Genomic DNA, 72,089 nt, shown 5'->3' with positions numbered 1-72,089 from the left:
AGGAAGTTGCTTGAGGGGGAGGAGTCTCGATTCAATGTGGGTGTGGGCGGATTGGTCGGTGCCTACTCTGTTGGTCCCATCTACTCCCGACCCATGTTCTCACTGTCCTCCATGACCTCTGGTGCCCCCTACCTGCTTGGATCTCGCCTGCTTAGTGCATCCCTCTCAGCCAATGAGGCCATCACATCCAGTCAAGCTCAAGAAGCTGCTGCCAGTCCTACCAAGGAAGAAGAGGAGGAGGAGGAGAAAGAGGAAGAAGAGGAAGTAAAGGAAGAGGAAGCGGAAGAAGAAGAGGAAACAAATGAGGAAGGTAAGATACAGATGCTGTTGTCGTAATTAGGAATTCTAAATACTGTCAAGAAGTGTATTACTAAATTACTGTTTTACACAGGTGCTGAACAGGAAGAGGAAGCTGGAGCAGAGGAAGAGGAAGCTGCAGCAGAGAAAGAGGAAGCTGCAGCAGAGAAAGAGGAAAAAGGAGACAAGGAAGAGGAGACTGAAGAAAAGGAAGATGTTAAAGGGGAAGAAGAGGAAGGAGATGAAAAAGAGGGAGGTGAGGGTGAGGGTGAAGGTGAAGGTGAGGAAGTGGCTGCAGAGGAGGATACTGTGACAGAGAAAAGTGAGGAGAAAGCTGACACAAGTGCTGATAAGGCCAAAGAGGATACAGAGGCAGACAAGGAAGACACTAAAATAGAAAAAGACAAGGTAGAGAAGGAAACTGAAAAGGAAAAAGTTGAGCCTAAGGCTGAAAAAGCCAAAGAGGAAGCCGAACCTGAACCAGTCAAAGAGAAAGCCAAGGAGAAAACTGAATCTGTACCTGAACCAGAGTCAAAGGATAAAGACAAGGAAGAGCCAGAGAAACCCAAAGCAAAGGAAAAGGCAGAGCCAGAGAAGCCTAAGGGAAAAGACGAAGGTGAGAAAGGCAAGAGTGAGAAAAAGGAAAGTGTGAAGCAGGAAAAGGGAAAGGAGGACACCGAGAAACCCAAGGGGAAGAAGTAGAGTCGGATCTATAACAGCACAAATACCAGTAGCCTGACCTGCTTCTCTAGTTCTCCTTCAGTCTGTAACTGTCAATATGCCTTGACCTTGATATGCCTTGAAAGGGGAAGTCGTGGCCTAATGGTTAGAGAGTCGGACTCGTAATCGAAAGGTTGCGAGTTCGAGCCCCCGGCCGGCAGGGATTGTAGGTGGGGGGAGGGAATGTCCAGCGCTCTCTCCACCCTCAATACCACGACTGAGGTGCCCTTGAGCAAGGCACCGAACCCCCAATTGCTCCCCGGGCGCTGCAGCATGGCTGCCCACTGCTCGGGTGTGTGTTCACGGTGTGTGTGTGTGGATTTGTTCACTACTCACTGCTGTGTGTGTGCACTTGGATGGGTTAAACGCAGAGCACCAATTTCGAGTATGGGTCACCATACTTGACAATACGTCACGACTTTACTTTATCAGTGGTGCTCAGAGCATTTGAAATCACAGCCAACTTTATCAGCTTTTAAAACATAATGATTGTCTGATGTTACTGAGATGATCTACATATCTGAGTGAATGTATGCTTGTGAAGTAGATTATACTTTTTGAATGAAGCATCAGTCTTGCAACAGATTGTAAAAAGTGAATCTTTGCTGCCAGTGCAATAAACATGCTTCTTGATGATCAAAATGATTTACTGACTTTTTCTTGACATTCTTTGTGGGTGTAATCATATTTAATAGTTTCCTTACTCAGAAGTTTTCTAATATCTGTTTAATTTAATGGATGCCTTTAGATATTTAAAGCAAATCTGAAACTGTTAATATGAAAGGTATGAATCTACAAATGTTGTGGATTTAATAAAAAAAAAAATGCAGAATGCCTAAAGTGGGAAAACTTCATGAAAAGAAAACTCCAGTGAGACATTTATTATTGAGAGATTTACTCATCTTGTGATCTTTAATGAAACTGTTTTTGTACTTGTACACATCTTTTAAAAGTTTTCAAAGATACTTCTAAAAAAGTAAAACTTTATTTAAATAGAACCATTTATAACAGTGCTTTACAGAAACACGTATGTACATAAACATGCACCAGGACATAAAATTGACAGTATAAGAATAAGAGTACATATATATGTCAGATGGGAATCTGGGTCATGTTACTGAATACACCAAGTTCAATGTAAAATAGACAGTTAATGTTTCTGTTAGGGTATATCCTTTGAAAAGACTTTTCAGAATTGTATTTATTTTATTTAAAATTCAGAATTTAATTTATTAGTATACTAATAAATAAAATTCTGGAAGCTTTTTATTTAATGTATCTGTAACACTGCAATAAAGTTGTGAATACATTAACATCACACAGTATTAACATGAACTAAACCTGAAGGTTTTTTTGTTTGCTTACTTAAATTTCTTCATACAGACTACTAATTTATTTTCATATCAAAATAAAGAAATGTAGCATCATTAAGAATAAACATGATCGAACAACAAATAAACAAAACCATATTTTTATATTAACAATAACCAAAATTATATTTGATATTTATTAATGCACGATACCTTAGAATGGCTATAGAAAACATGTTACATGTAATGCGTTAATGTAAATAACCTTTCTGTCAAGCTCCACACTTGTTCTCATCTGAAATGTTTTATCATCATTTGGTTTGATTCCAGATGATATTTGGCTCTCGATGTTCATCTTAATATCTCTGGGGTAGAAACGAGTGACCAGAGATCAGAACAGCTTTCCTGGCAAAGACACGGACATCTGGTGAGAAAATAATAAGGCAATAAACAAATAAACCAATAATTCTCTCTCATTGTGTGAAAAAATAATGTTTACTTTATAATTAATAATCAAATAATTTAGATAGCTGGCATGAGATCCATTGTGACAGTCTTAACTTCTACTATCTAATATAATTGAAGTGAAAACTTTTGCATATGTGATCAAACACTTCCCAGGTAGCCAAAACGGTTTGGCCCAATAATGGCCCAGATCCGGCAGGCCAGAAGAAATAACTCGGCCTGGCTGCGGTTGCCAGATTCGGCATGGACATGGGATGAATGACGCCTCAGAATTGGCCCAAATACACTGGCCTGAGTCCAGCTGCTAAAAATGCCGGCATTGGGCCACAATCACGCCGACGAGAAATGAAACACTTAGCCAGTACTGGTCCGACACTGGGTACTAAAAATAGGCAGACTCTGGGTCCTCATAGTCATGCGGAAACCTAGCCGGTAATAGTCTTGTTCGCTAAATTAAAATATATATACTTACACTTATTCATACAGAATTACAACTTCTAAAATATGTGTATTAAAGACTTTTTCCAGTTTTTACATAAAACCAGAGCTTTGAATAATTTGTTTTTCCACAAAATTACATTGTTACCTTAAAATCCTTAAGATAGCATCTACTTCCAACTAAAATAAAATATATATTTTACAGTGTCCTTGTTAAGCCTACATGTACTTATGCATGTCAACTAAGTAGGTCACCTTTACAAAGATTAAGGGCTAGGCCCTTACACCCTTTCTTTTCATGGCATCCCCACCAACTACCCCATGAATTACCCCATAACATCCATATGTGCCCCCCCAAGTATAAAAAAATGACACAATGAAAATATGAGTGATATTTGAATTTATCTTGGAAAAAAAAAAAAGCTCAAGGAGCTTCCTCAAGTAAGCGTACCCTAAAAGAGGGACAGATTGACAGAGAGACAAAAAAGGGAAGAGACAATGACACGTATAATTACTCAGACAATCTCAAGATTGATAACATGAATAGTAACTCTGGTAAATGTTAACATTTGGAACATACCTATGGAAGAATTTGTTTGCATTGCTTTTCTTCCCCCATCTCTGTCCAAAGTAAGCAGCCATTTTTTGATTAACTTTTTAATCTCTCCATCTGATGCACTGCCAGTACTTGCATTTCTTTGTACTGACTGAAAATAAAATAAATAAAAAATCAGTCTTAATACTATAGACCAGTGGTGTCAAACTCAATTCCTGGAGGGCTGCAGCTCTGCAGAGTTTAGCTCCAACCAGCTCCAATTCACACCTGCTTGGAATTTTCCAGTAATTCTGGAGAGCTTGATTAGCTGGATCAGGTGTGCTTGATTATGGTTGGAGCAAAACTCTAGCACTATGTCAGCATACTCACAATTATAGCTTCATTATAAATAAACATTACTTTAATATTATATGTGTAGAACGGTTTATTAAAATCATATTATATATTAGATGATCAAATGTTTACTCACCAGGGTAGCAAGTTCTTCTGGAAATTAGCAGTACAAAAGGCCCGTCGGGTTTTGTCATTAGATGTCAAAGATGTGCGCATGTCTCTTGAAACTCATATAGCAAAAATAATGTTAAAGTTCCCTTAACCACTTTAAGCTTGTTTCATTATATGAGTTAAATCATTAATTTCCAAATGTAGTTAAAAAAAGAGAATGTTGTATAAAAGGAAAAAATATTAATAGGAATTTAAAAAATAACATAACATGGGCAGGTAAAAGATATTATGTTTAAGTGTCACTGCTACATACTATTTACCACATTGTAAACAGAGACCCACCCCCAGCACTCAACCTAAACTGGTCCGGGGATGCATGCCCATATCTTAGCCAAAATCAGACCAGCCCTTATGGTCCGTAATTGGGCCGAATATGGCTAAATGTGCCATATCTCGGTGCAAATCAAGCCAGATCTGCACATTCAAAGCCAAGATAATCTGGCAACCATTACTGGGCCAGAGCTGAGCCGCTGCCAGAACACAGCCGAGTGAGCCGACACTCAGCTGCAGTTGGCCTGATTGCAATTCGCTGGCTACATTTTTTTTTTTACCTGGGTTTCATGTGTTTTTTAGAATTTAGCCAAATTAAGGGTTTTAACATTGTGAAGGGCTGCTGATGAATAACCTCAACACAGAAAACTTTGTGAAAACTATGTTTAAATGAGAATATGTCAATGCATCAAATAAGAACAATGCTGCCAAACCTGTCCATTACAGTTTTACATTTGCAACTCTTCATTAGTACAACATATAATACAAACTACTGCAGTACTGAGAACTACACCTAAATTACTAGTGAATCTGTATTTATTGCTGTGCCCTAATTTCACAAGTTGTGCTGCACAAATAGTTCACAAAACATGAGGTGCATATTTTGAGTCCTTTGTAGCAATATCAGGGAATTATGCCCTGGGCTGAATATATAAATAATTCTGAAAATGTTTTTGAATAGACAGAAAAGACAAAAACACTTGGATTAATGCAGTTTTATTTTTTTAATTATGTATCATATTTAAGGAAATGATGGGTAAATTAACAACTCTGATGCCTTGAACAGTCTATTATGAATGTTGCAGTGTTGTATATCTCTGATGGTGTCTGCAATGCAGCAACATTTTCATTTAAATCCTCACATACAGCTGCTAGTATGGGTAAGTCATGTCGGCAGATGTTTCAAAGCTGATTGAACATAACATTCAATAAAAATAATGTAGATGTAAATAATTTTAGGCAGATCTTTAAGTTGTGGATCTTGTAAAGAACTAAGATGTGATGAATCTCAATAACGAGATTTTTAAATATATATTTAAACAACATATATTACCTGTTTCATGAAGAGTCAGCAGTACTGTCACATTTTAGCCACCTGACCTGACCAACAGTTAAAGGATGTGTCTTGTGAGGTGGCTGTTTTTTCTTCTCTTAAGTGGACTGATATCACTTCAAAATGCATTTTACAAAAATAATTTCCAGAAACTAAAAATTAGGCATATATATGACACTTTCATCCATTGTTTTACATGAGTTTTAAAAGATTTATTAAGTTTAAGATATTTAGAATCCTTAAGGATCTTCACTTTTGAACTTGATGATTGTCATTTTTAACATAAACTTAAAGATTTTTTTTTACAAATAGAAAATCACTCGACTTAAACTAAATTGCTGTACTTTAATATTTTTTTCTTCACTTACCAATATACAAACCACACTCACAAATAACACATAAAAATCCATGCATACCAATAAACACCAAACACCTGAGGAAAAAGACAAGACAAAGTAAATAGTGTATTTTAATATGGTGTTTATTGAGCAAATGCTGCTGAGAAATTCATTCAGATGAACAAAGACATGGGACTGCAAACGGTAGCACCTCATTAACGGTAAGTAGTTGAATTCAAGTCAATCCTATGCATACAAGAATGTATATGCGCATTGATGGGTTTATTTTCAAATGCACTCATCAGGTAAACATAACTGACAACGGTAAAAAGCATGTTTAAGGCTAAGAGTTTCTTAGTTGCTTTATGTACTGAGTGTATATGACCATGGGCTATTTTCGCCATCGTCTTCATCCTTTTATTTATTTTTTTTACATTTGTGGCTCAGCTGGTGTCCTCGCAATACTTATAAGGCTACTTTTGTCAGAACACGTCTCTACATCCCTCGTTGCTCTAATTCAAAGTAAATGTCATTCTCCACCGCTCTGCGTGTATTTTATAATACTGTCATACATAGGGTGGTTATTTTTCTATCTCAAAAAACGAAGAGTGCACTCCCCCTTGAGCTGGCATGCAGATGCCACATTCAAGTGACCGCCCCCCTCCCCCAGGTATTGCAATTTGAACGAAAGTGAAAGTGAGTCCCCAGCGTCCCGGACCGCATATGCAGCAGAACCCATTTAAAGCTGTCACTCAACATGCATTTTTTAGCTTGCCGCGTCTTATGGCTTCTCTCTATGCTTGTTTTTGTTTCAGTGTGGTTAATGTTATACATCTGTTGAGCTTTATGATTTCTTCGTTATGTTAGTTTTGTGTTGCTTGCTTGATATGCTTCCTCCCCGGTTCCTCTTCGGTCGGTTATAGCTGGGTGCTAGGGTTTAATCTGCTTCGGTGGCCTTCACTGCCTGCTTCTCCGCGGTTTTGGAGACCACCTTCTCCTGGACGGTTTCCTCCACCTCCTCTCCTTTCTCGGTGACCGTAACAGTTTTTGTGACTTGTTTGACTCCACCTTCCCCTGTGGTGATGGTCTCCACCGTCTTGGTGATCACCACCCTCTGGCTTGTTTCATCTTTTGTTGGGCTCTCGTCCACTCCGTTAGAGATCGCATCCTTCTTATCGGACTCTTTCTTCTCGTCTTTCTTGCCCATGTCTCCATTCACGGTCGCCTCTTTCTTTTTGTCTTCAGGCTCTTTTTCTGGTTCACTCTTTTTAGTGGTTTTTTCATCTGCTGGCTTTGGGGAATCTTCTTTAGATTCTGCTTTCGGTGGCTCTGACTTTGGGGCCTCTTTCTTGGGTGGTTCTACCTTAGGTTCTTCTTTCTTAGGACTCTCAGTCTTGGGGGCTTCCTTTTTTGGAGCCTCTGTCTTAGGTGTCTCCTTCTTTGGGCTTTCGCTCTTTGGACTCTCGCTTTTTGGACTCTCGCTCTTTGGAGATTCTGGTTTAGGCGTCTCCGTCTTGGTTTCTGTCACGGTTGCTTTTTCCTTCTCAGGTTTGGGCTCCTCTTTCTCCTCTTTTCCTTTCTTGTCTTCCTTTGCCGCTTCTGCTTCTACTTTCTTAGGCTGCTCCATTGCTTCTGGTTCTTTTTCACCAGGTGATCCTTTGTCGCTACCTGCATCTGCCTCATCTTTCTCATCACCCTCTTCCTCTGCTTCTTCTTCTCCTCTGCTGGTCTGTTTCTCCTCTGCTTTCTCACTCTCAGGAGAGGTCTTTGCCTCAGGTGCTTTAGTTTCCTCTGCTTCCTCCTCTACATCGTCCTCTTTCTTTTCCTCCTCACCCTCTTCTTCCTCCTCTCCCTTCTCTTCCTCTTCATCACCCTTTCCAGCTTCTTCTTCTTCTGCTTCTTCACCTCCCTCTTTCTCTCCCTCCTCTTCATCCTCAGCAGGGGCTCCGGAGGCTACTTTGGCTTGGCTAGAGGCAACCACCTCCTCCTCTGCTTCTCCTTCCTCCTCACCTTCACCTTCCTCTCCTTTTTCACCTTCCTCCTCACCACCTTCTTCATCCTTACCCTCTTCCTCTCCATCCTCCTCTCCTTCTTCTTCTCCCTTGGCAGCGGACAACTCTTCTGCCATCTCGGCCAAAGCCTCATCCATTTCAGACTTCTCATCCTCAACCCTGGTCTCCTCGATGATCTCCTCTACGAACTTGTGTTGCACTTTAAGCTTTGGAGGCTCACTTTTGACCTTGGGGCCTTTAGTGACAGACTGGCGATATGGGAAAGTGCTAAAGTGGCTCTCCTCTCCTTCAAGAAGTTTTCTACATAATGAGAAAAGGCATCGAATTGCGATTTAGGCTATAATAAATTTTATGTACAGATTACATGTAGACATTTCTCTGAAATATGTATGGCTACATAATTTGCCAAAATACAGATAATTAAGTGTTAAAAAAAAAACTGTCTTTTTTTTTGCATAAAATAATATATATTATCATTCTCATATTTGCATTAATAAATATTTATATAATAATGGGTTAAATTATAATTGTTAAAAAAATGAAATATAATATTTAAATGATAAAATATAAAATATTAAGCAAAATATTAATGTTAATACTAATAATAACAATGCATTTTCTTATTTTTAATAATAAATTATAATATTACTAACTAAAAATAAAAGCTATTTACACCATACTCATATGCAAAATATTTCTCAATCTTACCTGTATGCAGCAATCTCTATATCTAGTGCCATTTTGACATTCAGGAGGTCCTGGTATTCACGAAGATGCCGTGCCATCTCCCATTTCGTGCTCTTGAGTTCATTCTCCAGCTGGTGGATGGTTTCCTAGTGCGTCAGACACAAAATTGTGACAGTTTAGTTAAATAAATCTGTTGCTAAAGACAGAAAGAAACTGTTCTATTCTCAAGATAATCATTTGAGTATATATATATATATATATAAAAAAAAAAAAATAATAATAATAATAATTATCTGTACTGCGTTAGGCTAACCAAGACTTGTCATAGCACTTGTACGTTGTTGCTCGTTTGTTGGTTTTGATTGCTTCTTATGTCCTCATTTGTAAATCGCTTTGGATAAAAGCGTCTGCTAAATGACTAAGTAAAAAAATAAATAAATATATATATATATATATATATATATTCCTGGCATGCTTCAAGGAACTTTTTGTGTATATGATTCTTATTATCTCATGGCACCAATTAAATTACAATTCACAGTATCACTGTATGGCTTCAAGGGCAACCACTAGATGCATTCAGTCTATGTGTATGAGGTGATTCCAGGACACAGCCAATGAGCAAACCCTGCCTCTGCTCTGACTCAGCAAACAGCAGGGAGAGACTGCATTGTGGGTGCCTGCCTCTCCTTAACCCTTTCTAACACCATTCCACTGCACCTGTGATGTAATGAAGCATCATATGCAAATCTTCTTGTGGATGACCAGTCAGTTTCTCTGCTTTTGATAGTGAGCTCAGAGGAAAAAGCATTACACAGCCATGCAGACTTTACTGTGACTTGATTTCGTTATTGATGATAGCAGCAGCACATTTTAATAGCCACATTGATTTATGATGCACTACAGTACAACTGCAGCAAGGCTGCAACCATTTTTCACCACAATATTCAGAGTAGTGGTCAAACAATATGATTTTTCAGTGGCAATTGAGGAACATTATTTTGATTATCAATCAAAACTATACAAAACCATACACATAGGCTACTAATGTTTTTCAACTTAAAAGCACTTTTAAAATGCACGTTTGGAGAATCAGTCTGACATAATAAACTCCCTTGTGGTTTAACTGGTAGCCTTTACTTATTGTTTAGCGCATGCGATTATGTACCTGAAGGCTGCCAAGGTCATTGTTGTGTCGGTCCTCTATGTCGTTCAGCTGCCTCTCCAGAGACTCTTTGGTTCCTCGGACAGACTCCAACTCGATGGTTTTGGACTGTAACTGACGGCGATAGTCTGCGATCTCGTCCCGTGCGGATCTGATGGCGCTTTTATTTTGCTCGGCGGTCTCCGTGAGTTTGGAGTAGCGGCACATGAACCAGTCTTCCACCTGCTGGAGGTTTTGCGTCGAGTGGCCCTCCAGCTGCGAGCGAATCTCCCGCAGCGCGTCGGTGATATCCGCCTTCTGGTAGTCCCTCTTCTCCACGGTGATCTGCGACGCTTGCACCTGCGCCAACAGATCGCTGATCTCCTCTTGGTGGTTGTTGCGGATAAACGCGATCTCGTCCTGCAGGGACTGCACTTTCTTCTCCAGCTCGGCTTTGACGAGTGCTGAGTCACCCGTGTCCTTCTTCAGGGCACGGACTATCGCCTCCGTCTCTTCCCTGATGCGCGCTTCCTCGTCGAAGCGGTCCCTGAGGCGCTGGATGTCTTCGTCGATGTGCTCGGTGTCCAGTTGGATCTGCGCCTTCTCGTGATGGATCTGCTCCAGCATAGAGCGCAACTCCTGCAGCTCTTGGTCGTAAAGTTCGCCCAGCTGAGACTGCGACACCTGCTTCTGCCGCAGTGCCTGGATCTCCGCCTCGATCTGCTTGTTCTGCTGCTCCAGAAAGTGCACCTTGTCGATGTAGCCGGCAAAGCGGTCGTTGAGTCCCTGGAGTTGCTCCTTCTCGTTGGAGCGCTTGTAGTCTCCATCGAGGATGGAGGTTTGGGTGTAATCGAGGCTGTCGGTGGAGCTCAGAACTGCTGAGCCGTAAGCTCTCGCCACCGGGACGTTGAAGGTCCTCTTGTAGGAAGAAGAGCTCGGACTTGCCCGCGACCAGGTCTGGGAGCGGAACCCGCTGGAGGGGCTCGAGTAGCTCGTCCTGGTGTCCATCACCCTCCGGTAGGGGCTTCCTATAGTGTCTATCGGATAACTCATCCGGACGGACGGGGTGTGAGCGTGCAGATGAATAGAAGAGTGAGGTAAAGTAGCGTATAGGTGCAGGGTGTGTGGCTCTCTCAGCGCTGGATAGCCGCTCTACCTGCCTTTATATACTAGGGGCGCTGTTGCGAAAAAGCTCAGGCTTGTTTTGACTGGACCATTGATCCGACGATGTGGGAGGGTCCTGCTTGCTACCCTTATCTCTATCAGTGTTTCAGTTTCCTGGTCACACTTAACTAGTGCTTGGGAGGCTAATCCAGTGTGCGAAAAATAACTTTCAAAAACGTTTGCTGTTCTAAAATGTACTTTTAAAGACTTTTTAGACTGGACACGAAAAAGTTTGTGGTGTATTTGTGGTGTTTAATCCAAGTGATACATAATCAGTAGGCCTACGTATGTTTTATCAGCCATCAAAATGTTTTAAAAATGTACATCTACACTTTTATGTAAAACGAATGCGCGCCATGGCTGGATGTGAAGCGCTTAAAAGTACAATTTCTTACAAAATATAGTAATAGATATGTTGGTTTGGATAGAATTGCATTATGGTTATAGGGCTACAGTTACAGTGGTACTCTGGACAGAGTCTGAGCACGCAGCGCAATCACTGACTGAGCGTCTACAGTCAGCACCAAGGACAGCGGCCCGCATCAGACACATTCAAGGGCGTTTAGCTGGACTGTAGTGTGCTAATCCTATGTAACGACGCTATTTTCTTTTCAAACTGTGTCATTGCTGAACATATGAAATTAAATGATACGTAAAGTTAATTTTATTTCTTACAAGAAATAACCGAGCGTTTGTTTTTCAATGTGCCTTGCCTGTAAAACATAGGTTAGATGTCTGTAGAACTTATTTATTTAAAATAAATGTCTTGACTCAATTTAAAATGTTAAGATGTCGTGCTATTTCTGAAAGTTGTGCTAAAAATGAGTAAGTTAGTAAGTAAAATAATAAATTAACAAAAAACTACAAAATCAATAATCAATAAAATATATTATTTAATTTATTTATTTGATCATAGTATCTGTTTTATAGTGTTATATTCATTTAAAATATATTTCAAATGGACAATAACATGCAATTATAATAATACATGTCAACATTATGTCTTAAAACTGAAAATTATTCAAATAATTCAGCCATTATGTTTTTATTACTTTATTGTATGATCTATAAAATATAGGAATTCCAAGTATTCTGTAGCACTGCTCTGGTCTGCTGCACAACATTATTTTCTGTGCAATTCTGACTTTGGCTTTTTGTGCTGGTTGATGAATTAACTTTTCTATTAACCAGAATCCTGCCTTTTCAGAATAGACAAAATGTCATGTTGGACTGGGACATGTCAGATATGCATAGAAAACTGCTATGCATAGAAAACACTCTACTTCTTACCTTTATTTGCTTCACATGGCCAGGCTTTGAATATACGGTATATGATAACCTAAAGGACATATGACAAATCTGCTTATATGATCTTCCTTTTTCTTATAAAACCTGAGCAAAATAAGTATGATTGCTGTAAACAGGCTCAAAATATTCAAAAAAATTATTAAGAATGCACAATGCTTTTCAAAAACATTTTAAAGTTTTAGTATTATTGTTTTCAATCTGAGTATACATTTTAAAGATGCTGTCAGTCCTGTCTTCTTGTGTTTCCCCTCCTCTCGTGCCCATATTTGGTTAGTTCCTGTTCCTGTCCTCATTTTGCTTATCAGTTTATTAGTCCCCAGCCATGTGTTATTAATTACATAGTTTACTCCTCTGTTTATAAGCCCTGCGTTCCCTGAGTCTGGTGTCAGCTGTTGTACGTCATTCCTTGTGTTCTGTGTCTTCTGCGACTCCTATGTTCTAGCGATTGGATTAATAAATATTGTTATTTGAAGAGTTCCTTGCCACCCCGTTTCCTTGCTCCAGCGAACGTGACAGATGCTCATAAGTAAAAGTGTTGAGATGGTAATTGATTGATCCAGAACTGCAGCTGCTGTAGATAATTCAACCATTTGGAACTGTGCAGTGAAAGTCATTTTGACCTTATACAGACATCTAGCATTAGCAACTGCTAATTTCCAGCATTTCCCATCGCTCAGTACAGAGTTTAATCATATCACCAAAAATTCTAAATGATTCATCGCAATGTTCCAAGCCATTCCTTTTGAACCATAAGAGGACGATGAATTTGTCCCGCTGAGAGGACTAAGATGAGATATTTCCAATTAATTATAGGCCTTATTCTATTTGCTTTGTCATTGGGTTTGTGTCCGAGCAGTAATGTGAAGCCAGATTTAGCCTGCGTGCAATCATTCAGAGCAGCAGCAGAAGAGCTCCTGAACTCAGTGACCTTTTGTCTCTACCATCCAGCCCCAAGTAAAGACCATCCCTTCAAAATGTGCAAATCATCCCTGAGGAGCAGGGCGCCTGTCGCTCAAGGTGCTTTTGTGGCCATGCAGAGCAGTGCGGTTTAAAATTCAATGCAGGCCACTAGTAATGCTGCAGAGCACGCCCTTACAGTACCAGCCTACTGTGATGCATTATTAGAGATCCAGCTATAATGTGACTACTTTACGGGCAGTGAACTCCGAATCAGTATGACAGCGATGAGGCACGTACGCAGGGAGAGAATGTGATTTATTAATAAACAATGCTTGAGGGAGGTATGCGGTGCAGTAATGGAGTGAGATGAACAGAAATGTTAACGTAAGGCATTAAATGGGACCTTGTCATGTGAATATGTTTGGTGCAAAACCAAAACATTTGGGTTGCAAGATAAGCTCTGGTGCAAATGCAAAGTAGCGGTGCATGAAATAGAGTGGATGCTGATTTAAATCTCTTGAGGATACTGTTGTTAAATCAGCCCTGAAGGGATTCTTTTGCTCGGTTCCTTCCCCCTGACGAGACCGGATGACTCAGCAGTAATCTGTAGACAATGCGAGAAGTGCTTTATATCTGAAAGCATTTGGAAATTCATTGATCTGCGTAATTCATGACTCATTCAAGGTCCCACCTATCATCATCTGAACATTTTCCTTTCCTTGCCCTCTCAATGTGTTTTTCTGCCTGACATATTTTATTCATGAGAGTGTGAGAAAGGGTTAATGTGTGTGTGTTGGCACTGAAAGTGTATGTAAGCTACAGAGAGACCCCTGCTGGTGTCTTTTTAGCTGTGATTTATGGCCCTTGAAGTGGTTAGCAGAACAAAGACGTTGGGAGTCAGCATATCGATGTGGAAGCAGAGAGCAGCATCATATGAGCAGAGAGCCTTAACGATCTGTGTCATGGACAAAATACAATCCTCATTAGACACACCATTAACATCATGTGTACATACTCATACAGTTGGTGAAACAAAAAAGTGCTTCAACATTATGCTTGCATATATGCTGCAAGAGTAAAACTGCAGTAGATGTTATAAGGGTTGTGAGTAAAATGCTGTAAATCCATGAGCCTGATAATAACATAATAAACACTATACTGTTCAAAAGTGTAAGAGTCAGTAAGATTTTTGTTTTTAAGAAATTAACACTTTTATTCAGCATTAAAGGATGCATTAATGACTCAAAACAAAGTGACAGCAAAGACATTTATGACTGGTTTTGTGGACCAGGGTCACATTTCTGTTCATTAGAATGATTTCTGAAGGATCGTGTTACACTGAAGGCTGGAGTAATGGCTGCTGAAAATTCAGAATTGCCTTCACAGAAATAAATTGCATTTTAAAATATATTCAAATAGAAAATGTTTACTTTAAATTGCAACACTATTTCACAACATTTCTGTTTTTACTGTATTTTGTTCAAATAAATGTCGCTTTGGCGAGCACAAGAGAATTTTAGTGACCTAATCTTTCACCGGTTTGTGTGGGATCATGTCTCATTGGTGTTTTTGTTGAGAAAATTGGACTTATACGAGAGATTTAAAGAAACAGTTCACCATTTTTTAAAATGCCAAGGACCCCCAAATATGATAATACTCAAGTAAGGGCCCCCATCCTAAAATGTAAAAGGCATCTATATAGGTTTTCTTTTTATATATAAAGACCCAATATTGTCTAAAATAGTATTAAGAAAATATTTAATTTGACAACTTTCTTTTTTTAAATACTTTTTCTCTAAACATTTCCACTTACCCCCTAGCACTCCACTGCGGCCCCCTGATGAATGCATTATATAAGTCTTCTGAAGCCATGTGATAGCTTTGTGTGATGCCACATAAGCTCCTCTGCCCTGGTCCTGGGCTCCCTCATCAAACACATCTGATTTAAAGGGATAGTTCACCCAAAAATGAAAAATTCTGTCATTATTAGAAAGCAACGGACCTACCACATTCAAGGCCCAGAAAGGTAGTAAGGCCATTGTTAAAACGGTCCATGTGACATCAGTGGTTCAACCTTAATTTCATGAGGCTATGACAATACTTCTTGTGCACAAAGAAAACAAAAATATAAAAAATATTCAACAATTCTTCTCTTCCAGGACAGTCTCCGCCACCATTCACTAGAGTGCCATGACGCATGCGGAGAATGACACGGAAGAGAAGAATTGTTAAATAAAGTTATTATTTTTGTTTTCTTTGCACACAAAACTTTGCTTTATAACATTACAGTTGAACCACTGATGTCACATGGACTATTTTAATGATGTCCTTACTACCTTTCTGGGTCTTGAATGTGTCAGTTGTGTTGCTCTCTATGCAAGGTTAGAAAGCTCTCGGATTTCATCAGAAATATCTTAATTTGTGTTCTGAAGATAAACAAAGGTCTTACGGCTTTGGAACGACATGAGCGTGAGTAATTAATGACAGAATTTTCATTTTTGGGTGAACTATCCCCTTAACTCATCAGCTAAGTAGCAGAAACTCCTATGTCAAATAAAGAAGACTTCCAAAAAATGACAAAAATAAGGAGATTCTCCTTTTGTGTTCCATTTTTGTGAAACCAGTGCATTTTTTCAGGGTTCTTTGATGAATTTAAAGTAAAAAAGTAGCATACAGCTTTTGGAACAACATGAGGGTGAGCAAATGAAGACAGAGTTTTCATTTTTAGGTGAACTATACCTTTAAAAAGAGCAGACAAAGGTGGCAAGATTCTGAAAGCCATTATTATCACCCCATCCTGGAGCATCTACTCAATTTCCTCTCACTCACTCACTCTCTCTTGCACTTGGGTGTCACAAAGCCAAACAGATTTGTTAGATCTGAATGCTTGCTCAAACTTCCCAAGGGAGGGCTTTTTATTGAACTAAAATGATGACAGGAGAAACTGTGTTCATTTATCACACCCCCAGGAGCATGAACTACTGGTTACAGTTTTCCCTCACAGCTATTGAACACACTCCCTGACCCCATGCCTGCAATGGATAAGTAGCACAAATTATATTTTAAAGCAAATACCAAGGCAGAGGAGTAGAGGTTAGGTTGTGGCTGTATTTTAGGGTTGCCAGATCTCACATAGGGGGGAAAAGGCATTAGTCTGTTGGCTGAGTCACATCTCCCTCACGGGCATCATCAGGTTGGTGGATGTGATGTGATGATGTCATATAGAGAGGGGGAGGGTGTGTGTGTGTGGGGGGGGGGGGGTGCATATGGATAGAAAAGGGAGGGGTTGCCCAGTTTACGCAGTTTATCTGCAATGCATCAGCAGCTTCCTCTTGCCTTTTCCTTCTTCCTTTTCCTCTCTTTCTGATTGTCATACTTCAGCTATTGACAATGCAAATATGCCTGTATCACAATTAATATTTTCCTAGAAATTGGACATATTTCTATTACATCTGCAGAGTTTAGCATTTTATTTGTGTCCTAAGGTTAGCTTAATCTGTGGGTGGACCCTTCCGTCATGTGACCTATCTAACCAATCCAAACTTGAGTCCTTCATCAGGTGAGAGCGTTCAAGGAGTGTCATTGCGTCACTGATGTCTGTGTCGACAAATTGTCCATCTCAAGGGACAGGAAAGGAAACCGCTTACCCTTCATAGATTAGATTAGCCAACAAAAGATGACTTTCAGCAGAAAAGGAAGGGGATGCATGCATGCGTGCACACAAATGCACATGTATGCACTCTTGCTGTCTTATCCCTGATATATGCAACTGTCTAAATGATGCTGTAACTAAGTTGTTTTTGATTGCACCTCTCTAAATAGTTGTCTCCACATGACTGCAGTTTCAGTGGCACTGATCAGTCATCGTGTCATAAGACTGTGGAAGGCATGCTTTACTTTTTGATGAAATGACTTTATCCAGCAGACTAAAACAAATGATAGCAATAAAGCATTGATAAATGGGAGAGAGAAAGTCTGCGACATAAAAAAGTCTCTGTGCTCTGAGATGTCTAGCCTTATAATAAAATTCTGTCACACATGCTGCTTTTGGGCCCATTGTGTGTGTTGTGTAGTTATTCCAACTTGGATTCCTACTGTGAGCCAATTCTTTTGGGTATTTTACTATGCAGAACTAGTCTTTACTTATCTGTACTATAAAAATAGATCTGAAAGATGGATTTGTTGCATTGTTTGCTTTGCAGTTTGGCTTGAAAGTCTCTCCTTTCTCTCTTGCAAATTCATTTTAATATTATTAATATTTTCACATCAACTTTAATTTTTTTCCTGGAAAGATGTCTCTTCAGAGCTTCATTTGTTTGATAAAAAATAGAAAAATATTACTATTGTGAAATCTTATTGAATTAAAAAACACCTGGTGTTTTTCATTATTATTATTTTAATTTTTTATAATGTCATTTGTTCCTATGATGGCAAAGCTGAATTTTCAGCAGTCATTACTCCAGGGCTGCGTTCAGCCCCGAAAAAAACGGTGCAAAACGTTTATTAAACAGAAACGGTGATGTGTTGAACACCCTGTTCTGATGACGCAAGTGTTGCAACTATGGCAGCTGAGAAGGCCATTCTTTGTATTCTTCTTGAAGAATTTTCAGAGCCTGATGAAATCGGTATAAATACATTTTTAATACTGCAAAATACGGTCAATGTTACAGTCACTGCCCTTGCCGTCCAGAATAAAAGAGAACATCCCAATCAAGTGAAGGGATTTGTGGAAACTGTGGTTCCTAATTATTGTGATCCAACATTTGCTTCGCATTTCAGAATGAAAAGAAATTTCAGGTGAAGGATAATCCACTTCTTATACCTTATACCGAGACTGTGTTATGATCTATATGACCTCATTATTTTTATTGTGAGTATCAGGCTTATCATTATTGCTGATCACTGTTGTTGTGCTATGATATTGTAATATTTACCATTATATAATCAGAGGAGCATAGAAAAGTTTCACTCCACAATACAATAGCAAAATATATAAATATGTATAGTATTTTTATGTTACATTAATCAGTGTCTAGCACACCTTCCTGAGGAAAGGATATGGACCAGAAGACATTGCAATTACTACATATTTAGACATACTTAAAGAAGTTCCAGATATATACTTGTGCTCTTATTATTTCAGTTATTTCGCCTTTAATGTAATAAACATGTGCAAACAATATACTTGTTCTTGTGAATTTATTTTGATGTTAATTACAAATTCATCATCATCATGTTGATATGCTATATGTTACTATAAAACTCTTACGACAAACATGTCTTCTAATATCTTCAATTGTTGCGCATACCGACTGACATTGGGCTGACATTTTTGACACACTCACCAAACAAGAGAAAACGTATCTCAAACCCCGTTGCACACCGTTTCCAGGAAAAATGTCGTTCAACCCAGAAACCGTAGCAAAACGTTTGGCACCGGTGTGAGCTTGTGAACATACCCCAGTCTTCTGTATCACATGATCCTTCAGAAATTATTCTAATATGCTGATTTGCTGCTGAAGAAAGATTTTTAAGTGTTAAATACAGTTGCTGCTTGGTATTTTTGTGGAACCAGTGCATTTTTTCAGGGTTCTTTTATGAATACAAAGTAAACAAAAACCAGCATTTATTTAAAATATAATTTTTTCTAACAATCTAAATGTCTTTCAATACATTTAATACATCATTGCTGAATAAAGTATTGCTTTCCTTCTAAAAGAATAACTTACTGACCCCAAACTTTTGATAGTGTGTCCATTCGTGTCCATTTTAGTAATTATATTTAAAAAAAATCAGTTGAGCAATTATAAATAAAAGAAGCAAAACATTTACACTGCATTGGAGGCAGAAACTGCATCTGGAATATATACCACAAAAAAAGTAAATTAACACCAGGGGATCCAGATTTGAACTGTAACTATTCTATAAAATTCTGACAAAGAGCTGAACTTGTTCATTTCTGATGTTTCAGTAAAGGCCTAGTATTCACTGTAACTGTAATATGAGGTCATGTTTTTATTTATTTTGCATCAAATAACCCATGAAATAGTGCAACTAGAGAAGGTCCACAGATGTCAGAGCTGCTGTCCCTGCCAGGATCAAGTTCAATACATTTGTCACAGTCAAAGACAAACACTGTCCTAGAAATGCTTAACCTCAACTCGCCCATACCCACAGTCACCTACATACCAAAATGTCTGTACAACTAATAAGATTAATAATTAATTACACTAAGAAGATGGATAAACTATTGATTATATAATATAATTAATTTGTTCAACTCGTTAAGAAACCACAAAGCAAGGCATAATAATATAAGAAGGGTAGGGATCATAAATCTTTCACTCTCTTGTTTTAAACAGCTGGAGGTCCGATGATTCCACAGACTGTAAGCAGATTTCAATATATGTGAGTCTAAAGTAAACAATCATCTATGCAATAAAACATAGGATAATCGATTCCTTACAGCAAATGCATATAAATTATTCTTTATACCACAATCATTTACGATGTTAGTAGTTAGATGCTGGGTGATCCATATTTAATATATTCATAATAAAGACTCCATATACTTCTGTGCAATCTTGGACTTTGGCCGAAGACAATTGTTCTCTAATTCAATTATAAAATAATCAATCCACAGCATAAGTCTGAGAACAAATATTCTATATTTTACATTCTGAATATATGCACAATGATAACATAAGTTTCAGAAGCACAGAAAACTTAGTTTTGCAATTCATAAAGAAATTTAAACAGAATACATTATGGAAAAAGCTAGGATTTAAGTTAAATAAGATGCTATGGTTCAAATATAACCATGAATCTGATTCAATTGGCATAATTAATTTTGTTGATACTTCTACAGTAGAGATTGTTTCAAAGCAGCTTCACTGGAAAATAACAATGTTAATATTGCCAAATTAATCAGTTAGTATAAAGGAGCTATACAGAAAGCAATAATGTCATTATTCAGCTCGGTTTAGTTCATTCAGGTCATTTCAGATTTAAACAGTTTTAGACTGTATAGAAATATTGACTGTTTTGGTGAATAGAATCAAAAGATGTGATCCACTAGGCCGAATCAAAATGTGTAGTAGTTTGGAAATCAAGCGGACCTGTGGAGTTGTTTTAGTCCTTTGCAGTTGATAATAACTTAGCAAGCGTCTCTTAAGCACATGCACTCTCAGGAAAAAAGGAACAAAAGCACTGTGGAATGTGGAAGAAATATATGTGGAATAAATCAAACTTGCTCAACTATGTAAGCAGGGTAATATCATATTAAGGCATTATATTTATTAAGGCATACATTTTAAATGTCTAACATGTCCAAAAACTTTTTGCGACCACTGTATGCTATGTTTTATTGCATTACATTTATTGTTCACCCCATGTGCTATGCAGTTTTATAATGTCCTGGATTGTATTGAGCTGTGTTGCACTTTCTGTATGTATTATATTGTGCTGTGCTGTACCATTCTGTGCTTAACTCTGCATTGCTGACCTGTCTTGTAATTGTTAAAGATGTGGCCTTGTTGTCTCATGCATTCTCAGACACTGGGACAGTACTCTTTCAAAAGGCACAGCTTTGTGCCTTATTTATTCTTAAGAGATACATATTAGTAGCTTAAAGGTATTGTTACCCAAAGCATAGATATAAGAAACTAAATGGTACATATTAGTACATTTAACATCTCCTGTATATTTTTAGACTCTTGTACAGGCTCCCTGCCTGCCAGCAGCTTCTAACAGCACGTACCAGAGCAGACAGTTTCCCCCACTTTCATCTCAGTAATTTGTTTTTGTCTTAGCCAGAGCCAATTATATAATGAGTGTTTACACAGACAAGCTCAACATGCCAGGAGTTTCTGAAATGCACTTGAACTGTATTCTTCAACTGCCTCTGCAGGATCCCAATTTTTTTTTTGTCTGCCTCTATTACATAAAACTGATGTCAGAATTCAAAACTCATATCCGTGTACAAAATATAATTTTGCAGTATTTCCTGAGGAGCAGGAGGGGTATGTGTGAATTAGATCACTGCAGATACAGCTGAGGGTGGAGACATTGAATTTTCCATAGGGTGATGCCACTGGATAGGTACAGTATATTTACATTCTCTGTCTCCATCCTGCAGGCGCAGTATCTGATATTTAATCAAAAGCTGTAATGCAATGCTGTCTCACCTCGCTGAGTGAGGGAGATATATGGATGTGATTAGTCTTATGGCAGCCCTGAGTCGCACCCAGAAACCCCGGCCGGCCCACAGTAACATGCAGCTTAAAGAACAAATCAAATCAGAGAAACATAATATGATTTAATGTAATGTGAGTCACACTGAAACAATGAACCACAGATCAACTTGACAATACCTGTTGATATAGTTATAAATTTAGGGGGTTCAATTATGGAAAATTATACTTTTATAAAATTGTGGCTCTGACATTTTATTACTTCATCAGTCTTTTTCACAAAATGTAGAGAAGCCTTTTATATATAGTAGTGCTGTCAAACGATTAATCGCATCCAAAATAAAAGTTTTTGTTTACATAATATATGTGTGTGTACTGTATATATTTATTATGTATATATAGATACACACACAGGCATGTGTATGTTAAAGAAAAATATGTTATGTTTATATATTAAATATATATATATATATATAAATTATATGAACATAAATATATACATGTAAATATTTATTAAAAAACATACTGTATGTGTGTGTCTTTATATATACATAATAAATACTGTATACACAGCACACACACATTATATACACAACAACTTTTATTTTGGACTTTTATTTGGATTGCCCAGCACTAATTTATACAATTTATAGTTTATGGGAAGATTGTTATAAATTCACTTAAATTAAAAATTTTATTTTTATAAGCTTATTAAATGTTAAAAATAATGGCTTTCAATAATACTGTAATGTTGAATGGCTAAAATTGAGGGGAAAATGCATAAAGAAGTAGAAGTGTTGGTACCAATGATAGCCTTCTTTAATAATAGCACATATTTAAAACCTTGTTTCTACATTCAATGGAAATTTATGACAATTTATGTATATATCACGGTTAATTACAGAAGAAAATGTTTTAATCGGTTGACAGCACTATATATATAATCTTATTATTGTTAAGTGTTGTATTGGTGTTCCAAATAAACATGTTTTGTAAAGTGTAGTGAATCCCCTGCATAGGGACCGTGTGAATCGGAGCCCAGCTAAGGTTTCTGCTGCTGTTGGCTCTGGACTTGGCTGGTCTGGGCTGGGGGAAATGTGCTGCGTCCGCAGGCCCGCTAGCTGATATCCGATGTGAGATGAAGGTGCAATTGATATTGGTGCAGCCTCTTTTCTGCACTGCAGAGCTGCTTTACTTCCTGTGTGTTCATCTGAGCATGTGTTTGTGTGTGTGAGATTTTGTTTTGGTGGTGTTCTGTTACATTCAGCTACAGATAATGTTGCCCTCTATTGGGCAGCGAGAACACAGGGGTACTATAGTGCTGACGTGCAGACTTGAAAAATTCTGCTGAGACGGCTGTATAAGTAGAGAGCATACTGGCTTCATCTCCAAAATTGTTTCTCAATACATAGCTGCATATTTCTCATAAGAGCCATAGCTATAGAGCTGTCCGTGGGCTATGAGATGATTTGAGGTGACCTTGGGAAAATGCATGCTGTGTAAGAATGGACAGAGAGAGGAATATTGCTTAGTGGAAAACGTGAGAAACTAAGAGGACATGGGAAGGAGAGGGAGAAAAATAAAAGAGAGAATTCAAAAAGTTATTGATTAACTGATTATTAAGCGTTGTTTGTGTTGTTTCATCGCCTCCATACTCAATAGGCTATGGAGGTAAAGCCTTTCTTCTTCTTTTTTTGAAGAAATGATCCCTGTATAAATCCCTCATTCATTAACAATAACGACATAGTATAACTGTAATAATTTAGGTTTTTAAATAAACATAATATTAATAATAATAGCAATAATATTATTGTATTTAAATGTACTTATATGATATCCTCCAGTGACTTGCTAATTGTTGTTTATTTCTGCAGCCCTCAATTATAAATAAAATGTTATAATGTAAAATATTTTCTGACATCATGGTGTTAATCTGAGACATAATAATATAATAATAATAATGATGATGATGGTAATAATAACATGTTATATTTGTAATAATATAGGTTTTTCAATAATAAAAATAATAATCACGTTATAATTGTAATGATTTAGGTTTTTCAACAAATTACCTTATTTTTATTTTGGATTGTGTAAAAATTATTATTATTTAAATATATTTATATTATTTAGTTATCCTCCAATGCTATGCTAATTGTTGTTTATTTATGCAGTTCTCAGTAATAAAAAAAAAAAAATTAATTAGATATTTTCTGACATCATAATGTTCATCTGAGACATAATAATAATAATGTTATTAAATAATTTAGGTTTTTTATTTCATTCAGTTTTCACATGAACAATGTCACATTTATTATTAGGTTTAGTGACCTACCTGTAGACATATTGTGCACAATATTTAATATTTCTTATGTCTTTTACACAGTAATGTTCAATTGTTAAAAATCATAAAGCATATCCCCAGGTTTGAATTAGATGCAGAATCCCAGATTTTCAGTGTGCTCTCAGACTTTTGGACCCTGCAGTCTGACTGCTTTGACCACCCTTTACACCGCATCACCAAAGATATGCATTAGAGTTCTGAAACATAAGGATATAAATAGGAGGAGCTTTTTCAAATGTGAAAATGTTTTGCTTTCATCCCACATAGTTTGCCTGCTGTTTAATTCACCCTGCATCGCTTTGAGATCAAAGACACGTCAGTATCATAGGCCATTGAGCACTTCTCTCTCCTCTCTGGGGAGATGAGCTTTGTGCTCCTCCTCTGAATGCTGTGGTATGAAGAACTGTGCGTGCCTCTGTGGCGCATTTGGCTGAACCTCATGAGATCGGCCCAAGTCCTTGATGAAAAGCCCTTTGCGAATGTCCCCAAGCAGCTCCTGCAGTATGATGAATGCAGGCATCTAGTCTGGTCTCTGCAGATTCCTCTCATTAAATATTTAAAACTCTAAATGCAGCTATTAGTAATCGAGATACACAAAGCTTCCTGTTTCCTTACCAAAAACCTGTGCTGGTAAAATCCCAGCAGTGTTGCAGAAACTTTCAGAATTTCATGCCACATATTGCAGAGTTTGAACACATAGTTAAAATGAAAAATCACATTTCCATTGGGAGTTATGTTTGAAGCATATTTAATCGTGTTCATTGCTAGGTGGAACTGCTCCTTGAGATTTGACTCCGCCTACATTCTTTGATGATGCAATATCTTCATGTTGAGTAGTAAGACAATATAATCTTTCTTTTTTTTATTATTATTATAGAACCTTTAATCTCTTTATTGTTAATTTTTTATCTTGCATGCAAAATTATTCATTCACAGTTTGTCTTTTTTGTGTCTTCCACTTTTTCTTGTTAAATTTAACTCTCTAATTTATTCCCTCAGACTTATAAACAACAAAAGTGCAACATTTTCGATTCTTTATGAAATCTTATTTAAAGATATAATTTAACCTTAACATTGTGCTTTTGCATACAGTGTCTGTAAATCCATATGTCTATGGTTTTTGTTATTGTAAATGTTTCTTGACAAAGATACGACTATGATTTCCTTGATCATGTACAGTCATGGCCAAAAATATTACCCTTGGTAAATATGATCAAAGAAGGCTATAAAAATTCATCTGCATTGTTAATCCTTTTAATCTTTTATTTTAAAAATTCACAAAAATCTAACCTTTCATTGGATAATAAGAATTTAAAATGGGGGGAAATATTATTATGAAATAAATGTTTTTCTCAAATACACGTTGGACACAATTATTGGCACCCCTAGAAATTCTTATGAGTAAAATATCTCTGAAGTATATTCCCATTCATATTCACAATTTTTGAGCACTCCAGGGTGAGTATGAACATGAAATTATCCTGCCATGGTTTCCTGTTTCACAGAAATATATATAGGAGGGAAAACAAAGCCCAAATCCCCTTAATCATCCATCACAATGAGAAAAAACAAAGAATATATTTCTGATGTGCAGCAAAAGATAATTGCGCTTCACAAATTAAGGACCACAGCTGGAGAATTGCAGAAAATAATTGAGTTTCGGGGTCAGAAAACCTTAAAAACAAATAGTCAAACAGCACCTACATCACCACGTGTTGTTTGGGGGGGTTTCAAGAAAAATCTCCTAGCTCATCCAAAAACAATCTCCAGCATATTCAGTTGTCAGACACGACTGGAACTTCAAATGGGACTGGCTTCTATAGTAAGATGAAAATAAAAAATGAGTTTTTTAGCAGCAAACACTCAAGATGGGTTTGGTGAACACAGGGATTAAAAGTACCCCATGTGTACAATGAAATATAATGCTGTATTTTTAATGTTGTGGGGAAGTCGTGGCCTAATGGTTAGAGAGTTGGACTTGTAATCCAAAGGTTGCGGGTTCGAGTCTCGGGCTGGCAGGGATTGTAGGTGGGGGGAGTGAATGTACAGCGCTCTCTCCACCCTCAATACCATGACTGAGGTGCCTTTGAGCAAGGCACCGAACCCCCAACTGCTCTCCGGGCGCCGCAGCATTGGCTGCCCACTGCTCCGGGTGTGTGTTCACGGTGTGTGTGTGCACTTTGGATGGGTTAAATACAGAGCACAAATTCTGAGTATGGGTCACCATACTTGGCCGTATGTCACTTCACTTTATATTTCTGCTGGAGGTCCTGGACATCTTGTTTAGACACATGGCATCATGGATTCTATCAAATACTAACAGATAAAAAATCAATAAGTGACTGACTCTGTTAGAAATCTTATAATGGGCCATGTTTGGATCTTCCAAACAGACAATAATCCAAACACAAACCTCAAAAACAACACAAAAATGGGTCACTGAGCACAAAATCAAGCTTCTGCTATGACCATTCCAGTCCTCTGACCTGAACCCTGTAGAAAATGAGTGAGGTGAACTGAAGAGAAGAAGCACCTACATCTGAGCTGGGAATCTGAAGGATCTGGAGTGATTCTGGATGAAGGAATGCTCTCTGATCTCTTGTCAGGTGTTCTCTAACCTCATCAGGCATTATAGGAGAAAATTTAGAGCTGTTAAACTGGCAAATGGAGGTTTCAAAAAGTATTGAATAAATGGGTGCCTTTTTGTGGCCAACGTGTATTTGAGAAAAACATTTATTTCATAATGATATTTCCCCCCCATTTTAAATTCTTATTATCCAATGAAAGGTTAGATTTTTGTGAATATTTGTAATAAAAGATCAAAAGGATTAACAATGCAAATTAATTTTCACAGCCTTCTTTGATCATGTTCTGCAAAACATAACAAAACAAAAATCAGTATAGTCATTATTTCTAGGTAAAATATCCCCTAATAATAATAATAATAACAGCCTTAGACCTATTTTTTTAATTCTGATTGATTATAAACTGTTTATTTAAATATATTTGTATTATTTAATATATAAATATATTTATAATATATTATCATCCACTGCCAGTAGTTGTTGTTTATTCATGCAGTGTTCAATAATCAATCAATCAATAATTTTCAATAAATGAAAAAATAACAACTATTTTTGGTCATCACAGTGTTCATCTGAGACAGTTCCTCATTGTAATTGTTTCTTAAAAGCTTTATACAAGCTTTTTCACATAATTTTGTAATTGATTCTTCAATGCCATGTTAATTTTTATTTATGCAATTTGCAATAATAAATATATTTATTTTTGCAATAATCATATTTTTCTTCCAAGACAGCTCCCTATTATACACTTTTTTTCTGATTAATTATAAGCTACATTCATTCACTTTTTTTTCAATAATATTTGTCATGTATTTTTTTCTCCATGCCATGCTTATTCTAATTATTCATATAAATGCAACCATTTTGCTATTGCTTTACTTTTTAATATATTTTACTTTTATTTCATTTATTACATGCATCTGTCCCGTATTGCACTGTATGTAAATGGTTAATTGATGCCACAAAGGGGAAAGAGGTCACTGAAAAATCATCAATAAGCAATTAAATGCTCATTAACTGTTGACTTAAAGATGTCAGTTGCAGTCTTTTCTCAGCAGTACTGAAGTGTTAATACAACCTCTCTCTCTCTCTCTCTCTCTCTCTCTCTCTCACTCCCTCTAGCATTTAATCCTTCCCCTTTTATCTCCTCTTTTACATTCAGTCGTTCCACTGGGCCTCATTTGTTCACCATCTAGCATTACTCCCTCTCCTCAAATTCACAGCCAACGCCCAGCTTCTGCAGTGCTGCAGTCTCTCCTTTTCCAAAAGTCTCACCCCTCCTCTTGATCACTCTAGTTATCTGCAGTGAGGAGGAGGGAGAGGAGGAGAGATGCCGTGAGGAAGAGCACACCTCACGACTCACGCTGCTGCTGCAACACACCCAAGGATCACACCGACAGTCTGGCAGTTCATCACAATTCATTCTACCGACAGTCACTCAGGCTCGCAGAGTCTTGCACATTTACTCATAACTCATGCTCTCTCTCTCTCTTACTTGCATGACTGTCCTCCCTCAGACCTCTCATTAATCAGAGCTCTCTAACCCACTGCCCCCTCACAGGAGAAACAGCATCAAGACCTTGGTTCTTCAAGCTAGGATGGGATATATTAAAAAAGTAAAACTCTTGGGAGGTCCTCTGTAAGATGACCTATCGCATTGCAACAGTTTTGCCTGATAAGCCTTACTAACTTGCATAAAACATTAAACAAGACTAAACTGCATTTTGCTGCATAGAAAATATTGTTTCAATAATCCTATCCCGTATGGTTCAAGAAGAATGCCTTGATTTCTTTGATTTTTTGAAGTATAAACTTATGAAACTTTAAATGAGACTGAATTGCATCTTGCTGCAAATTATTTATAATATATGATTTATTTATATAATATAAAAAGATATAATCTAATCTAGATAAGAAAAAGATAAGATATAATCTAATCTAAATTATTATATCTGTATTATATTATATTATATATTATATTATTATATATTATATTAGGCTATATTTACATTTTTCACATATAGAACCAATTGTTTTAGTTGTTTTTATTTTTATATTTTCAGTTTTCATTTTAATTGTAGTTTGGGTAATTTTGTATTATTATTATTATCATTATTATTATTAATTTAATTCACTTTTCAACATTTATATTTATTTTTTATTATAGCTTTTTTAGCTTGGTTTTAGTAATTTTACTCAATTTAATTTTAGTAATTAAACAAAGTTATTTTCTATATTATTCTACATATAGATAATACTTTTAGTGAACAATAACAGCATGCTCTTTTTTACACACACATCCAAATATGTGACTGTATTCTGGAAATAATAGGAAATAAGAGAAAATATTTCACTATCCTACTGGGTGCTTGCAGGTAAATTGCTAAACTCAGTAGGACTTATTTGATTTATTTTGTGTATTTACTGACTTTATTAACTTGACATAATATATATTTTTTCATTTTGCAGTTTGACAGGTAGACAAGGAGTTGTAGAAAACACCATATGATCAGTCCAACCTGGGATGACCTGAACTGGAGAGCATCTGAGGACCTCTTTCAGATTGGGCCTAAATTCAATCAGCAAAATAACGAGCCATCAATGCAATGGAAAATCGATCAAGATCTTTCTGGAGATGTGATTAGAATAGATTGTGCAATTCTTAGAAACTCCTACCTGACAAAGACAAATGTATTAGATTAAGGTTTCTCTGGAAATATACTGAGGTTTTCTATTTAAGAACAGGAGCATGTCAGAAAAATGCTTGAGCGAGTGGGACAAGGTACCGTGAGGATATGACCGAGCAGAAACTAATGCAGTGTCAACAACATTCAGATGTCCAATAAGTAGCAAAATGCTATACTTATAGTAGAGAAAAATCAGATATTCGATGAGCTCAGCAAATAAAGGCTTAATAACAGAGGTCTACAGGTTTAAAGGATCAATATATTGTTGTCGCACTGAACAAGGCCGTGCAAGGCTAACAAATCTGCTGTAATGTAATGCTGGGCACACGTCGACCAATCGCAGCACTAACATCATTCTGAAGTTGTTTTCAAGGGGCGTCGTAATTTAACCTGCATGTGAGCTTCAGCAGATTTCCAAGCAGGATACAAGAGAATCGGTTCGATACTGCGGAGTGGGAGGCTGCAAAACTCTCTGGATATGTTACCTCTGTTCAGGTAAGAGTCAGCAAAAACACAAGCATCTTAATGGGAACAACGTGAAATTCTACAACGTCTACCTGTGCCAATTCACATCCACCGTCTCTCAGTCCATGAACAAAAGCACTACATTAAGGAGAAACAAAGGAAGTAAAGATGGATGTCTGACTGATGCAGCAGCAGTATTCATTTCAGCAGCTTTTTACACACTGAGGAAAAAAAAGCGAGCTGGCATTATTCCTCTTGACAGGAAATATAGTTGCAATATTGAGTTTTTAACTCTGGCTACAATAAAGGTTTTCTGAGATCTTGCCCAGTGTTTTGTGCAAAATGAATGCTTTGACTGATACCATGGGGTTACTGCTGCATAGTCTCATTGTCCAAGCTATTACCTATAGGCAGTTTCATCATGATACACATTTCTGTCCTTATTTGTACAGTTACAGACAGCAGCTGTAGGTCTGTATCTTACTAAAGTGTTTTATTTCTCATAATGGATTGCTGAATTCATTATCAGTACAATACATAGGCCTATGAGCTATGAGGCTCTAATGCTGTAGTAAAGTGTTAACTGTTATAACTAATTACTGACATGATATATTTTCTTTGAAATGGTCACTGTTTTTATTTTTTGTACAATACTATGCAATACAACTTTATCGTCAACCATGGTTGAAATATATTTTTCAGCACACCAGCAATACTAGACACAAGCACATACTATACAACATAAAAGTAAAATGCACCATAACACAAGCAAAATTTGGAGTATCAGAAAATCTGCATGTCATTTATAAGCCTTCATAAACTGGGACTGAGCCAGAAGTTTTAACAGTCCATTCGGGTTCCACTAGTCGTAATTTTGTCCTTTTCTGCCCTCTAGCGCTGAAAGCATTATTTTACTATTCCTAATATGAAAAAATATTATGCATGTTTGAGTAAATAATAGTTTAATTTAAATAATCAGTAATTTTTTATAGTTTTCTCTTTTTTTAATTCAGCTATATATGTTTTTTTTTAGTATAACAAGCAGCTTTATATTTTCAAGTATAAGGACCCAAATTATACTGTGAAAATGTTATTATAAATATGCTTAAAATATTACTAATAATTCATATGACTAGTAATGTATTGTTAGATGTATTATTTATTCATTTAAATCAATTTGGTTTTATTTTGTTTAGATTATTGTAATTTATTTTGAATTGTATTGTAATTGTATTTAATTTATTAAAATATAAATTTAATTTATTTGTTAATCATATTTTTTATTATTTATTTTTACGGTTTTTTTTTTTTACATTTTTCCCCCTAAACGTTTCCACTTATCCCCTAGCGCTCCATTGTTGGCTACCTTTAAATGATAAAATGTTGTCATTTAGTTTATATTACATTATCTGAACAGGGACCTGTTTCATAAAAGACGTTTACCAAATAAGCCAGGCTTATTTCAGTTAGTCTGACTTATTTTGAACCAAATCAAGTGACAATAAACCAGACTAATTTAAATAAACCTGGCTTATTTGGTAAAGTTGTTTTCACCTGATCCTGATTTATGCACTGGGCGGCGCTACTAATTTATCAAAGCGCACATTTGTACAGAAGACATTCAACGAAGAAGAGAGAACGGATTTGATCTCCCAGAATGCCTTTCACTTCCTCTTCCCTTCCGCGGCCTGAGAACGTAAGTGCCATTTAGAATCCCACTGCAGCGATGTTCGAAATAATCTCTTTTGTATCACCATCATCACAAGTGTTTGTGTCCAAATAATGCATCGACATGTTTGCTTAGTTTATATGTAACATTTTCAGAGAATATGATTCGTCGTAAAGTTAAATTCCTAATGTTATGTTTACTGAATGGTCATTTTCTAGAGTAGGCATCGCACAGCGACTCGTCCTTCGATGAATGTGCGCGAGCTTACTAATGACGAAACATTAGAAACTGACCGATCTGGCTACAATTTGTCGAAGTATCAGTCCCATGCGGTGCGCGTGGTGTTTTTCTGTGAATCCATTCTCTCATTATTCATCCATTCTCTCTCTAGATCTCTGAATATGGTCCGCTACTCACTCGACCCAGAGAACCCGACTAAATGTGAGTTGGCAGCTACTTTTAAGCATGTGGCTGCTCAGGATTGAACCCGTGTAACTTAGTAATTGTTATTCTGTTCAACAGCATGCAAGTCGAGGGGATCCAACCTTCGTGTTCACTTCAAGGTAAGAATGAACCTGACAATTCACTGATGAGTCTGGAACAGAGTGCAACCTTGTTTGTAAAAGTAAATTCTGAATTTTCTCCGTAGGGGTTTATAAATTCTCACTTGTAATTTATGAGCCAACAAACTGAGATTAATCGCATTAACAGCTTTGTTTGGGTTTTGAGGGAACTCTGCACATTCATGGATTTGTTTACAGAAACATGCAATAAATATATAGCGCCAGAGTCAAATATTTAAATCTTGTATTGAGAGAGGCATCCTTTGTCATGATACTATTCCAGCAGATGCTTTGATTATGGGAGTGTAATTGTTCATTGATTCAATTATTAATGTATTCATGAAGAGAATTAAGTATCTTCTGAGTAGTCACGTTTCTAGTTTGTAAGGTGATGTAGGCTGGTTTACTTGGTTACCTGTTATTAAGTGTTGTGTAATGTTTGGTCCTCAGAACACCCGTGAGACCGCCCAGGCCATCAAAGGCATGCACATCCGCAAGGCTAACAAGTACCTGAAGGATGTTATCGTGAAGCAACAGTGTGTTCCCTTCCGTCGTTACAATGGTGGTGTTGGCCGCTGTGCTCAGGTGAGGTTTTGTCCTGTTTTAAAGCTGCATTTTAAAACCATTCTGCCCATGTTGCTGTGATGACCATCTTAGGACACCTTTGGAATTGACCATGAAAATACCTATAAGTCTGAGCAACATGTACACTTTGAACTAAAAGTTTGGGTTCGGTTAAGTCTCATGCTTGCCAAGAGTATTTGATCGGTATTACAGCGATATTGAGATTGCTACAATTTAAAAACTTTTTATTTGAATATATTTTAATGTAGCGTATTCCTGTGACAGCTGAATTTTCAGTAGTCATTACTCCAGTCATCAGTGTCACATGATCCTTCAGAAATCATTCTAATATGTTGATTGGTGCTTCAACATTTCTTATTGTTTGCAAAACATCCATTTTTATTTTTTGGATGCGGTATCATTTTAGAATTCTTTTTATTGTTTCTGACATTTTTGATAATTAGTGTTAAACAATTTAATTTCTTAACTTTATTGACCCTAAATTTTAGAATAATAAAGCTCAACGTGTCGATCAAATTAAGATAACTTGAGCTTTCTTGTGACGTTTTCCGTTTTTAGGCCAAGCAGCATAACTGGACTCAGGGACGTTGGCCTAAGAAAAGTGCAGAGTTCCTGCTCCACATGCTGAAGAATGCAGAAAGCAACGCTGAGCTCAAGGTAAGACCGTATGAACCATTACACTGTGAATAAATCTTTAGAATTAAACCGTATCTTGGCTTCAGTGTATGATTTTTGAAATCTTGTTTTCATGAATGCAGCTTTCACTGTGTGGGCTTTATATCAACCCTCTTCTTGATCTTGTAGGGTTTGGATGTGGACTCTCTGGTGATTGAGCACATCCAGGTGAACAAGGCCCCAAAGATGCGCAGGCGTACTTACCGTGCGCACGGACGCATCAACCCCTACATGAGCTCCCCATGCCACATCGAAATGATCCTCACTGAGAAGGAGCAGATTGTTCCCAAACCAGAGGAGGAGGTTTCTCAGAAGAAAAAGGTATGATCAATGTTTTTCTGAAATAAAAACAACTGTACACTTGGCTGTAGTGATGACCACTTAGGACACCTTTGGATTAATGATGAAAGGAATCATATTCTGAGCAGCCGCTGTGCATTAAATGTGTGGATATCTTAGTAACGGCTGTTGGTGAACGCTCCTTAACCAATTATTTTATTTTTTTCACAGGTTTCTCAGAAGAAACTGAAGAAGCAGAAACTTATGGCTCGGGAGTAAATGTAAATAAAGTCCAACATTCGTGCTACAAAATGACTGTTCCTTTTTTTTGTGATTTTTATTTATTGACTTGGAAATAATGGCTTGATGATAACACAAGTAAGCTTGAAATTTGATTAATGTCATTTTAAGAGGAAAAATTTGAATATCTATTTACTATTTGGTGTAAAGAGCAGTGCAGTACTTAACCTTTATTTGGTTAAACAGACTCTTGACAAATGTCTCGTGATGTGGTTAAAGATCAGAGTTTAGGATGTTTAAATGAAATGTAGGGAGCCTAACTTATGATTTAAGTAGCTTTTCCTTCATTTAGATCCTTTCTTGTCCAATCAAATGTTGAGACAATGCGTGCAGCAAAGTCAAACGGAATATGCATGAGGAATACAGACCGATATTACAGGTGCATATTAAGAGAAAGATTCACTATTCTGTATACACACATCTATATGTATAGGAAATATATGCATAAACCATTTTTTAGGAGGCTGGGAGAAATTTAATTTTGGCTCATAAACTGGTTTGGTCTTGTTTGCAGTTTAGTTCTAGAGGATAAAGTGCTAGATTCACCAGTAGAGGGCAATATAGCACTGTAAATCTGCTCATCTTTCAGGTTATTTCTGCATATTTTTGCTGTTTCTGGGTTTATTTATACTCAAAGAAATATAGTAATCTAATTTCCAATATTAATAGCCTACCCCCTGGTTTCACAGGCAAGGCTTAAGCCTAAACTAAAATGCAAATCTGAGCTGTTTCAACTGAAAGAAACTTGCACTGACTGATCTTAAAACATGTCATTGCCTTTTTGTCTTAAGGTGCACAACTGGGGCCTGTTACATAAAACAAGTTTACTAAAGCCAAGGTTAAATCCTATTTTGAACCAAATCAACTGGAAATAAATCAGACTAACTGAAATAAACCGGTCATATTTGGTACACTTGTTTTATAAAACACAGTCTGCTAAATGACTAAAAGTAAAACAGGCCCCAGTAATGCTTTTTTTCTAAGGCATGTTTATAAAAATTACTTATGTCCTAATTAAACTATGGCCTAAACCTGGCTTAGGCTAAGCCTTGTCTATGAAACCAGGCCTGAATGTTTGTAACTAATAGTTTTTGTAACTCACATAATTTTACATAATCACATCTGTATGTAAAATACTTGTGAATCAGTGTGTGTGTGTGTGTATATATGTATGTGCATATACACTATAGATAGATATACGTATATTTATGTGTGTGTGTGCATGTAAATATGCGTAACTGTTAACATGAATTAAGGAATTTTTAATGCAACAGGAGGCATAGGTGCCACATCCTATTATATGCCATTTCACTTTTTGACCACTAGGTGCCGCAACACGTTGCACTTTGCATTTGGCTTTTGGCATTACTGGTTTTATTGTAGAAAAAAAAAAGTTTACATTTGATTGTCTTGCAGAATATATATTTTTAAAAATTGATTCAACTCCAAATCAGCCTTTTTTTTTCTTTTTTAATGGACTAATGATGATTGTGTAAATTAGGTAGTCCACATCTCTTGATAAACCAATAGCCTTCTGTGGCTGGCATATATATACAGAGGTAGACACATAGCAGCTTAAAGACTGCAGCTGTGAGTTTCTAATGTTTCAACTGGCGTTTAGTTTATTTAGATGAAACCAAATAATACAAAAAACAATACTTTTGAGAAAAGTGGCAGAAAAGGTTTTTTATGAGGAGGCAGGAAACACATTTACCTTACAGCTCAAAGTTAAAGTAAAATGATATTCAAGCTTCATCACTCCCTGATTGTATTGTAATTTATCTGTGGGGTGTTTAAACCCTGTCCACAGAGACTTTTAAGCTCATGAGATATCCCACTGCCTCACATACAGATGTCCTTTTATTTAAGAAATAGATCTCAAATTGACTAGATTGATTTTGTCCCCTTTTTGTATTTAATAGCAGGTCGGATGGCAGCTCTTTTAATGTGCAAATAAGAACCAATGAGGACAGACTCCTAAATTCAGTTCAGACCCTCAGCTGACACGGGCCACGTCACTGCCGGCCTTAGCCAATCACATCCCACCGAGCCCCTCTACTTTCCCAGGCACGCTCTCAAAGTTTTGACTTTTTGCAGCAAAAGACAGCAGGTTGATGAAAATGTTTTATTATCTTCCAGATCTTCATGTGAACTACCTAGAAAGACTCTCTTTTTATTTATAGATTTCAAAAACACTCGTTGAAAGGACGCCGTTCTGTTGCATCATGCGATATTTGCAAGAACAGAAAGAAGGGAATGGATTTAGCCAGAGGAGATGTGTATGAAGCTTCGGAGTTTTCAGAGAAAAGAGTCTTTTTTTTTTACTTAAGGCTTGATTATTTTTAGTTTTTTCCTTTCTCGCCCTCATTCAATACTATTTTAGGTTTGTTTTTTCGTTTGGCGCGGGTCTCCACCGACTGGCTTCTTGCGCAATATTTAGTTAAAGTTGTAGTTTCTTGGTAATGTTAGCGGTGGGGCAAATGGACGGGTCTCGCCAGAGCGCGTTCCTACTCAATACCCCACCTTTGGCTGCTTTACACAGCATGACCGAAATGAAGACACCACTTTACCCAGCCTACCCGTTATCTTCCACTGGACCAGCATCCTCCACTTCACCGACAGCTACCTCTCCGAATCCAGGCGGTATCCCGGTCTCGTCCCCGGGGATCAAAATATCCACCGGACTCTCGACCCTCGGATCACCCCAGCAGTGCCCGATCGCCACACCTCACGGAATAAACGACATCCTCAGTCGACCCGCGATGGTTACCGGAGCGGTGGCATCTTCTCCCGCTGGAATCTTGTCTGGACTGCCCCGCTTCAGCAGCCTGAGTCCTCCGCCGCCTCCAGGGCTGTATTTTAGCCCCAGTGCCGCGGCCGTGGCGGTGGCTCGCTACCCGAAACCTCTGACAGACCTTCCCGGCAGAACCCCCATATTCTGGCCTGGAGTTATGCAAAGCCCACACTGGAGAGACGCCAGATTCGCCTGTTCCCCACGTAAGTTCACGATTAACTTCCTTGAAGGCTGTTAGCAAAATATTACAATAAGCACAAATTTAACTAACATTATATTATAGGATGTAATAGCCTAATCGCATTAGGTGAATTTTCTATCTCGCCCCTGACAGATCAAAACTCAGTGCTCCTGGATAAAGATGGGAAAAGGAAACACACGCGTCCAACGTTTTCGGGGCAGCAAATTTTTGCCCTAGAAAAAACATTTGAGCAAACGAAATATTTAGCTGGACCTGAGAGAGCGCGGTTGGCCTACTCTTTAGGAATGACAGAGAGCCAAGTCAAGGTAAGACAGTCCTGATAGTTTATGAATGACAAGGAAAAATCTTGACTGACTCGATTGTTTATTATCATTCATCCATGGAACATAAAAAAGAGAATTAGATGTGGGATCAGCCTAAACGTGTTTATCCAAACCTTCCTATATAGCCTAGACTATCTCTCTCATTTATAGGCTATAGCCTACATCTATATATTTCTCTACAGCAAATTATTTAAATTTAATTCAAAGACCTCGTGGAGTAGGCTATCCTACAATAGGCAACTAAAATGTAGCCTTTTATTTTCATTCATATCAAATTTATTTACGCATTAAAGTTTAAATAATTGCGGTATTTATTAATTATTGCAAGAGAACCATTTAATTGCAGTTTAAAAGCCACTGAAACTTATTTTAATTTTATTTGTTAAAATATTTTAAACATGTTTCAGTATTTATTCTCACAGACTGAAGGTGCTTAGGCTATAGCTATTACAGATATTTGAAGAGCTATCTATATTATTTTTTAGAGCCAGTTAGGCTATTTCAAGTTAGACAGGAAACATCTGTTTAACTTGCTTGATATTGTTCAATGTTTTTGAGCGAATTTTTTTTATATATTTTTTTTTTATAAATCACTATTTCTGTGTGGATTAAAATACGTTTTATCTCATTTTTATTGTAAAGGTGTGGTTTCAAAACCGAAGAACAAAATGGAGAAAACGGCACGCGGCTGAAATGGCCTCGGCGAAGAAAAAACAAGATTCAGAGACCGAGAGGCTGAAAGGGGCTTCGGAAAATGAAGACGACGACGACGACTACAACAAACCTTTAGACCCAAACTCGGACGATGAAAAAATAACGCAGTTACTGAAAAAACACAAACCAAACTCAGCTCTTATTATTCACACGTCGGAAAACGAGAGCTCGTAAAATGGAAACGGGAAATGGGTTGTCAAATTCTTCAAGAGGTGTCAAAATATAATGTAGGCTACTGTTTGTCACCAAGTTTGAGCTCTGGTTTGAGAGGAAGGATGCAAATCAGAGGAATATGCACTATTGGTGGAGCTGTCTGCAGTAGACACGTTTCAACGTAAAGACAACGGTACTTTTTTGTAAATTAACGGCGTGAGTTGTATCTCATAGGAATTATATTACTGTCAATATTTATGTGTAAAATATTTTGAATAGTAAACATGGCAGAATTCGTTCATTTCGATTCAGTTTAATTTTTGGTTTAAGCTTTGTGATTTGCATTTTAATAATTAATTTGTATAGGCCTAGGTGCTGATCACCCTGAGTTTTTTTTTCTATGGGTGTAAGTTGACTCAGCCCTTTGATTGTTAAAAATAATCAACAATGGAAATAGAGAATAATTTTCATAATTTACCACTAAAGACATCTGAGCGACAGCCTACATTGAGGCTCAGTCAAATAACTGCTCTGGCCATAACACGTGTAAATAAACAAACACCTAACCATATATTTGTAATATAATGCATAGTGTTCGTCTCCCAATGTTAGGATGTTTCTTTCATTTTTTTCATGATTAATTTATGATATTTTAAGTTTGTAACAGTGTTTGAATCCTGCAAAATGCGCCTTGTAGGTTCGTGTGTATTGCACTTTTATTTAATAAAATGTTAAACATATGGGATATTTTCGTTTTGTTATTATTAAATCGAATAGGCCTATTAATATTTTATGAGTAAATTGCAACAACGTTTTCAAGCATTAATAAATATGCTTGCTGATGATTGATCAATTAGCTTCGAATCTGTCTTTCGCTTAAGAAGTTGTCTCATTAAAGAGTTATCAACATGGCAACGCTTATTCATTTTAATATTGTGTATTTATTATTATTATTATTCGTTTTAACAGCCCTATTTATATTTTTTAATTTCATGAAATTAATAATCTCCCTTATCGCTCTGTGTGAACACGTTTAACCAAAATGTATTTATTATAAATACGACATTACTCTGCGCACTTACATTAAAATATGCTAAACTTTCCTAAAATGTTGATCATTGAGAAATATCGATGAAAAGGCCATATTGGCACATATATTGAAAATAAAAAGCGGTTTTTGGCGGTGTTCAACTGATCGCGTCACAGTTTCTATATGTCCTCTGATTCGCATGATTAGATCACCATGTTCTTTGGAAATTGGAAATCACTCAACTGATTTGTTCTCAACAAACCAGCAGAAAAAAATAATTTATAAGGTGAAATGATGCACCATGCACAGTTGTAGCCTACTATCAGAAAATATTTTGAGCTGGTATTTTTTAAGGACAACAGGTCCAGTGATTCTCCACAGGTTACTCAACCCAAATGAGTCACTTTTTGGAAGCGATGCAGCATTTTCTATTCGGTTACATTTATCATTGCAGGCAGACCTCCAGTTAACATGAAAAAAAAAATCATTTTGAAACATTCTAAATATAATTTGCACGCACTTAATCTTATTACACATTTATTTATTTAGATTTTGATGCACAACTTAGATTACAACATTAGGGACATAGCTGCCAAATAAATGAAATAATTTAAAACTGTTATTTATCCTAAAAAAATGGAAAAGAAAAGAAATATATAGCCACACACACAAGGACAGCCTTTTGCTGTTCATCGAACTGACAACAGTGACTAACTTAATCTGCATCATGCACTTGGATGTGTGCTCAGTGTAAATCGTTTTTGAAATACAATATTTTAGACTGAATTAATAATTGGAAAATTAATGCTACTAACCAAAGAAAAGATACATAATTTAAAGCATCTCAAGAAGATAAATGCCTGATGATTTAGCTAGTGTATCACAGAATGAAAACTGTCACTGTTCTGTGATAAAAATTGCATTTTAATAGTTTTTCGAATTAGATTTTTTTTCTTGCGCAAATTAAACGGTAAAAGAAAATGATAATTTCCATTCCCTATAATTTTGTAATTTACACGCGTAACGTGTAAATGATCACACCTGAGAACAAACTTGTTTCATCTATTATCTTCAAGCCAGCTTATCTAATCGAGAAAAGGCGAAAACATTTAAGCGTGCCAGCGTTTGACCAATTTACTGAACGTTTCTGGCTCAAGGACTGAATGTTTCAGCATGTCAAACTCTAATGAATCTATCTTTATTTGGCTACATGTGTAGGCCAATGACCTGATGTCAATAAGGTATCAAATTACTGTTGAGTGAGAGCTTAATGAACTCTCATCTGCAATAATTAATCTCTGATTGCTTCACATTAAAATACATTCAAGAATATGCTCATTAACTCTCTTACTGTACAAAGCCATTTCCAATGAGGACATCATGAAATGATCTAATACAAAAGAGCTAACAATGCTGAATGGCGACTCAAAATTAGTGAAAGTAAATGATTTTGAACACACCAATATTTATTTACAACACTAAATGAAAAATAATAAATCAAATAATAAAGGTTTTGTGTAGTTTAATATTGATTAAGTATGAATGGGGCTTAACAGTTAAACCAATTCCTAATTAGGCTAAACAATAACCATTTCATTTTAACTTCATTGTAGATTTTATTATAGACAAATTTTCAACTCAAACACTTGCAACACCCTTACGATTTATTTGAGCAAGATGAGGAGGCATAGCAGGTGGACCAGTCATAGGCAGGAAAGACCTGGGTCTGCTGGCTTGCTCGTTCTTCTGATCTGGGTAGAATTATGATCCATCAGCATGGTCCAGGTGTGGTGAACATGGCGTGTGTTCCTCGAGGGAGACATCTTAACATCTGCTGAGTGCCAGCTGATGTAGTGCTGTGACTGCACTGCTCCAGGAACAGTGCTGGGGCTGCAGCTGGCCACATGATCCAGGGTCACTGCTGCTCTCCCATCAGACACTTGTTGGAAGTGAGGTTAATTAGTTGAGAAATAGCAGTTGCTTTCCGCAGCCTTTACCTGAGAAGACATGCATATCTGGATTGGGCAGTTTATCACCAGTTTTTAGTGCACAAATCAGAAATGCCTTTTGAATTCCTGAATTTAAATTGAGCTGCAAACAGGATGCAGAACTGTAATTTGAATGTAAGGAAGTAGAATTCAAATTAATTGAAATTTAAATAAATTCTTTGAGCTGCACATTTTCTTGTGCTGCAAACAGGATGCTGAATTGTAATTAGAATGTAAGGATGTTGAATAAAAAACCAACAACAAAAAAAAACATTGAAATTCAAAGAAATTCATATAACTGCAAATTTTATTGAGCTGCAAACAGGAAGCAGAATTGTAGTTTGAAGCAGAATTAAAATGAATTGAAATAATAACAAAAATCATATAACTGCAGATTTTATTGAGCTGCAAACAGGATGCAGATTTGTAGTTTGAATTTGAATGTAAGGAAGTAGAATTAAAATGAGTTAAATTAATATAACGGCAAAATTTTAAATTTTAACTAATATTGCCTTGATTGAAAGTTCTGAAATTTAAACAAACAAAAAAAGGAAACTTAAAAACTTAACAAAAACGATAGATAGATAGATAGATAGATAGATAGATAGATAGATAGATAGATAGATAGATAGATATAGATAGATAGATAGATAGATAGATAGATAGATATAGATAGATAGATAGATAGATAGATAGATAGATAGATAGATAGATAGATAGATAGATAGATAGATAGATAGATAGATAGATAGATAAAATTGCACCCAGATATTTGCGTTCAGTTTATATTATATGCAATGGATAAGCTTTTGTGGATTAGGGTGGAACTTCATTTCCCAGAATGCTTTCCCTGTGCTGAATTTAATTAAATTGCAATGCAGTAAATTCCTCCTGCTGTTTTTGCAGTTCAACTTCCTGTGGAGTGTGGCCTTTTAAATTAAATTCAAATCCTGGCTCATTAACTGAAAGTAAGTTAGTTTATATTTTTCAGTTCTGAATGTTGCACAATTCTTTTTTTTCTTTTTTTTACTCCTGCAAACATCTCCGGCTACATAAAAAGACACATTGGATCTCATCTGTACTGCAGTTCCCATGCGTTTTTCTCTGCACGTCTTCATCCGTGGCACTTGGTAAGATGTCTTTTGACATTTAGTGATGTGACTAATTTGCTGATAACTGTGTGTTTTGGATAAAGAACCCCATTGATGTGCTCTCAGTTGAACGTGTACTACAAGAGATTACATACAAGACTGTGTCACAAGAGGCTGCAGGCGTAGAGAATGAACTCTGGCTTACATGCGCCTCAGGCCTTATCTCTTTTCCCAACCATTTGGAGAGTCCTGATAAAGAGTACCTTGGGATCCCCTATTATGAATACCCTGGGTGCTTGTCACAGGGCAATGAGCTCCCTGCGATATTTTCAATGCATGAAAGGTTTTATCTTATTTGGCCTTTTAATTCTACACTTATGATTACAGTGTCCATAATAATACAGTTTAGTCTTCTCTCATGTTATATTAAAGCTGTATTTACACATTATCTATTTTTAAAAAAGCTGTCTGGTTAATCATTGCTCTGTTACTCATAGAGGTGCAGGTGATCGTGGAAGTTTGGGTTTGAGGTTGCTGTGTGGTCTCTTGAGTATATTTGTATTGTTCTCCAGGAGCTGAGGTTTCGGAGGGCATCCTGGGTGGTATGAACACACTCTAGTGTTTATAATCTCCTGTAATCTTGTCTAATGATGTTCTCACAATCTGTCAAAGCTTCTAGTTGCAGTGGTTTACAAACAAATCTGGATTCACAATCAGATGGTGGTAAACAACCTAAGATAAGCACATTTAAACTAATCTGACAGAAGGACTCCTACACTGTGGAATAAGGGGTGGGTTTTGTTTCAACATCTCATATATAAAATATCATTCATACGTTTGGGGTTAGTAAGATTTTTAATGCTTTTGAGTCTCTTATACTCACCAAGGCTGATCAAAAATACAGTCAAAACAGTTCTATTATATTAAAAATAGCTGTTTTCTATTTTATTTCTGTGATGAAAAGCTGAATTGTCAGCAATCATTACTGCAGTCTTCAGTGTCACGTGATCTTTCAGATATAATTTTCATGCTGATTTGATGCTCAAGTAACATTCTCATTATTATCACAGGTAAAAACACTGCGCTGGTTAATATTTTTGAAGAAACAGTGATGTACATATAATCTTATTCAAAAACTATAAACTGTTGGCATTTTGTTTAATGCTTATGATGGTGGGGGTCTGGGGGGGGAATAATGGCAAAATGAGCACCTTCAATAGATGGCTCAGGCCATGAATAAACTGCCCTCATCAGCCAAGTCCTGAGTCCTGCATTTTATTAGCACTAGCCATGCTAAAATAACCTGCTAACACGTAGCACAGTGCAGCAATAATAACCTCCTCAATCATATTTTAAAAGTCACGTCAAGCCAGGCCTGTATGATTCATCTCTATGCAAATGCATCAATGTCAGCCCATTAGTGTTTTGCTAAAGAGGCTTTTTATTCAAATGCATTCTTGCCTTGTCCTTTTTTATTTTTTATCTTCTTTTTTTTAACTCACTTCCAATAAAACATGAGCCCTATTGGCCAAGAATTATAGCAACTATTAGAGTAACATATGGACAGCATACACTCTGAAAATAAAAACCAACAGATAAAGTAGCAGGGTCATAGTAGGGTACAAACACTTAGGAAAATGGCAGTGGAGTAATAGATTTCTCCCTTGCTGGCTGCGGAGACCCAGCATGCCACTGAAATTAAAGCCTTATTATACATGCATTTAGGGCTGTATTGTGTGGCAAGATGCGTAGCCCTCGCTCGCCGGGAGAAAAGTTATAGCTGACACAAAGAGGACCAGTGCGATGAATTAAAAAGACAATAAAAAGGTGATAAAGTGCACCCTGAATGTATTATATCTTTTAATGAAATTAAAGTAGTGGAGAAGCTCTGTCATGTCTCGTATCATTCAGCAATAGTGACATTGAGCAAGAGAGAGAGAGAGGATTATGGGTAGAGCAGGAATCAGCTGATAGTGTACTTCCTGCTATTGGAGGACACAGAGACGAAGCCAAGCCAGTGTCATCCAGCTCCAAACGTTTGATCAAAAGTGAGTATAGAGAGAAATGTCTATGTGTATAGATAGATAGATAGATAGATAGATAGATAGATAGATAGATAGATAGATAGATAGATAGATAGATAGATAGATAGATAGATAGATAGATAGATTTATATAATATATGAAGGGCTCATAATATATGATACACATGTATAATATAAAACACACACACACACACACACACACACACACATATATATATATATATATATATATATATATATACTGTATATATAATATATATATATATATATATATATATATACACATACATACATACGTTTAACATATAAAATTATGAATAACTTGCAAAATTATTTAAAAATGGATTTCTTTTTAATGTAGTTTATATTATTAATATTATATATGAATATAGATAGATAGATAGATAGATAGATAGATAGATAGATAGATATATGTAATATAGCCTACATCCATTATATTATATATTGTATTTAAATTAAAATCAATCTATTTAATTGTACTTTTTTAACTATTAATAAGAATAATAAAAAACACATTTTAAAAATTGATTGCTTAATATCGCAATCTATCAGTTATATAGTTCGTTGTATAAATTATAAATTATTATTTTAAATTTTTTGGAAACCTGCACAAAACGCGATGAGGTTAGCTAGAAAAATGTTTTATGAACTGCGTATAGTATAGTGAGTACGGTACATTCCCCACGCCGTTTGCCGTGTTGTGTTTTCAGGGCCTGATTACACCCTTATAAGTTTAATGCTTTAGCAGGGCCAGTGGATCCTGTCATGCCTGTGTGAACAGTGGATTTTTCTCCTTTATGGTGTCATTAATTTAACGCGGATCATTAGCTCTCATACAAACCCATGTTTTGACAAATGTAAGCAGTGAATTATGTACATAATGTACCGCGCCCGTCCGTGAATGAATCACATGATAAACAGGAACTGCCCTGGCATATTACCCAAATGTGTTTCAGGGGGTGTCTCTCCCCAGACTCGTCACTCCATTACAGAGACAGCTCACTCAATAGCAGCTGTGTGTCTGACACATGCGGCCATTGACAAGCTTTTCATTGTGACCGCCGGTGCGTTCTGGCTAACAGCATTAAATATTGGGTCTGATGAAAAATTATGAAAAAGTGAACATGGAAATGATATTATCCCGCTGCTCTGGGGTGGTATTCTTCTAGCTTCTTGAAATATGGAATTTTAAACCAACTCGCAGCGTGAATTTCATTGATGAGCTCGGGCGTATCTTTCTATCATTTGTCTCAAGATGTCTTTCATATTTTTTAGCTAGTGGTTTAAAATGATATGTAGGCTATACTAGATTGGGTCATGATGCTGCGATGTGTTATCGTTGCAGAAACACTGATGTGGGCAACTTAAACATAGGCTAAATATTGGACTGAAACAATAATGTTAATATCATTTTATTTAAAACAGGTTAAGGTTTAAGGTTAATAACGAAAACAAAATCAGGCTCAATTTAAATGATGATGGATGGACCAATAAACCAATAAACCAAACCAATAACAACCATAACAACAAACAAATCAATAAACAGTAAACAACAAAAAAGAAAGAAAGAAAAGAAAATCCAAGCACAGCAAAGCAAAAATAAAAACATCAACAAAGCATATGGAAAAAGCTAAATAAAACAAACAAATTAAAAGAGTTTAATTTAAAAAGTCAGTTACTAAAAAACATCAACAAAGCAAAGCAAAGCAAAAAACAAAAAAACCCCAAACAAACAAATCAAAATATTTTAACTCAATAACTGAGTTAATAAAAAAAACATCAACAAAGCAAAAGACAAAATGAAGGCCAAAAAACAAACAAACAAATAAAAAGAGTTTAACTCAAAAACTCTTGTTTAACTGTCTATCATCTGTTGGAGGAGACTATTATCCAGCCTTTTTCTTTCTCCTTCTGCCTATTGAATTTAGATGATTCATGTATATGTTTCTCATTTTTATTGCTAGGGTGAGAGCTTAAGTGAGAGACTAGAGCATGAACTCTGCGTAGCCTCTTGCTGGCCAGCGCTAATATCTAAAATGCTTCTTATGACCTACTTATGAAGTCAATCTTTGAGAATCTATTGATCTGAATGCCAAATCTAAGGCTGTAGCCTCATGCAAACGGATGGAGGACCATGGGCAGAGAAAAACTTAAGTGCATTGCTCTGACCTCTTCCCTCTGATCCACCACATGACCAGAGCCCCAGACGATCCTCTCTGTCAAAAGTCGGAGGTCAAATGTTCCACAATAAGGTCATTCGCCATCAGTATGGCCCGAGCTTAATTTAATATTTGGACAATGGAGTAAATACATAAAAGATTGAAATGCTTTTAAAGAGGAAGAATTTAAGACAGGGGGCCGCTAATTGAATGGACTCGTGATTTTACTGCCAAAGATGTTTTGGTGTGTATTTTAATCAATGCTTAAGGCTCATAAAATCCCTAGGTCATAGTCATGCATATTTCCATAATCAATAATGACGGGACCTCAAGTTCAGCAGGCTATGATCCTATTCGTGCCTCTTTATTTTTCATAGAGATATTTGTCACTATTGCTGTCACTGAATATTGGAAGCAGTATATAAATGCTCTTCTTGAAAAATGGATGTTTTGAACATTAAGAGAACATTCACAAATAACGTTTACATAATGGGAACATTTCAATATATGTGAAACAGAAAATATTGAAACAGCCTGTAAACGACTGAGATCTACATGAGACAAACATGATGCTTGAGCATGTTAAAGTGATAAAACTAAACAGGCCATTGCTACCATTTAATCACCTGAGGTTAATGGTTCTAATTTTTTACTTCCCATTATGTTTGAGGTGTTTCTCATCTCATTTTGTTTGATTTTATAGGCGTCTCTTTAGCACACATTGATGCCCCGAGCTGTTAAACTCTAAAGAGCTTCAATAAAACACCTCTGTCAGTGGCCTGCCAATACAAAATGAAACTCTAAGGAGGTACAACTCTGGTCTGTGGCCAGTCAATAAAACAAACACAAACTGTGGGTTTTTGCTGAAATAGACATTGCTGGTTTGCAATTGAGATTGCAAGGTCAAACAGACAATTCTAACAAGGCCAAAACAAAGTCATTTCAGGGAAAACCATTGTTTAGATTGAAGAGGTTCATCAACATGTGTTGCTTTTCGCGTATATAATCAAAATAGATTAAAACACAGCTACATGGTTTTTGTCTTATAAATGACTTTAAGTTAAATCAACAATCTGGGAAACATACTAAGAAATTATACATGTTTTATCAACACAATGTATTTAGATATCCATCATCATGTCAACTAGTTATTTAATGCACCATTGACCAAATATTGGCTGGATGATTCTATATTAAAGACAATAGTATAGTTCTCCTCGTGGAAGAGGGCAAAATGTCAAGTCCCTCTGGCTCTGGACATGATCGTCACACTGGCTGCAGTAATGAGGCCAGGATCTCCTTCCTCGAAGTGTGTGAGGAGAATCTGGATGAGGCATCAGAATCTTTGTTTACACTTGGAATGATTCCATCTGAAATGAGCCCCATTACGTTCTCCTTAAACACCATCAGCTGTACCACAGTGGCCAGGGGTCAAAAGTTTAGATTCGAAAGGCCATGTCAAGCTTCTGAGTCAACAAAAGGCATAAATTATATACGAACGTTCCTGTTCCTGTTACACCATAATTTAGAGCTCAAAAGTATCCACATTAACTGAGCTCAGTGGTTCATTTTGGACTTGGTTTATGAAATATGCTTTGTCAATTTGTCAATTGCATCATTTGTAGCGGTATGACAATTCATAATATTCATCACCATCCATGGCAACACTGCAGTTTCACACCAACACACTCTTGTAATGGTAATTTGCAACTATTTTTGGAAAATCGGTGGCCAATTTGTAAATTATTCAGACATTTTTACGATGTTTAGGTTTGCGGTGGACCTTCATGTTAAAAAAATTTCCCTAAAAATTGTATATTTCCCTACAAATCATACAAAATCTTGACTTAATGACTATGAGTTTACGTTATGTTTTCTAATGAGATTGAGATGATCAGATGCCTGCATTCTTAATAAGTTGCCCTTTAAAAAAATCATAAAATCACATAAAAACTGTCAAAGTTGTAAAGAAAATATGTTTAACAATAAAATACTATTTCAGTCATTCTACTTCAAAATTTCACGCTTAATTCAATGTGTTACTTGACATATCTTTGTAATTGTAATTTCTGATTGAAAATTGTTTCTATGCCAAACTTTTTTCAGTTCATTTCACATAAACGCAACTGTTACACCTCAGTTATGGATTGTAGTGAAAATGACCTCAGAGCTCTTAAATATTACACAGATGGTTCACCCCCCAATTTTTTATTTATTTTTTGGCATCATTTAATTACCCTCATGTTGTTCCAAACCTGAATTTCTTTCTTCTGTTGAACACAAAGTTTTTTGGTCCCCATTGACTTCCATAATATTTCTTCCATATATGGAAGTCAATGGTCAGCAGCAACTGTTTGGTTACCAACATTCTTTAAAATATCTTCTTTTGTGTTCAACAGAAGAAATAAACTCAGAGGTGTGGAACAACTTGAGGGTGAGTAAATTATTACAGAATTTTAATTTTGGGGTGAACTATCCCTTTAATTTTACTGAAAGATTGTTGCAGTCTTTGTCTTGTTGATAGGCAAATTGTTTTGTACTTTGTAATTAAACTTTTGTCATCTTTTGTAATGGATTTATTTTCTTTAGTGAAACCTCACAGGTAATATGATAAAAAACTCAAAACAATATTTAATGTCCATGTTTAATTATTTGATGTGTAGCCATGTAATATGTACAGGGATGATGTACAGTCAGTCTGTCATTATTGCAAAAGCGATAATAATAGGCTAAGTGTCCTGATGTGCCGGCCACTTACAAGGCGTAGAGAGCAGCTGCCACATGGGATATGTCAGATTCTTCCCTGTCACGGAGTAAAAAGCATTAGATTCCTGCGCTGTTGCTTTCTGACCTCACAGTAACACTGTCTTAATTTCACCTCTCTGAAACAGTCAAGGATTGAGAGAGGAAACACCGAGACGCCTATCCTGCTCCTCAGCAGACAGGAGTGACATAACTAAAGAGGCATTAACACCCAATTGCAACATTGCTAAACAAACGACAGGGCTTTGGCGAGCATGGGAAAATACCATTATAGCCCAGGAGCAAAAAAAAGTATAATTTGAGCCTTGTTTTGCTCACCCTATCTGTGTGGAACTGACAACTTTCTATCATGTATACCAACTTTCCCAGGCAGGATTAGGTACATAAAAGACTGTTTTCTGGGGAGCACGGCCATAAATCAAGCTCTCATGGGTCTTGCCTCTCTTTCACCTCTCACTTGTAGACAACACAAGTTGTGTCTGTTCTCAAGCAAGGTCAGGTCTTGAAGGCCTGTGGGATAACTGTGAGAGTAAATATTAACCTTCTGTGGACCAAAGCACAAACATATTTTATTAGTTATTAGTTTATTTAGTGTTTTAGAACTGGAACTTAGCTGAGAAACCACATGAAAGTGCAACTGAAAGATTTTTTAAACAAAGTCTTTAAAAACAACAAAATTATATAGATAGATAGATAGATAGATAGATAGATAGATAGATAGATAGATAGATAGATAGATAGATAGATAGATAGATAGATAGATAGATAGATAGATAGATAGATAGATAGATAGATAGATAGATAGATTTACAGTATCTCACAGAAGTGAGTACACCCCTCACATTTTTGTAAATATTTTATTATATCTTTTCATGTGACAACACTGAAGAAATGACACTTTGCTACAATGTAAAATAGTGAGTGTACAGCTTATTTAACTGTGTAAATTTGCTATCCCCTCAAAATAACTCAACACACAGCTATTAATGTCTAAACCACTGGCTACAAAAGCGAATACACCCCTGAGTGAAAATGTCCAAATTGGGCCCAAAGTGTCAATATTTTGTGTGGCCACCATTATTTTCCAGCACTGCCTTAACCCTCTTGGGCATGGAGTTCACCAGAGCTTAACCGATTGCCACTGGAGTCCTCTTCCACTCCTCCATGACAACATCACAGAGCTGGTGGATGTTAGAGACCTTGTGCTCCTCCACCTTTAGTTTGAGGATGCCCCACAGATGCTCAATAGGGTTTAGGTAAGGAGCCATGCTTAGCCAGTCCATCACCTTTACCCTCAGCTTCTTTAGCAAGGCAGTGGTCATCTTGGAGGTGTGTTTGGGGTCATTATCATGTTGGAATACTGCCCTGCGGCCCAGTCTCTGCTTCAGTATGTCACGGTATATGTTGGCATTCATAGTTCCCTCAATGAACTGTAGCTCCCCAGTGCCGGAGAGCACTCATGCAGCCGCAGACCATGACACTCCCACCATCATGCTTGACTGTAGGCAAGACACACTTGTCTTTGTACTCCTCACCTGGTTACCGCCACACACGCTTGACATCATCTGAACCAAATAAGTTTATCTTGGTCTCATCAGACCACAGGACATGGTTCCAGTAATCCATGTCCTTAGTCTGCTGGTCTTCAGCAAACTGTTTGCGGGCTTTCTTGTGCATCATCTTTAGAAGAGGCTTGCTTCTGGGACGACAGCCATGCAGACGAATTTGATGCAGTATGCGGCGTATGGTCTGAGCACTGATAGGCTGAACCCCCACCCCTTCAACCTCTGGCAGCAATACTGGCAGCACTCATATGTCTATTTCCCAAACACAACCTCTGGATATGATGCTGAGCACGTGCACTCAACTTCTTTGGTCGACCATGGCGAGGCCTGTTCTGAGTGGAACCTGTCCTGTTAAACCACTATATGGTCTTGGCCACTGTACTGCAGCTCAGTTTCAGGGTCTTGGCAATCTTCTTATAGCCTACGCCATCTTTATGTAGAGCAACAATTATTTGTTTCAGATCCTCAGAGAGTTCTTTGCCATGAGGTGTCATGTTGATCTTCCAGTGACCAGTATGAGAGTGTGAGAGCGATAACACCAAATTTAACACACCTGCTCCCCATTCACACCTGAGACTTTGTTACACTAATGAGTCACATGACACCGGGAGAGAAAATGGCTAATTGGGCCAAATTTGAACATTTTCACTTAGGGGTGTACTCACTTTTGTGGCCTGCGGTTTAGACATCAATGGCTGTGTGTTGAGTTATTTTGAGGGGATAGCAAAGGGATAGCAAAGCATAGCAAAGCAAAGTTATACAAGCTGTACACTCACTACTTTACATTGTAGCAAAGTGTCATTTCTTCAGTGTTGTCACATGAAAAGATATAACAAAATATTTACAAAAGTGTGAGGGTGTACTCACTTCTGTGAGATACTGTATATATATATATATATATATATACATATATATATATATATATATATATATATATATTATATAATTTATTTTAGATTTTAAATTATTTTTACTTAGTGGCATTTTTTTTCCTCCTAAATTTTTTTGAAAAACAATGTTTGTTGATAAAAAGAAACAAATTCTCCCAAACTTTTTTGCACTAAGCCGCACCTTCCTCCTTAAAGAGGATCAGTATCTTAAGAGTTTTCTTGAGATCTCATGCTGAAAAGACACTGGCTGTCACTCAGATAATTCCCTCAGCTTCATTGTTCATTAAGCTTTGCTCTGGTTTCCTGCTGCTCTAGTGTGTGTGCTGTGGAGAGCAGCTCAATGGGGCCTCTTTGTAATCCTCTAGAATGGAAAATTCACAATTTGTAACAATTTGTCTCACAGCAGCCCAGGGAGTTAAAAGAACCCAGATGCACTCCCCACCCAAGTAGCCAAGAATTTACATGCCCATTTTGAGTTATGATTTTAAAGAATTATAATATAAATATAATGAATATTTTCAATAAATTGAAATGAAAATGAAAAATGAAAGTTTACATGTGCCCACTAGCACATCCCAAAATGAAAATAAAAAGTCAGCAGATCAATCTTGTCAAGCATGTTCTGAAATGTGCCTTTACTTTATTTTCTTGGCAAATCAGCTTTTATTTGTTTTACCTCTTTTATAGCAGTGGAGTTTATGGCTCTCAACCTAATTCCAGAGGCTGAAGTAGAGAGTGAAGAGAGCTGTGCTGATGTACCGGGTAGATTTGGAAATTGTAGATCAGTAATGAGGTTACCATTAGCTAAAGAATTTTAAATTCCAAACAGACTGGGTAACTTTTATTACTAAATTCAAATTAAGTTAGTAATAAAATCCTGATTTTACAGATTATTTTATAAAATCTTGCCAAATGCATGCAAGACCTCAGGATACTTACATCCACTAAAACTGTGGATTGTTTTATATATTTCAATATTAACAGCCTATCACAGTACACAATTTCAGCAGGTTCATGCACAATTGCTTTTTACGTGAAAGAATCCTTTCAGCAACCACAGTGAAGAAGACAATCAATCTCAGCTTCCACCCACACACACCCTGGCAGGCTCAATATATTTGACCCTGAAAGCGATAAAGTGTTTTAATAATTCAGTTTTTCTGAATTATCTGTTGTGAGTAATATGGGCAGGGATGTTTGTGTAGTACAGTTCCTCACCCTCAACAATGCAACAGGCGAGATGTCTTGTTGTATATATGTTTCTCAAAGAGGTCACTCACTGGCACATTATAATAGCTCAGTAAAGTCGGGTGACCTCAAAGTCTCACCAATTTACAGCCAATGAGTTAAAGTGTGTCCAATCTAATTCTATAGGTGTTTATGGAGTGGAAAGTGCAGCCCTGCTCTCAAAGTGAATTGCAGTCTTTCTTCTCCGTATGCTGCTCACCTGAATAAAATGATATTGAGTTTCAGATTGATGTCAGGTGGATACAGGAAGGTAATATTATTAATATAATATTTATTATATAAAATATGAATGTTAAATTAATCAATCAAATAATAAAAAATACAATTAAACTATGTGCATTTCATTATGTTTTTTTTTCGGTATTAAAATGAATTGAATTTAAAATGATAAACAATGTGTTTATCCATTTGTAGAAAATAACACTAACTGAACTACAAAATGAAATCTATCAAAATCAAATGTGAGACTGGGAAACTCACACCTCAGTCCTAAAAAGCAACAATCCAGCTGTATAAATTGGAAAAACTCTATATGAAATGTAAACAGTGCTGGTCAGCATGGGTTAAATAAATAACCTGACGTAATTGCATAAGGAGGTCTTTTTTGTTGACCTAAATTCACACTTCACCTCATTAGCAACTGGGCTAAATGATGTGAGCAGCCCATTTCAGTAATGAAGCATTAAAAAAGGACTTTCAATGATTTTTGGTCAAGCTGCCCAGCTAAAGGTACTGCTAAAGTATGTTATAGTGCTCACCAATGAAACCATCATGAAAAATCAATACGGACAATGGCTAAGGAAGATGTCAGCATTTATTAATATGGATCTTTCTGACATAAGCATCAGATATTTCTGATCCAAGATCTGTTCCTTCATTATAATACCGCTTTTCGATAAACATAAATCATTTAAAGTGCATCGTAGTTGGTTATAAGTTTAATTTTGCAGACTGCATTCAACGTTTTAACTTTAATAAGCCGTTCATCTGTGGCTTTTATTGCATATTATTCCCCATCTGAAACCTCTGTTAAGGTGTCTAATGTAATTGGATCCATTTTCAAGTTAAAACCCCACTGCCACGTCAAGCCCTTGGCAGACATTCACACAAAATTATTTGTTTCACCACCAGTAATTTTGTTTTGATTATTTTCTAGTTGGCTGTGATAATGTTTGGCATTTTGATATTTAAATGCGTATGTAATTGTTCCAGCCGTCGCATTTTGGGTCTGCCCTACCATCAAATCTCGCTTTTCTTGTTTTGTTTTTTTCTTTGTAAACCGGGCGAGCAAACAATCCAATCTCTTAACCGAACGAGAACCTTTTCCACGGTTTGATTGCAGCCACTCACACACAAAGAAGAAAGAAACACTTCCGTCTCAATTTATTTATTTATTCCTTCCAAAAGTGAGCCGTGTTGTTAAAAAATGGTTTTATATTAATTTCATGGATTATTTGCTCATTAGGCATTAATCATAGTGCCCCATCTGGATGGGACTGCCGTGACTACAGGAGAAACAGCTATTCTGATCTCAATTAGATTATGCCTCTCTTCTTAGGCTGCCCATAAATCATTCCCCCAAAGTGAAATTAACAGTTACTCGAGCGCATTAATAATCTGCGTCAGGCATAGGAGAAATTCAGCAACTGGAACCACCCGTCCCAGCCAATGGTGAAAACATCATTTTGTTTATGAAATATAAACATTCCACGGTGGGGTTCCTCCGCAAATTCCTTCCCCCTCCGTCCATGACAGGGAAAAATGATGGTGTGCCGTGTGCCAGATGAGCAGTCACCCGGACACAGTGTGTATAGCCACACAGCTTGATCGTGCTCCAGATGGGCTTGTGGTGGTTTTCTACTACGCTGGCTTTACTGCAAACATATACTCTGCATATAATCTTAGATTGCTTTTTGATAGGATAGGAGGAAATGCATGAAGATGCATGTTGAGGTTTAACGGGGTTGATTAATTTGAGACCTTTTTTTGTTTGTATATGAACACATTCTGGGCTTTTTCCTTTGGATATTAGCACAAGGTGTTTAAAATATGAGTTTTTATTGCCAAAGTTTTTATGATTATTGCAGTCAGAGTGCCATTATCATTAGGGTCAGTGAATAACATCTTAGCAGGATATGGATCCATTAAAGGAATCCCAAATGAGCAGAATATTGACACAGCTAAATGGATGGGGTTCACTTATTTTGGTCTCCATGTGGCACGAAACACGCGTGGCGGGGGGACTGGATGATGTCCTACAAATTTCAGTCTCCTCTGAGGCTGTAAGCCACGGCAGGGCAGGACTCTTATTGCAGATATTGAGATATGGAGAGCAATCATGATGATTACCTGAGTGAAAGCGCTGGGAATGAGTGATATATGAAGACCACTTAAAGCCTTTGTGCCTTGTACATTGCATCTGAGAGATTAGAAGTGTGACATTAAAATGGAAATCACTTCACTCGGGCATGACAAGGGACACTACGTGACCCCCGGCGTCCCAGTGAGACTGGTGGCTGACCGCATGATCCTTCTGGGAGGGAGGCAGTCATGAAGCGCTCCACAGGGAGAGGAGGAATAGGGCAGTGTGGAGGAGAAAGATTTTCTTCACAAATCAGCCATCCTTCTGTGCCATTCCATGAATCAGGGGCCTTTTTGAGTTATTTTGAATTAATTGTAATAAAGTGGCCTAATATAAAATGATTCTTCAGAAAGGTTACAAGGTTAGAGAGTTAAAACTGGATTACTTTCAATTTCATGTTTCATGTTCTAAATATGTACAGTATAATATATATATATATATATATATATATATATAGTGATAAATTACAGTTACTGTATTTTTGTTGATCTGTTATATATAAATAGAATATAGAAAAATATAGATGATAGAATCAGATATACATATAAGAGATATATATTGTATGGATATTGTTGGATAGATGGATGAATAATAATAAATAAATATATTAATATTTATGACAGAGAGATATAAAATACATCTATCTATCATTATATATACAATTTCATGTATATGTAAAGTATGTTTATATTTTAATATGTTAATTTCATATATAAATTATAATAAAAACATTAACTACACTTGTTAAACTCACAACTACTAAACAGATAGATAGATAGACAGACAGATAGACAGACAGACAGACAGACAGATAGATAGATAGACAGACAGATAGATAGATAGATAGATAGATAGATAGACAGACAGACAGACAGACAGACAGACAGACAGACAGTGTTTGTACACAAGTAGTACTTCAAATAAAGTTTAAGTATAATTTTTATATCAGTAAGTTTCAAGTGATATGTTAGTAAATGTTAACAGATTTGAACTATACTTAGTATGAAATAAATATATTTTAAATATGATGACAGCCTTCAAGATCATCATCTACCTTTCAGATAAAAAACACCAGAAGAAAAAAAGACCTCTCTGAGCAGCCTGCTCTACTCACACTCATCTATAGCTTCATTTGAAAAACATTAATTTTTACCCAGCTGCAAATGAGAACAAGTCCCTTTTGACACTCAGCCCGTTTCTCCATCCCACAGCCTCGTCTTGTTACACCGTTCAGGGAGCTAAACTGTGCCCTATACTAATCTCAGTTTGAAGAATGAATGAGGAGCGAGTGTATTGTCAGAAGTATATCAGTTGTAATGGTAGCCATGAAAAGAGAGAGAGGTGTAGAGCCTATATACAGAGCGGAGGTACGACAGATAAAGAAATAGATCTGGGGGCCGAGGAATTCCCTGAACTGCTCCGAAACCTCCTCTCACATCTGTCAGAGCGAGCGGCACAAAGCAGCAAGCCTGGCTCCTCTCACCAACGACCCGACACCACTATCTATAATTAATTACATCATTTACATTAGACTATTGACTAAATAAATACATAAATCACAGGGCCTCGAGTCAATAGATTCAGACATATTTAATCATGTTCTAAAGAAGGATCACTGTTCCCATAATGTAATAATTATTTTCAGCAGCTGACGGGAATTAATCTTGTGTCACTATGCCATCGGAGACATAGAGAGAGAAAGAGAGAGCGAGAGAGGCCTTGCAAGATGATAAATACAACCTCATTTGGGAGGCTACTGTGTGAATGACAGCAATAGAGAAAGTGGCATGTGAGAATCCCAGCTTGTCTCTTTATGTGGAGTGACAGGTGAAAAGCGGCTGTCTAGAAATGCACTGGATATTCGCTGTTTTGTTTATTAGCTGCCGGGCGGCGAATGAAAGAGGAGTAACATGTATTGCCTGTCCCTCCACCTTTTCATCTGCTGTTTAAATGGGCCAGGGGATTGGAGAGTGAAGTTTATTCCACCCATTCTCCCCGACAGTGGAACCATTTATAGCAGAGCATGAAGGAGACAGCGCTCTGTCACTGGAGACACTCCTTCAAATCAGGTCTGGAGATGGCTGCCTGTTTAGGTCACATTTAGCAATCTTGCTTCTCCTCACAGGGCTCCTCTAGTCTGTTGCCTCTTTATTTGAAAAGATTTTGTGTTGCCAAGCCTCATAAAATAGAATATGGTTGAAGTAGAGTGCATGGTTCTCAACTGGTTTTGCTTCAGGACACGGATTAATATAGTACTGATCTAATATAGTACCAAAATGGCAATTATACAACAACAACAACAAAATAAAAATGTCATTAAAAACGTTTATTAATGTTACAATGGATTGCATAAGCCAAACTATATGCAAAAGTATTAACATAAAATATAGGACATTACAGAAAAATATTTTTTCTTTCCCCATGAATAAGAAATGAATACGCCACTGTTACGCTACGAGTCAAGATCGGTATTTTTTGTGTTTTTTTTTTAAGTCTCTTATGCTCACCAAGGCTGCATTTATTTGATTAAAAATAGAGTAAAAACGGTATGATTGTAAAATATTATTACAGTATAAATAACTGGGTAACAATTTACAATAAGGTCACATTATGTAACAGTTTTTGGTAGGCAATGTGTTAAATAACATCAACTATCAATGAGCAACACATTTGTTACAGTATTTGTTAACATTCCTTAACTTTTCACTTTTAGTTAATGTCAACTCACTTCCATTAAAAAAATGTTAGCAGACACAACTTTTGATTTTAACAATCTATTAGTAAATGTAAAAAATGAACATGAACTAAAATTAAAGTTAAAAATAATATTTCTGTGATAGTAAAGCTGAAGCCATTATTCTAGTCTTCAGTGTCACATGATCCTTCAGAAATCATTCTAATATGCTGATTTAGTGCTCAAGAAATGTTTTTTTATTAATATCCATGCTGAAAACAGTTTTGCTGCTTAATATTTTCTGGAAACTGTAATACTTTCCCCCTAGTCTTTTCTGATGAATTAAAAAAATTATTGTAAATAAGTTTTGAAATTTGAAATCTTTTTACAACATTATAAATGTCTTTATATGTCTATCCTTGCAGACTATATACCGTTTATATACATATACATGTGACCCTGGACAACAAAACCACTCATAAGTAGAAAAGGTATATTTGTAGCCATAGCCATCAATACATTGTGTGAGTCAAAATTATTGATTTTTCTTTTATGCCAAAAATCATTAGGATATTACGTAAGGATCATGTTCCATGAAGATATTTTGTAAATTTCCTACCACAAATATATCAAAACTTAATTTTTGATTAGCAATATGCATTGCTAAGGACTTAATTTAGACAGCTTTAAAGGAGATTTTCTGAATATTTCGATTTTTTTTTTTTTTTGCAACCTCAGATTCCAGATTTTCAAATAGTTGTATCTCGGCCAAATATTGTCATATCTTAACAAACCATACATCAATGCAAAGCATAAAAATAAAATAATTTATTCAGCTTTCAGATGGTGTATAAATCTCAGTTTTTGTGGTCCACGGTCACATATATAAAATCTTAAATAATAAAGGTAAAGTCTAATAAATAAGAATATTTTTACTTGACTCTACCGATGCTCCTGGAAATCCCTTTCCCAGACAATCAGATGGTTAGGTGGTGTTCCCCTGGCCTAAAATTCATTAAGGTCAAAGGTTAATTACTTTGTGTTTACCATCCAACCTGTTCTTTGATAATGCGATCACAGGGTTTTTCCACCTTTATAAAGACATCCAGTGTAGCAACAGGATGCTTGGAATGTGGTGTTGCACAAGGCTTTGTCAGACAGCAAGCACCCAAGTTGGATGGTGAGAACCACCAATATTTATTCATGATAAAGAGACAGCGCTAGTGTGTTGGCACAGGCTACTTCATTTACATGCTGTTATAGACTGTTTGCCCCTGCCTGGGCACTATGTCCATCACCAAATAGATGAACTTGTCTCTTTTGTTCCATTCCCCTGTCATCCTGCTTTTAATGGTGAAGCTTTCAACTTTATGTGGTAGCTTTATTTAATTGCTATTATTTATTAAATAAACTAATATCTTTTACTTTACTTATGTTCATAGGACAATATATATATATATATATATATATATATATATATATATATATATATATATATATATATATATATATATATATATATATATACATGGTTAGAAGTTTAATAACAAACTTTTTTGTAGTGTTTGTTTCAAGACCAGATGTTCCCTTTTTCTGTTCCTAGTTCATGGGCCATATATGTGGTATATAGGGTATTACATGTGTGATGTGTGTGTTTGTCTCTGTGTGTGTGTGTGTGTAAGTGAGAGTGTGATGTGTGTATATATGGTGGCCTGAGGGTCTAATATCCAGCACTCAATCACCGGTGTTAAGAGGGAGGAGGGCAGAAGATAAGGCCAGCCGAGACTCATACCTCTGCACTCCCAAACGTATCGACCAGGAGATTCTTAAACGACAGCAAATGCAGTGCTTCTCACAGAAAGACGCTCGGTATCAGCTCCTCATCCACAACGCTCAGCGCATGAAAAATCATTCATTAGCAAACACTGCGTTAAAGCTAAACTAAAGCTGACCGAACGCATTCAGACATCTTATTTCTTCCTCATGCTTTAGTTATCTCAGGCCCTTTCAATATTCATTAGTGCGATTTCCTTCTAATGGTTAAAAACAACCTGACAATTTACTGTAAAAATGTTTTGTAAGGTAACCTGAAAAATATATTTCATGTTGTAATATCTAAATTAAGTGGTTTTATTTGTGTTAAATATTTTATTAACCTGACTACATTAGTTACATTATTTAGGTAGAAATGACAAATGTACAGTTTTCATGTTTATGTTCTTTTTCACTTAACATTGAATAAATATTAATAGAGATTAAACATAAGCCTACCCAATTTTGCAATTTGGCAATACTTTAATATGCGCATTGTTGATGAAGTGCATTTTACTTACACATCAAACACGTGGTTTTTGCTTTCTGCTTAAATTTAATGCCATTTAAACATGACAAAAAGGCCGTGGAGGTGGTCATTACAATAATCCATCATGTCTGCAACTGCTGCTTTCCAGCCTTGTGCTAAATTCAATCTAGGAAGGGTCAACGCATCTTTTTTTTTTCACATGGCTGAGAGCTGGCTTTTCTAAACTGTCATCAGTTTACCTTTGTCAACAAAAGGGCATCGAAGGCAAATTAATACCAGAGAGTCAAGCCAACAACTTGGATTAAACATTAGCTGCTCTGAATAGATTTCAGACTTATTTACTATTATAGTGACTTACAAAAAGACTGATTTCACAAAACATCTGACAATCACAATCTGATTTAAAGCTGGAAATATAGATATATATACATATATACATACATATATATAGACACACACACACATATGTATATATATTTATATAGCACCTACTAGATTTAATTCGGCTTAATTTACAAACAGTACAAGCTGAATTCCTTTAGCTCACATGGTGATTTATGCACATGCACCAGTCGAATCACATCCAAATCTTTCCGGAGCTGATGTTGATATGGATTACGCATTCTGCTGTAATGATTTCTGCTTGCTTCAAATGTCCCTAAAGCCTAATCAACCCCATGAAGGAGTAAATCAGTAGATCTCAACCATTTGCCTCATTGATTACCCTCCTCGTGAAGCCCACCCAGTCCCCCGTTCTGCTGTCAATGTAGATCCTCAAGGCATGAGAAAAGCCGGCCCATGAACAGGCTTTTATTTTGTATGTTTGTACTGAACAAGTATTGATCTTTGTGCAATGGCTTGACACAAGCAGGCTGTGCTTCAGAGTCGATTTCAAGCATAACCATGCTATATCAAATCCTGCTATAGCCCCACCCTTTCTCTCAAAATGACATGATTTGTCTTTGTTACCTCAGGTTTCATTCAGGCTGAATTGACTTTTTGATTTGTTCTGGTTTTGTCATGGTCGACTTGCCTGTGGAGATCTGTTTTGTGGGAAAAACAGACAAATGACTTTTCAGGTTCTATGACTTTAACTGAGCTCAATGCTGAACTACATTACCTGAAATTATCCTCAGATGGCGTGGTGGTTTTATAGCAGTGGATCTCAGTTGGTTTTGCGTCATGATCCGGATTTTACATCGAACATCAAATGGCAACCTAAGAACCTTATATAGTACACTGCAGTTTATCATGTGCATTCAGCATTATTTTTCCTGTTGTCTATGACTGTCTCAGTTTTGGGTCAGAACCTAATGTTTTATAGAACTAAACTAAAAACTCACTTATTTTATTGTTCTAGTTACATTTATAAATTCACATTTTATTTGCATGTATAAAAATAAATGTCATGTATTTATGTCTGTTGTCTGTGTACTTCTCCACGACACATGTTTTGATTCATCGAATTCTTGAACTTATATATTAAGATGTGTCAAAAGAAAATGTTCAAACAAGACCGTACTTGCTCTGTTTGGCTCAGACAAAGATGTGTAGTTTGGAGGCTGTGGTTAAACAGTGTAGAGGACAGACGCTATACCAGAGAGAAGACACTGTTGACTCACAGCTGTTTACATTATGCCTAAACTTCAGCTAAATACAGTGCTATTAAATGAATGAAACTGTAACTCAATAACTGTCATCACAAAAATGTTGTTCCAAAATCATTTTTACAATCACTGCTCTGATCTGCACATTATTTCAGTCCAGAGGTGTAAAGAGTACCGGAAAACCATACTTGAGTAAAAGTACAGATACCTTACAGTGAAAATGGCTCCACTACAAGTCACCAATTCCAAAACAACTTGAGTTAAAATCTAAAGGCTTAAGCCTAATCATAGACTAAAATGTAAATCTGAGCTGTTTTAACTGAAAGAAACTTGGACAAAACTGAACAAAACAAAGGCACTGACTGATCTTAAAACATGTCAGTGCCTTTGTTTTGTCTTAAAAAGGGGAAGTTGAGTGTGGCCAAGTAGGCCACAACTGCGCCATAGATGCACACCAGTAAAGCTTTTTTCTAAGGCATGTTTATACAAATGACTTAAATGTCCTAATTGAACTATGGCTTTATCCTGGCTTAAGCTAAGCCCTGTCTATGAAATTGGGCCTAAGAGTATCTAATTTTAACAGTACTTAAGTATTTTACTTATACTAAATATAGGCTCAAAGATGCACTAGTCAAAGAGACATGCCAGTCAAAAAATGTAACATTGTGGAAAAGCTGTGGAAAAAAAGGCAGAGGCAAGGATCTATGTGCAGAAATTTCATGGAAAAACTAGAACAAACAATAAGCCAAAAACCAAAGGGAACAAAGAACAGAATTGCAGGCAAACAGACAACCATTACATTCAACAACTCACAAAGAACTCAAGAAACACTACAGCTATGTATATATATATATATATATATATACATACATACTTACATACACACACACACACACACACACACACACACACACACACACACACGGAGGCTAACAAGCTGAACAAGATAAGATACAAACTGACTACAAACACCACAGGAGGCAGGAAGTGACATAAAAGTCTAAGGCACAGAGAACATGAAACAAAAACAAGAAAGAGCTTATTTGTGAGGAGATCAATCATGTTTATTTTCTAAAACCAAAATAAAACTGAACACCTCAAAATTGAAATAAATAAATAAAAATTTAAAACATTTTATTAAAAGATTCTTCTTGCACTGGATGTGCTGGTTTTGGCCTCATTGCCAGCTGCAGTCATATAAAACACCTGTGATTCACAACTACTTGCTAAGGAGCTCACATTCACGTAAAGTAGCATTGTTGACAAGTTTGGGTGAGTAAGGGCAAAACGCACAACATATAGTACTTTCAGTGCCCTGTAGTTGGCGATATCACATCTTTTGTAGCAGAAATAAACTTGCTGTAGGAAAGCTAGGTCCATGCAAAAAATCATGTGTAACTGCACCACTCATTTCAAATGTAGTGGAGTAAAGAGTACAGATACTCATTCATAAATCTAGTGAAGTACACAGAAAAAAGTTGCTAATATCTTTGATACTCAGTAAAACTACAAAGTATCTGAAAGTACAGTTACATTTACAGTTACATTTACTTTACACCTCTGGTTCATTCTTATCATATTCATGTCCAAGTATGACAAAAGTTAATCTTATTAATCTTATTAATCTTAGTGTTATTTTACTATATTATATCTTATAATGTATAAACATAACTTGGACTTTTTATTAATCTTTCTGTCAATACTGTTTGTGTGTTGATGCTTAGAATCAAAATGTATTAATACAAAAACTATTGAAAATTTATCAAATGGTTATTTGTTGCACTCTGATTTCTTACTTTTTTAAATTGAAACAGATGTCTGAAAATATATATTGCTTTTGGTAAAAGTGCCTTATATTGTGATACTGATATACAGTGTGTACGTAAAGTATTCTGACCCCCTTCAATTTTTAATTCTTTGTTATATTGCAGCCATTTGCTAAAATCATTTAAGTTCATTTTGTTCCTCATTAATGTACACACAGAACCCCATATTGACAGAAAAACACAGAATTGTTGACATTTTTGCAGATTTATTAAAAAAGAAAAACTGAAATATCACATGGTCCTAAGTATTCAGACCCTTTGCTGTGACACTCATATATTTAACTCAAGTGCTGTCCATTTCTTCAGATCATCCTTGAGATGGTTCTACACCTTCATTTGAGTCCAGTTGTGTTTGATTATACTGACTGGACTTGATTAGGAAAGCCACACACCTGTCTATATAATACCTTACAGCTCACAGTGCATGTCAGAGCAAATGAGAATCATGAGGTCAAAGGAACTGCCTGAAGAGCTCAGAGACAGAATTGTGGCAAGGCACAGATATGACCAAGGTTACAAAAAAAATTCTGCTGTAAGAGCACAGTGGCCTCCATAATCCTTAAATGGATGACGTTTGGGATGACCAGAACCCTTCATAGAGCTGGCCGTCCGGCCAAACTGAGCTATCGGGGGAGAAGAGCCTTGGTGAGAGAGGTAAAGAAGAACCCAAAGATCACTGTGGCTGAGCTCCAGAGATGCAGTCGGGAGATGGGAGAAAGTTGTAGAAAGTCAACCATCATTGCAGCCCTCCACCAGTCGGGGCTTTATGGCAGAGTGGCCCAACGGAAGCCTCTCCTCAGTGCAAGACACAAAAAAACACCTGAAGGACCACAAGATGGTGAGAAATAAGATTCTCTGGTCTGATGAGACCAAGATAGAACTTTTTGGCCTTAATTCTAAGCGGTATGTGTGGAGAAAACCAGGCACTGCTCATCACCTGTCCAATACAGTCCCAACAGTGAAGCATGGTGGTGGCAGCATCATGCTGTGGGGGTGTTTTTCAGCTGCAGGGACAGGACAACTGGTTGCAATCGAAGCAAAGATGAATGCGGCCAAGTATAGGGATATCCTGGACGAAAACCTTCTCCAGAGTGCTCAGGACCTCAGACTGGGCCGAAGGTTTACCTTCCAACAAAACAATGACCCTAAGCACACAGCTAAAATAACGAAGGAGTGGCTTCACAACAACTCCGTGACTGTTCTTGAATGGCCCAGCCAGAGCCCTGACTTAAACCCAATTGAGCATCTCCGGAGAGACCTAAAAATGGCTGTCCACCAACGTTTACCATCCAACCTGACAGAACTGGAGAGGATCTGCAAGGAGGAATGGCAGAGGATCCCCAAATCCAGGTGTGAAAAACTTGTTGCATCTTTCCCAAAAAGACTCATGGCTGTATTAGATCAAAAGGGTGCTTCTACTAAATACTGAGCAAAGGGTCTGAATACTTAGGACCAGTGTTGGGGAAAGTTACTTTTAAAAGTAATGCATTACAATATTGCGTTACTCCCTAAAAAAGTAACTAATTACGTTACTTAGCTACTTTTTATGGAAAGTAATGCGTTACATTTCTTTTGCGTTACTTTTTAAATATGAGCAGGGCTTGATTGTTTTTAATACAAGAAATTACATTAATACAAATGTAAAAGCCCTGTATCTTGTGAAGGAAAAGTAAATTCACGTCTGTAAAGTAAAACTCAGGATAAGAAGGTTCAACACTCTTCAGCAATAAAAAAAACAATGAAGCACAATTGTTAGTTTATCTGAAGTCATTTTTGCTTATTAGTATGGTTGAACTGGATCATCAAAGGTCAGCAGCAAAGACATTGGTTAGTAAAATGGGATTAGATACATTTGTGTTGTTTAACATATTTAATTATTGCAGTTTGCGTCATATTCTGAGTTTGCATTTCACTGTTTTAATTAATTTTGATGAATGCTAAATCAGTTTTTTGCGAGTGGGATGAATTAATGCACATTCACATTTAGTCTAGAACTACAGTAACAGCATGTTCACACAGCGCACTGTCAGTCAATAAATGGGGAAAAAGTAACTGGCGTTACTTTTTTGAAAAAGTAACTCAGATATTTTCTTGTAAATTAAAAAGTAATGCGTTACTTTACTAGTTACTTGAAAAAAGTAATATTACGTAACTCGCGTTACTTGTAATGCGTTACCCCCAACACTGCTTAGGACCATGTGATGTTTCAGTTTTTCTTTTTTAATAAATCTGCAAAAATGTCAACAATTCTGTGTTTTTCTGTCAATATGGGGTGCTGTGTGTACATTAATGAGGAAAAAAAATGAATTTAAATGATTTTAGCAAATGGGTGCAATATAACAGAGTGAAATTTAAGGGGGTCTGAATACTTTCCATACCCACTGTATATCCATTGAATGGGCAGCAGTGGGATCATCCATGTTGTCCGGATGTCAGATGCTCTCCAACTAGATGCAAAGGTGCTGTGAGTAAACTCAATTTAATGTGCACTCCAGTATTTGAAATACATAAATATGTCAAGTAAAGGGCCCTTAATAGACCTGTTTGGACCAGTGATTGGAGCAGTATTGTTTCCTACTGATTAGGACAAAAACATACCCCAAGGACCTCCCATCCCACTGCCATTTAATCAGCATTAGCTTCCTTTTACTTGCTGTTTAATCTGCTTTCAGTCCAGGTACTTTGAATAAATCAATAGGAATACATGATTGTCTAATGATTTTCGGAGGCCATCCCTTCGACCACTGCTGCATGATTTAGAATGACTAATTCCACTTTTTAACATTGATCCCGGCCCATGGAGGACATGCATCCTTGCTGAAGAGATTCCTAGTGGGGGATGGGTCAGGGACGGCCAAGACACAGACTATTAAAGGAATAATTGTATGGGCAATCAAAAAGCTTGAAAACCAAAGATTTTAGTGTCAAAAAATATATTCATTTTTATTTATCATTATCCTATTTCATCCATTATTCACAAAATAGTTCAGATTACAATTACAATTGCAAAGACCTACCTTTACCTGCAGTGATTCAATGCTTTCCGCACTGGAAACATCAATTGAAGACTTCACTTACGTGTGTCTAATTCCAAGCTGCTGCCTGTTGAAGCAAATAGCAGTGTGCCTCTTGTTGATGGACACCATAATCAGAGGGGAAGCTGATTAATTACAGAGTCGGCCACAGGGCCTTCACTTCCTATAGGGGCCTCATTAGCTTTCTGCTGCCCTTTTAGACCAACCAGGCTATAAAATCATTTCACTTAATGAACGTGATAAGAGATGCTCATTGCATTTTCAGAATAAATTTGTTTATTGTCTTGACAATGCTGATAATATGGTACTAGAGAACCTAGTTTGAAACTGTAAATCTAAATCTGAATCTACTTTTCAGGAGATAGCCTAGCCTATTTTTTTATTTAATTGCATTTTTAACTTAAAAAATAGGTTCCAGCTGTTTGATTATATAGTAAATTTGTATCCTTTAATCAGAACTGATTTTTATATCAGAACTGAAAAACTGCATTATGTAAATATATATCGCTACTAAATGTAAGATATACATTGGTGGATCACTTTTTGAATCAGTTCCTTTAAATGAACCGTCCGAAAGAACCGATTCACTAGAATTAATCTGATGTTCCATTTATGGAAGAGAGTGGACTGTTCAAGTGTTTGATTTACTTCCCTCAATAGTACACTATTAGTTTCTAGAAAAAATGGTGGGCTTTGTAGTTAAGTCTGTAGCATCGCCTATTTCATTTCGCTCACGAGTTAATAATCCTCGAGGACGGTGCAGGGGAAGAGATTTGTTTTTTTTGGCGCGAATGGAGGGACACCGGAAGAATTCTGATTTCCAGGATTAGATTAACTAGCTCATCCCGAGATTCATGTTTGAAATACATGAATTGCATTTATAAGGTCTGTTTGGTATTTCAGCGTTGTCTACAGGTGGTTTGACACTTGTGTTTATCCTCTGCGTGCGGATGTATCTAGTGTACTCACCTACTGCCCGATAAATGAGCTTGTTTTGTTCATGAAGACCTCCCTCTGTTGGGTGACACTGGGAATATTAATGGGGATTCTCTGGGCATTTATTGCTGTCTTTGTTAAGAACGATTCCGTTAGTTGTGTTTGCCCTAAGAATAAGATGTGAAATGTAAATCTGTAAGGCCTTATCTAGTATATACAGTATTATAAATATTGTATTTGTATAATATAGGCCTACTAAACTAATACACGTGCATGTGTAATGTTGAAAATTAAATAGCCTGTTTTTGTGTGTGTATTTACCATTTTTATAAATTAATTTTATATTAGCAAATATTACATATTAAAAAAATATAGGCTTATATGTATTTTAGTTAGCATGAACACCATCACTTTTATGTTACAATAATGTATTCAGTCACTTGTCACAATCAGCAGAATGCAGTGAAAACACAATATCACTGTTGTTAAACAGTCCTGCTCCTTCACCCCATTTTATATGCTGCCAGAAATCATCCCATGTTTTTTTGCATGCTTTTGAATTGGTGCAGTATAGACAAAGTGCATCTTCCACTGCCTAACAATGCAGCAGATCTCAGTCTAATCCCTCTCTTTGCATTTCCTAAGTGGCTAAAGACCAAACTAGTTAAAAGTCACTTCCTCTGGCCCAGCCCCTCAGCTCAAGCATGGCTTCTCTCTTTTCAACAACACTGCTGCTGTTTACCAAGAGAGTAAACAAAGTAAGTCAGTGATGTCAGATTATGGAAAAGAACTGGGGTCAAATTAAAAGCAGCTCAAAGCAGCCCCATGTGGCCAGTTTCCAGAGTTTTTTTCCCCTCCTCATTGACTCAGTGATAGTTTGTTTTCAGACGTGTTAGTGGGTTTGTGCCACTGTTTATATGTCTAAACCATGAACTTCAGGTTGGATGCTTTAGCAGCTTTTGACAGGGATAGGCTGAGATCTCAAGTTAGAAGGAAACATATTTAGCTCTTTTCAGCCATTGGTTTTTAATCAAAATGACCTTGTAATTGGTGTGTTTGATGAGATTAGTTTGAATAAAATCAACCCCCATTCCCGTCCTTAAGCGGATTAAGTAGAATGAAAAGCAGCTTGGGAAAAGGGTTCATTCTAAAGTCCAGGCATGAGATATGGATGAAAATGCTTTAAAAAGAAGAAAAAAAGAAAAAAGTAAATGAGCAAAAAAAAGTAGACTTGTTGGGAATGCAAATCACCTTCAATCTTATTTTATGCTAATAAAAGAATAGCAAAACATTTCAATGTATTCCTGTCTTGTTATAGGCAGGCTAAGAGCTTCTAAATCCCTACCATTTACCAAATTAAACTAATTTAAAGTGCTTCCAAAAGGCACATCTGTAGGCTGACGTGGGTCCAAGCCTTTGAGAGTGGGCTTTCGCTAGGCATTCTACGTCCCATTGATCCTTGAATAGTCAGGCCTGTCAGGCAGCCATATCAACCATTATCATTCTAATTTTACTGCCTTTTTTGGTCCCTAATCTAATTTGCAATGATGCCTGAGCATTTCGCGAGGCCACAGCACTTTCTTCAGAATTTCAACAAGGGCATTAAAGCCCCTCAATTTACATTAATGAAGTGCACATTTAATTAAGGGGGAAAAGAGGGGGAATGGAGGGTTCTTGAAGATCAGCAGTGACTTGAGGATGATCGGGTGTACAGGGTGGACTTTTTATACTTAATACTTTTTGAAGTTGCATCAGGGCCTAACAATGTGGCTGTTTCTGCAGAGAATAAAAAAGAGATACCCTACTCTACGGTTCAAAAGTTTGGGGTCAATAATGGGGTCGTTTTTTTTTTAAAGAGGTCTTTTATACCTTTATACCAAGGCTGCATTTATTTGATTAAATATGCAAAACATTTAAGGATTTTTATTTGAATATATTTTATAATCTAATTCCTCATGCCAAAGTTGAATTTTCAGTCACATGATGATTTTGTGATCAAAAAACATTCTTATTATTATCAACATTAAAAATAGTTGTGCTGCTTATTATTTTTGTGGAAACCATGATTATTATTTATTTTTTTTAAAGTAGAAAGTTCTTAATCTTCGGTAACATTATGAAAGTCATAAGTGTCCTTTTATATCAGCTTAATGTGTTCTTGATGGGGAAAAAATTAAGTACAGAAAAAAAGGTTCCCAAAAATTTCAGATAAATTATATTATTTACCAATCTTTTATTATTTTTTTTTTCAAGTTATAGCAACAACAACAATAAGAATAATAAATTACACTGATGTCATTTTTCAACAGAATTCATAGCAGCCTTTAAATCAAAACATAAAAAAAACCTCACAAATGTTTACATTTCCTTTACATTTACATTCATTCATAAAGTACATGCATTTTAATGTCGTTACATTTCAGTCATATGACTCAAAATTCTCTCTCACGTTGGCCACAGATCACCAACCTTATTCTGTGTCTTGTACATAAAAGTTTTCACATAATTTTTCAATTTATGTAATTGATTTACTTGGATTTTTGATTGACATATACTATTGCAAACCTTTTTCTTCTTCATAATATAGTCACATAGGTCTACACAGTACACATTCAACACAGAGTGACATAACAAAACTAGATTGCTTTCATTATAGTCTAGACAGTAGGAATGCAACAATACCATTTTTTCAGAACCGATCCAATCCGATACTGAAAATTCGGAGTATCTGCCGATACCGATCCAATCCGATACCAGTGCAGTTTTTTTTAAATAGATGTAGAATTTCTATACTTCTCTGTGTTGACCTGATCGTCACAGTAATGAAAGCAGCAACATATGATAGATAGAACAGAACAAGAAAGACTATTAATAATCTTTTATTGCGCAAAAGTAATATATAACGAAAGGCGTATGCGCATCCCGTATGCAGAATGATGTGCTTGAAGTGACATGGAGTCTCAGCGCGCAGGCTGTGCAACCCTCCGAGTCCGCATAGAAAAGTTCAAAGTACAAAGGGAAGAGATATTGATGCGTGGTGTATTAAATCTGTGCGTTAGTTTATTGACCCTTTCCTTTTAACAGTTTTAAATCTCAGTTACTGTGCACTCTTGAAGAGAGTTTGACTGTATAACCGAACGTGACACGCAGTTTGAATGCTGAATGGAGGATGACAGACAGCTGCAGCAGCGGAGAGAAGAGTTTACATGAACTTGAATTTAACGACTGTACCTCAGATTAAACTATGGAACAGCTTCAGAACACTTGAAATAGACTGCACGAAAACTTTATGGTGCTTTATAATGTTTTTGTGCCTTTCGTGGGGCTCAACAATAACACAGAATAGTATACACACAATATCGGATTTGGATCGGTCTCGTCTGACCGATACCCGATCCACAGAAAATGACAGTGTCGGAGCCGATACCGATTCTGAGTATCGGATCGATGCATCCCTACTAGAAAGCTGTCTACATTGCAAGTGGTGTGACATGTAGGGGTGTAGTTGTTGCATGCAAACATGTCTGCAGCAAAATATGTTGTTTTGAAGCGAATAATTTAGGGAATTGCTGAAGTAAGCATTCATCAACATTTCTCTATAATGCTTCTGTATAATGTCTTGCAAATGATACAACATAATGCAATAATGACTTTTTGTTTATTATCAATGCACTAAGAAAAGCGTAAATTTAAAGTTTTATCTTTCATTAAGAAAAGTAATTTCTCAGTTTCCTCAGTCGTTCTCTTTCTTTAGCACAGATATGTCTGAACCGGGTCTGTTCTCTTTTCTTTGGCTCTGTGTTAGGAGGTTTTGCAGGAATAGGGGAGGTTGGCCAACAGTGGTGACCCAGGCCTCTCAGAAAGGGGAAGGCCAGACTCAGTTTGGGTGGCACAGACAAAACATGTTTTCAGAGAGAGTCTCGGTCTCTGTGGAGGGACAGCGAGAGGGGGCGGAGTGGGTCCCAGTGAAACAATCTCGCTACTTTAATGTGAAAAGGCAAAGTTATAAATTCATCTATTTGCTCTCTCCTGACCCTGCCTTTCATTCAATCCCCTGCTGGGATGGCTGAGTCAGACACAATGCATTAGCCTGTCACAATATTGAGAAAAATTGAAACCAGGAAGAAAGACCACCAGATGCTTTATTGTCTTTGCAGTTTCCACATAATTAGCTGGGAAGAAAAGTCACTGGTCTGGTTGCAGTGCTCTGAATGAACTTGAGGATGGCTACACAGCCCCGCTGTATGATGCATTCTGCCCAGCCTCAGCGACAGAGCGGCTTTCCCTTCCCTTCCCTTTCCTTTTTCCCTTCCTCTCCCCCTCCCGTTTCTTCAGGGCTCTCCCTCCCCTCAACACGGCAGTGCAAAGTTTAACTGTGCGTGACAGATGGCCGTGAAATTGGTTAACACACAGCACACCAGGCTGTCTTAAGACAATTCAGCTGCCCCACACTGACAAGCGGTGTAGCTGAACAGATTAAGAGAATCAATCCGTTAACACCTTGTGGCATTAAGTTGGGCTCGCTGCTCTAAAAACGCTCCTCAGGCAGTTTGTAAAAGTGTGTCATTTGTCATTATTTAAAATCCAATGCGTGGTACAATCAAAGAGGCATTAGACTGGCTTGATGATGCATAAGTGCCTTTTGATATGCCATAGAAAAGTCACTTCATTTTCGGTGCGTGCAGAATATAGTGAAACTCTGAAATGGAATGGGTTAATAGTTAATTATGCATCGTTCGGTTAAATGATCAGTTATGGGTGATGTAGCTTAGTGGTTACAAAATTGGAGGTTGTCAATTTAAATCTTGCATTTCTATGTGTATGAGACCAAAATAATTAATTTGTGCAATT

General features: G+C 36.7%; 4 protein-coding genes across 4 annotated transcripts in view; 3 read left to right on the top strand and 1 right to left on the bottom strand.

Moving 5' to 3' along the window:
• Nucleotides 1–999, top strand: part of LOC306856033 (neurofilament light polypeptide-like) — a gene marked incomplete at both ends in the record, with an annotated part of 2,338 nt that extends 1,339 nt beyond the window's left edge. The window contains 2 exons of the mRNA XM_079395001.1: nucleotides 3–310; nucleotides 392–999. Of these exons, the coding sequence (XP_079251127.1) occupies nucleotides 3–310; nucleotides 392–999 (916 nt within the window). The remainder of the gene's footprint in view (nucleotides 1–2; nucleotides 311–391) is intronic.
• Nucleotides 1,000–6,076: 5,077 nt separating this feature from the next.
• LOC306855651 (neurofilament medium polypeptide-like) lies at nucleotides 6,077–10,927 on the bottom strand. The gene is made up of 3 exons (XM_079394442.1): nucleotides 9,820–10,927; nucleotides 8,673–8,797; nucleotides 6,077–8,264 (listed from the first exon to the last, which is right to left on the bottom strand). Exons 1-3 carry the CDS (start codon nucleotides 10,846–10,848, stop codon nucleotides 6,890–6,892), a joined length of 2,529 nt encoding a protein of 842 aa, XP_079250568.1. The 5' UTR covers nucleotides 10,849–10,927; the 3' UTR covers nucleotides 6,077–6,889.
• Nucleotides 10,928–31,117: 20,190 nt separating this feature from the next.
• LOC306856435 (large ribosomal subunit protein uL22) lies at nucleotides 31,118–34,958 on the top strand. The gene is made up of 7 exons (XM_079395729.1): nucleotides 31,118–31,136; nucleotides 31,501–31,550; nucleotides 31,632–31,672; nucleotides 32,123–32,257; nucleotides 32,816–32,914; nucleotides 33,062–33,253; nucleotides 33,443–34,958. The coding sequence occupies exons 2-7, from the start codon at nucleotides 31,511–31,513 to the stop codon at nucleotides 33,488–33,490; spliced, it is 555 nt and encodes a 184-aa protein (XP_079251855.1). The 5' UTR covers nucleotides 31,118–31,136; nucleotides 31,501–31,510; the 3' UTR covers nucleotides 33,491–34,958.
• A 638-nt stretch (nucleotides 34,959–35,596) lies between these two features.
• On the top strand, nucleotides 35,597–38,440 carry LOC306856436 (homeobox protein Nkx-6.1-like). Its single transcript, XM_079395730.1, has 3 exons — nucleotides 35,597–36,508; nucleotides 36,640–36,812; nucleotides 37,473–38,440. Exons 1-3 carry the CDS (start codon nucleotides 35,974–35,976, stop codon nucleotides 37,716–37,718), a joined length of 954 nt encoding a protein of 317 aa, XP_079251856.1. The 5' UTR covers nucleotides 35,597–35,973; the 3' UTR covers nucleotides 37,719–38,440.
• The last annotated feature ends 33,649 nt before the right edge of the window (nucleotides 38,441–72,089 follow it).

Source organism: Barbus barbus, assembly GCF_936440315.1.
Source record: "Barbus barbus genome assembly, chromosome: 36".
NCBI lineage: Eukaryota > Metazoa > Chordata > Actinopteri > Cypriniformes > Cyprinidae > Barbus > Barbus barbus.
This window is presented reverse-complemented; position numbering and strand designations above follow the sequence as displayed.

What these genes read in the sequence shown, in the direction of transcription:
- LOC306856436 (XM_079395730.1), top strand. Translation starts at nt 35,974, where the DNA reads ATGTTAGCGGTGGGGCAAATGGACGGGTCTCGCCAGAGCGCGTTCCTA. An exon ending in CAGATTCGCCTGTTCCCCAC is followed by an intron (nt 36,509 to 36,639) that starts GTAAGTTCACGA and finishes CGCCCCTGACAG; the next exon opens with ATCAAAACTCAGTGCTCCTG. An exon ending in TGACAGAGAGCCAAGTCAAG is followed by an intron (nt 36,813 to 37,472) that starts GTAAGACAGTCC and finishes TTTATTGTAAAG; the next exon opens with GTGTGGTTTCAAAACCGAAG.
- LOC306855651 (XM_079394442.1), bottom strand. Translation starts at nt 10,848, where the DNA reads ATGAGTTATCCGATAGACACTATAGGAAGCCCCTACCGGAGGGTGATG. An exon ending in ATGACCTTGGCAGCCTTCAG is followed by an intron (nt 8,798 to 9,819) that starts GTACATAATCGC and finishes CTGACGCACTAG; the next exon opens with GAAACCATCCACCAGCTGGA. An exon ending in ATAGAGATTGCTGCATACAG is followed by an intron (nt 8,265 to 8,672) that starts GTAAGATTGAGA and finishes CTCATTATGTAG; the next exon opens with AAAACTTCTTGAAGGAGAGG.
- LOC306856435 (XM_079395729.1), top strand. Translation starts at nt 31,511, where the DNA reads ATGGTCCGCTACTCACTCGACCCAGAGAACCCGACTAAAT. An exon ending in AAAGCAACGCTGAGCTCAAG is followed by an intron (nt 32,915 to 33,061) that starts GTAAGACCGTAT and finishes TTGATCTTGTAG; the next exon opens with GGTTTGGATGTGGACTCTCT. An exon ending in AGGTTTCTCAGAAGAAAAAG is followed by an intron (nt 33,254 to 33,442) that starts GTATGATCAATG and finishes TTTTTTTCACAG; the next exon opens with GTTTCTCAGAAGAAACTGAA.